The 72,089-nt window shown below is 37.4% G+C and overlaps 1 protein-coding gene across 3 annotated transcripts; it reads left to right on the plus strand.

The window, feature by feature from the left end:
* Positions 1-21,229: 21,229 nt before the first annotated feature.
* LOC142630425 (uncharacterized) lies at positions 21,230-41,293 on the plus strand. Of its 3 annotated transcripts, XR_012843309.1 has the most exons (6): positions 21,719-22,705; positions 22,780-22,867; positions 24,196-24,312; positions 33,008-33,135; positions 37,907-37,957; positions 40,809-41,293. XR_012843309.1 is itself a non-coding variant. In XM_075804418.1 (5 exons), exons 2-5 carry the CDS (start codon positions 22,092-22,094, stop codon positions 33,056-33,058), a joined length of 870 nt encoding a protein of 289 aa, XP_075660533.1. In that variant the 5' UTR covers positions 21,230-21,730; positions 22,048-22,091; the 3' UTR covers positions 33,059-33,288. The 3 variants fall into 3 exon arrangements, 2 of the variants coding, with proteins under 2 accessions (XP_075660533.1, XP_075660534.1); XM_075804418.1 differs by lacking the exons at positions 37,907-37,957; positions 40,809-41,293 and having other exon boundaries at positions 21,230-21,730; positions 22,048-22,705; positions 33,008-33,288; XM_075804419.1 differs by lacking the exons at positions 33,008-33,135; positions 37,907-37,957; positions 40,809-41,293 and adding an exon at positions 32,261-32,920.
* The last annotated feature ends 30,796 nt before the right edge of the window (positions 41,294-72,089 follow it).

Here is a 72,089-nt window from a genome sequence, read left to right on the forward strand (position 1 = left end):
TTATACTATAGAAGGCATTGTTAATGGAAACCTAACACAAATAACAAAATCTAGACCAATCCAACCAAGAAATTCAAACCTAAATCAAATCCAATCCCCAGATTTATAAAATGAAAGCAAAAAATAAAAAATAAAAAATACAAAAACAAAACAAAAACTTTATCGGTTATTGGTATACGGCCTGTCTCTCCGTGCCTGCGGCTCCGATAAACCTTAACCGAACAATAAACCTAAATAAATAAGATTGAAAAAGAGAAAACAAATATCAGTGCTACAGTCAATCCTACACTTATCTGATCCCAAGCATTTCGTTAAGATTAGTTATAGGAAACTGTTTTTAATTTCGTTTTTTTACGGTGAAAAGCCAAAACTAAAATCAAATTTTTTTTGTTGTAATTTCTATAAGTTATAAAAAAGAGAAAGGAAAAAAAAAACCCCTATCCTATCAAAGAATTAAAAAAAAAAAAAACAAATTTCATACCTAAATTTAAAAAGGGGGGAAAGAATGTGTCGGTGCCAATTTCGATAATCTGATGGTGTTGATGGTTCATAGATTTTTCTTCTATGGCGAGGCTACTAACGGTGGTTGGATGCCAGATTGATGCTAGTGGTAGCGACATTCATGAACACTATCTCAATATCCCTCTCAAATCTCAATCATTCTGTGTTTTAAAAACCCGAAACAAAAACAAATCAAATCTAAACCTATCCAACAGGAAAACTCAATTAAAAGTAACGTTTCATACCCAAATCTAAAAAAATATTACCGGTGTTGATGGACCATATAGTTTTCTTTCTATGTGCTCGTGGTTCCGATGGTCTGATTCCGCCTCTTTCTCTGTGCCGCAAGCCTTATTGCCTCTCTCTATTTCTATCTCCGTGTACATCATATCTCTCTTGGTGTCGTACAAACTCTGTCTCTCTCTATCTCCGTATCTCAATACCTTTTAGACCTTTCATTGTGACCGGTGGTAGTTCTCTTTGTCTCCTCTGTATCGCACTTGTTTTTTCTTCTTATTCCCTTTCTCTGGATCGCAAATTTTTTTTTCTCCTTCCCTTTCTCTGTGTCACAGTATCACTAGGGGTTTTCTTTTAGAGAGAGAAAATGTTAAGTCTGATGAAAATAGATGGCTAGGGTTTTTTTAATTGCAATGTTTTATTTATTTTATTTTAATCGGGGTTTTTTTTAATATACCAAAAAAGCTGTCAAACGGTGTTAAGCGTGTAAAACAATAAAATGTATCGCGTGTTTGAATTTTAAACACCCACTTTTCCTACATGGCAGCACCTCCTTAATTGTAGGAATCAACTTTCTCTCAATTTTTGCTTTTATATATAGTACTAGTCGTTAACCCATGCGATGCACGGGTTTATCTCTTTGAATTGCTTTTGATATGAAACATGTAAGAACATGCTCTTAGCAGCAATAAATGCCACCATAAAAAATTTCATACCCAAAGCATTTGTACGTATAATGTAGTTTTAGCTGTTATAAAGAGTTTTTTTTTTTTTTTTTTTTTTTTTTTAATTTTTAGAAACCATTACAAAGTTGGCTGATAACAATTGTGCAAAACTTTTATAAATTGAAAGTATGAAATGTCTATAGATTAAAAGACAGGAGTTGATAGTTCATTTTGGTTTTGTGTAGTAAATCATAAAACAAATAATTAAAAGCATAAAATCAAATTTCCAAAGTGAATCACACCTTTTGCTAAGGAGACAAATTGAAGCATTTTAACATCTTAATTCACGTGTAGTACATTGCAATATGTTGAGATATTTTTCTTGATGGATTCTCCTCAGATGTTTTGGTACGTCCATTTGGAACATTCACTTTCCACTTCAATTGCTCATCATCTTAATCAAAAACTTCAATTGATACTCTACCCAAAATGAAAATTCCTAAACCTTTTGTTTTCTCAAGCACTAAGATTCATACACATACCTACATAAATACATATATAGACAAACTAAATAATAGATTAACAACAAAAATATTTAAGCTCATTTGCTTTTTTTTTTTTTGGTTGTTGTAGGTAGATAATGAGGGAGGGAAGTGTGGGGTTTAGTCTGATATTAGGGTCCACAAAAATGCTATTATCACTTGAACGCCTGAAAATTTTTATTTTGGTTTTAAAGATTAATGAAACTCTATTTTAGTAAAGAATCAAATTTCTTTTCTGAATTTCCAAGAACACTATCAATCTTAGCTTACTGTTAGCCTTGCAGAAACGATAATTGCCAACCAACTTAAATGGATTTTCAAATATTAAGTAAACAACTTCTTCATATGGTCTGAGTTCTAAAAGAATGCTAGGCCTAGGAGTTGCACAATGCACTGAACAGTCTTTTTTGTTTCTTCAGATAATGCAGTAGCTGGGTATTCATATTGATATTTTCAATAGTTAGTTCTTTACTCTTTTTTTTTTTTTTTTTGAAAAAGTTTTGTTACTATCATTAGGTATATGTTGTGTAATGTAATTTATTCATCTAACAAAGAAAAATAATATAGATAAGAATGATTTTAGGAACAGTCAAGAGGCAACATCTCAGTTAATACGAAAGGAAAAAAGTTGGTTTTTTTTTAAGGGAAAAAATTGAACTTAGTACTGTTTATTAGGTGTTTTAAGTATTTTTTTGTGTAATGAAATCTATTCATCTAACAGAGAGAGAGACTCATTAAGCTCGAAGTTCACAATATGTCTCCATAAAACATATGTCAGATGCTCAAGAGAAGAGATACAGAATTGCCACTGTCAGTCAATAAGGACTATCATGGTTTGTGAGGGCTGGCCAGTTATGGTTAAAATATCAAATGTGCATGAATTTAGTGCTCTATTAGGATTTGAGCATAGGATGGTCATTTAGTAGAACCATCATTTACATATTTATGGTATCTAAACAATGCCAACCCAAACCAAGTATCATACACAATAGAAATGAGTTTTGCAAGGGACTGAGATTGACTCGTGTTTTACAACATGCCCTTGCCACACACAGGTGCACACACATGCAGACACACACGTGCATCTGATTATACTCTCGTGGCAATAGGGGTGATGCTCACCATAGAGACTCAGTTCTCTGATAACCACACCAGTAGTTCAATTCTGTTCGGTCCAATATATCACATAGCATTCCTAACTTGCAGCCAATGTAGCACTGCTCTCATGATTGGTTCTCTATATTTTGAACTCCCTCTAAACAATAGTTTTCCATTTGGAGAACTTTGGGACTCTTTAAGTTATGGACTAAATAGATTGATATCTAAAAGGGACAACAAATCCCCATTCACTCTTGCTTAGGTGGTAAATTGAATGATATCATTAGAAAGTCAGAATTGGTAGAGATTTATTGGAAATTTAGACTTTAATTTTAAAAAATCACCTGAGAAGGAACCTGAAAAAAAAAAATTAGAAAATACAAAACATCATAAAGAAGTAAACATTGATAACCTCAACTTTAAAATTTTCAAACTAAATCCATGCAAATTTGTACTAGCCAAAATTCGATTAACAACTTCAATAGGGTAATCAAAATTCTATGATGGAGTGAAGCAGAAGGATCAAATTCAATGAAAAACTTCAATTGTTAAGTCAAAATTCTAAGGAGAGTGAAGCAGAAAAACTCAACCGCAAATGAAAAGAACAAAAATCTCAACTTAAAAAATAAAATTCCTATATCAAAACCAATAAATATGCAATCAAATTCCAATTTCATATTTGTAAGTGCACAATTGCACCTGGACCCAAAAATATACGTGGGCTCAGGCCCAATGAGCCTTAAACAATTCAATTTGTAAAGTGTGGGTTCGCAATCTAATTCGATGGTGCTCGAAACTTGATGAACGGGCCAAAATATTACAATATTTATAAACAATGGACAAATAGAGAAAAATGAACCTCCTCGGACATAGGCTGAGGGCCCTTTGTATATTATTTCTCTTTTCTTTTTATAAAGGTTACAGCTTCCAGTCCTTCTTAAGTTCTTTCTCCAAAAAATCCCCCCCTCTCTGCTACCCCCTTCTCCCCTTAAATACTTCATTTCCTTCTCCCTTTATCCACGTGTCACCCAAAATTTTTCTTCTACCACCTTATTGAAATCTTTAAATACTAGCTAGAAGGCTGAACTCTACTGTTCAGGGGTCACTTCCCCATTAATGCGGCCAGGGTGGTAGGTGCAGGGTCTTTAATGTGGAGGCAGCAGCCTTTTCCTGATATATTTCTCTTACACCGAAATGTCTAGAGGGTATTTGGATTCCCTCTGTAACCTACAGTCTTTCCAGAACTCTGCCCTGATTTTTCTAGTGAATCTCCAAGTAGTCACTGGTCTGTCCGAGGAGTGACTCTTCCTCAGATGAATCCTCGGGCCCTCGGCTTGTGAGCCAACTCATGGCCCTAAAAACCTTCAGTCAAGAACGAACTAGCGCCCATTGATAAAACCCAAGACCCAAATACCCACTTAGGTTCTTTCACTCCTCACAATAGCCCCTCAAAACTTTATTTTTCCCTATCTGAGGAGAAAAATAGAGTTTTCATCCGACCTAAACTTCCCCCACATGTTTCATATCTCACCACATGCGTGGAAATCGTTTCATTTCCCAGAAAATGCCGTCTGGAGCTTCGAATTTCAAAAACGCGCGCATTTATGACCGCAAGTTACACCTTGTTTCCCACGTTCAACGGTGAGATAAACATCCAACAGTTCGTATTGCCCCCCCTGAAAATTTGGCGGGATGAATCCAATTTCGAGGCCGCTTTACCCACGTCATAACGCTTTGGAAATATGCGCCTTCATTTATCTCTTCAGAGCTTAATCATATCAAAACATCAGTCATTGCCTTTTCTCTCAAGAAATCCGTGGAAACTCGCATAACTACGAACTCGTAAGTTCCTACTTTTTCTTTTACTCCTTTCTCCTCGAATTCTATCCTCAGCTCCCTTCCTAACCATTTTCCTTCTTAAAACTTTCCCATTCCTTTCTCATAGATGGGTAGATTTAAGTGTTTAGTTGACACCGCCGCTGGGATGGAAGGTTTTAGGGCCAAATACCAGATTCCCAGCGATGTAGGCTTGAGATACTGTCCGGCGGAAGCCGTAGGTAGTTCTAGGAATACGGGAGAGGTCATTATCCCTATGATTGCCTTCATAGAAGGTGGGATGACCCTTCCTATGAGAAGCGTAACTAGGAAATATCTTCGCAATCACCGGTTGTGCCCTGACCAGTGTGCCCCCAATGTATTTAGGGTCTTAGGAAGCGTCGACGCCCTAAATGAGCAGATGGGCTTGAACCTCACTTGGCATGACGTTGTCTTCATGTACGAATGCCACAAACTTAGGAACGTAGGCTATTACATTAAATCCCGGTCTAGTGTAGTTAGGTTAATTTCCTATTTGCCCAAGTCTAATAAAGGCATGAAGGACGACTACCTCATCGCCTCAGGCAACTGGCACGACGGCCCACACTGCCCAGTCGTATGGGGAGATCTAGGTGTGACTCCTTAGGATCTAATTTCCCAACCCCGTAATTCCATCAAAAAATCCTTAAATGCTTACTTACTTTCACAAACTGTCTAACTCTGATTTGTTATATGCATTACTAATCTAACCACATTTTCCTTTTTGGGTGTCTTTTTCCTCAGACAAACAACTCGTGCGCCTACGCCTGAGCCATTGCAACGTCGCTGACCTGAACTGCGTGCTGCGCTCAGAAGTTTTCGTGAGTGAAGACTTACAGCTTAGAGCGGCTCACTTAATACTAGGGTATGACCTAATATCCTCGGACTTCCAGGAGATAGAGAACGCAATTATCGCGGGAGATAGGAGGCGTAAAAGAATAAATGTAGCAAGACCAAACTTTCTTGTTGACTACGACATCCCCGACGACCCCAACACCATTCTGTACACGTGTCCCATTGCGGCGATCCCTCTCTCGACACACTCTCAAGCAACTGCTGTCTCGGAGGAGCAAGTGTCCTCTTCGCACACATTGGACGACGAGATAGACAAGTTTTAGCTCGAGGACGTCGAAAGACCCCGAGGAAACCAGTTCGTCGTGCTTTCTGACGAGGAAGAAGAGCCCACTGAGGCCTTCGGAGTTGCAGGATTAGTAGTTGCCTATCCAGAAGACGATTCCGAGGAAGAAGAAATGGACAAGCTTCAAGGCCTTCTAACTAAGAGAGGTGAGAAAGTTGCCCAGAAGAGAGCGGGAGGGTCCCAAGTTCCTTCGTCTTTGCCACCTCCCCCTCCTCTAGCCGAACCTAAACTTCCGGTTGAGAAGCCCAAGAAGAAAAGAAAGGGGGAGGCCGAGGAGACTGGTGGCGAAAGACAAAAGAAGCCACGACAACAGCCACAGCAAGCTCAGCAGCAGAAGCTAGACAAAGGTAAAGGACGAGCTCGTTCAGTTGAGAGTGGGGAGATTAGAGACATGGCTGAAGTGTGCCGAGCACCGGCTAACTGGTCTCCTGACTTAAGACTGGACGGAGCACCAATTTCTTGCCAGTCCAGCATTAGGGCAGTCCAACAAGGCCACGCCCACCACCTGGCCGACGCATTGGAACGCCCTCTTCTGCTGCCCAAGGATATGGAAACCTTGGAAAAAATGAGCTAATCTCAGCTGTTCCTGTCTTTAAAAAGGGAATTGGCCCTTGTAAGTTTAACTTCTTATGAATATTTCATTTTTCATAATATCGGATCATTAGTGAGTGTTTTGCTATATCTAATTCTTTAACACTTTGTCGTAGGCTGTTCAAGAAGTTTTTGTCGCCGAGAAGTTCGTGGAGGACTCTCGAAAGAAGGCTAGAATGGAGGCTGATATTCGGATGGAGACTGAGAAGTCCCTAGGCCAAGCCCTCGCCGAAAATGAGAAACTCACCTCTCAGCTGGCTGATCTGAAAAGAGAAAGAGACGGTGCCGAGGCCAGCCTGAGAACTATGAGGACTCAAGTAGAGGGGTAGCGTAAGCTTCTCCACCAAAAGAATGATGAGCTCTCCCAGGCCCAGAAGGAACGTTCGGACTTAGAGAAGGAGCTCGCGCAAATGAAGGAGGAAGCTGGCACCTTCAAGCGTTCTCTAGAGGCCGCCAAGTAGGCAAGTTATGAGGAAGGGGTAGCTGCAACAGAAGACCAGCTGACAAAGGCTTTCGCGGCCTTGTGCCGAGAATACTGTCAGCAGGTCTGGGGGGAAGCCCTAAACGTAGCAGGGGTTCCTTCAGCCTCCGAGCTGAGGAAATCTGAGAACGTTTGGCTTCCTCTTGACATACAGGAGATAGAAGAGGCTCCTGCTGTTGGTCCTGCCCCTGAGGCAGCTCCTCCTGCTCTTCCTTCTATAGTCCCAGAGCTCATTCCAGATCCTACAAAACCTTCAGGTTCCAATAAAGAGAAGGAAGGGAGTGGGGATGCCAAGAAGGGCCTAAGCCAACGCATGGAGCCTATCGTCCCTCCAATCACTACAACAGACAAAGGGAAAAAGGTCCTGTCTACCTTTGAATTGGAACTAAAAAGCACCGAGGCTAGCAGTACTTCTCAGCAAGACCCCCTTCTAAAAGCTTAGGGCCGAGCTTAGGGCTTCTTATTCTCTGTATTTGAAATTTTCCATGTAATGATATATATCGACATAATTAATGGAAGACAATTTTATTTGATTTTCATCTGAGTTATGTTTATTTCATCTTTTCATCTTTATGTTTACCATAAAGTTCTCATTAACACACAGCGAACAGAAAGAATGAGGTAAATAGGTCCACTTTCCGCAGTTTGGAACAATTTAAAACTTTAAACAACAATACACATACTTGCCTTGTGAAGTAAAGCGTGGGGTAAAGCCTTATAAAATAAATAAGTCCACTTTTAGCAGTCCGAGGACCAGACCTTATCAAATTTCTGCCTTATACTTAAAGATATATAACTTAAGGGTCCGTTTGGATAGAACTTATTGCTGAAAACTGAAAACTGAAAACTGAAAACACTGTAGCAAAATAATTTTTAAATGTGTGAATAGTACCGTAGGACCCATTTTTAATGAAAAAGTTACTGAAAAGTGAAATTTGTGGGTCCATGAACAGTGCACGGATGCACTATTCATGGGGAATTAGTCAACAACTGTGGCTGGAAAAAAAAAAATTGAAAACGCCCAAACGCAAAACGCAGCCAAGATAAGTTGGATCCAAACAGTCACTAAGTCTCAATTTGACCACAGTTCTGTTCGACAAAAAATCAAACATCAATCTTAACAAGGCATGTGGTCAGAGGACCTTACAAAACCAAGTTTTTATTTGATACTTAGTAATAGTAACTTAAGATGTTAATTTCTCTAAAGTAGAAGGCCCGAGGACCCGGCATAACTAAGGTTCTGTTTAACAAATAATAAGATATCAATTTCCACAAGGTATGTAGTCCGAGGACCATGCATAACCAAGTTTCTGTTTGATACTTAGTAACAGTAACTTAAGATGTTAATTTCCCCAAAGTAGAAGGCCCGAGGACCCGGCATAACTAAGGTTCTGTTTAACAAATAATAAGATATCAATTTCCACAAGGTATGTAGTCCAAGGACCATGCATAACCAAGTTTCTGTTTGATACTTAGTAATAGTAACTTAAGATGTTAATTTTCCCAAAGTAGAAGGCCCGAGGACCCGGCATAACTAAGGTTCTGTTTAAGCAATAATAAGATATCAATTTCCACAAGGTATGTAGTCAGAGGACCATGCATAACCAAGTTTCTGTTTGATACTTAATAACAGTAACTTAAGATGTTAATTTCCCCAAAGTAGAAGGCCCGAGGACCCGGCATAACTAAGGTTCTGTTTAACAAATAATAAGATATCAATTTCCACAAGGTATGTAGTCCGAGGACCATGCATAACCAAGTTTCTGTTTGATACTTAGTAACAGTAACTTAAGATGTTAATTTCCCTAAAGTAGAAGGCCCGAGGACCCGGCATAACTAAGATTCTGTTTAACAAATAATAAGATATCAATTTCCACAAGGTATGTAGTCCGAGGACCATGCATAACTAAGTTTCTGTTTGATACTTAGTAAGAGTAACTTAAGATGTTAATTTCCCCAAAGTAGAAGGCCCGAGGACCCGGCATAACTAAGGTTCTGTTTAACAAATAATAAGATATCAATTTCCACAAGGTATGTAGTCCGAGGACCATGCATAACTAAGTTTCTGTTTGATACTTAACAACAGTAACTTAAGATGTTAATTTTCCCAAAGTAGAAGGCCCGAGGACCTGGCATAACTAAGGTTTTGTTTAACAAATAATAAGATATCAATTTCCACAAGGTATGTAGTCCGAGGACCATGCATAACCAAGTTTCTGTTTGATACTTAGTAACAGTAACTTAAGATGTTAATTTCCCCAAAGCAGAAGGCCCGAGGACCCGGCATAACTAAGGTTCTGTTTAACAAATAATAAGATATCAATTTCCACAAGGTATGTAGTCCGAGGACCATGCATAACCAAGTTTCTGTTTGATACTTAGTAACAGTAACTTAAGATGTTAATTTCCCCAAAGTAAAAGGCCCGAGGACCCGGCATAACTAAGGTTCTATTTAACAAATAATAAGATATCAATTTCCACAAGGTATGTAGTCCGAGGACCATGCATAACCAAGTTTCTGTTTTATACGTAGTAACAGTAACTTAAGATGTTAATTTCTCCAAAGTAGAAGGCCCGAGGACCCGGCATAACTAAGGTTCTGTTTAACAAATAATAAGATATCAATTTTCACAAGGTATGTAGTCTAAGGACCATGCATAACCAAGTTTCTGTTTGATACTTAGTAATAGTAACTTAAGATGTTAATTTCCCCAAAGTAGAAGGCTCGAGGACCCGGCATAACTAAGGTTCTGTTTAACAAATAATAAGATATCAATTTCCACAAGGTATGTAGTCCGAGGACCATGCATAACCAGGTTTCTGTTTGATACTACAAGAGTTGTAATTGATAAGTTCATATACATTTATAACTTAAACCACAGATGACAAAAGTGCCTTTTATTAATAATAATACCTTCGAAGGTTGTTTACATTCCATGGACGTTGTACAACTTTTTCATCTAAATCAGCTAGTCGATATGACCCTATGCCTGCTATAGAAATAATCTGATATGGTCCTTCCTAGTTCGGTCCTAATTTTCCCCAAGCTGGGTTTCTTGCAGTACCTACGACTTTCCTCAGAACCAGGTCCCCAGGCGCTAGGGGCCTGAGCTTCACACGGGCATCATACCCTCGTTTAAGCTTCTGCTGATAATAAGCCATTTGGACCATAGCTGTCTCCCGCTGTTCCTCCACTAGATCTAGGCTCTTCTCTAGGAGGCCGTTGTTGTTTTCTGGGCTAAAAGTACTCGTCCTTAGTGTGGGGAAACCAGACTCTAAAGGGATCACTGCCTCGGCCCCATAAGTCATAGAGAATGGTGTTTCTCCTGTGGATCTACGTGGCGTAGTTCGATACGTCTATAAGACATGCGGCAGTGCTTCCACCCATCTGCCCTTCGCATCGTCCAGTCTTTTCTTGAGTCCATTAACTATAACCTTGTTGACGGCCTCAGCCTGCCCATTTCCCTGAGGATAAGCTGGAGTGGAGTATCTATTTGTGATGCCCATGTCACTACAATATTTCCTAAAAGCTCTACTGTCAAATTGAACCCCATTGTCCGAAATGAGTGTATGTGGTACCCCAAATCTAGTGACGATGTTTTTCCAAATGAACCTCTTGGAATCGACGTCCCTAATATTTGCCAAGGGCTCAGCCTCTACCCATTTGGTGAAGTAGTCAGTCCCCACAAGCAACCACCTTTTGTTTCCTACAGCCTTCGGAAATGGTCCTACTATGTCCAATCCCCATTGAGCGAAAGGCCACGGACTGGAGAGAGGGTTAAGGGTTCCTCCAGGCTGATGAATGTTAGGATCGAACCTTTGGCACTGATCACACTTTCTTGCATAATCCTGAGCTTCCTTCTGCATATTGGGCCACCAATATCCTTGAGTCAGGGCCCTATGGGCTAGGGACCTTCCCCCAGTGTGGTTTCCATAAATCCCCTCGTGCAGTTCTTCTAAAAGTGCCTCCATTGACTCGGGGTGCACGCATAACAGAAATGGTCCGGAGAACGATCGTTTATACAGCTTCTGATCCTCGGACAACCAGAAACGCGTTGCCTTTCGACGGATCTTGTCTGCTTCAGACTTGTCGTTGGGCAGAATGTCATTTTTCAGAAAAGATACCATAGGGTCAATCCAACTAGGTTCAGGCCTTATTAAGTGGATCCGAACTGCAGAAACAGTAGTAAGAGCTAGCTCTAGCAAATCTTCAACAAGGATAGTCCTGGGCAAACTCTGAACCGAGGATGTCGCTAAGGTAGCCAAGGAGTCTGCATGTGTATTTCCATTTCTGAAAATGTGTGATAGGATAAAGGAATCGAAGCTAGATTGTAAACGTTTGACTTGGGCCAAGTATTCTTGCATTCTTAGGTCCCTAGCCTCCATGGTCCCTATTACCTGACCGACCACTAACTGAGAATCCGAGCGCATATGAACTCCCTTTCCACCCATCTTATACACCATGTTCATGCCGACCAGGACTGCTTCGTACTCGACCTCATTATTGGTAGCCGAGAACGCCAACCTCAAATATTTTTCAAAGATAATTCCCTCAGGGGATACCAGGACAAGTCCGATACCAGACCCTTTCTGGTTAACGGCCCCATCAACATACACCTCCCAAGTCGGGGTTCCTATACCCGTGATCACGCCCACTGATTTTTCATCCATGTGTAATTCTTTTACAACTTCTTCCAACAATGGTTCGGCGAACTCCGCCATCAAATCCACAAGAACCTGGCCTTTTATTGAGATGCGCGGCATGTATTTGATGTCAAAAACTCCTAAAATAGTTCCCCATTTAGCCACCCTTCTAGAGTAGTCAGCGCTACGCAAAACTGACTTGAGTGGCAGTTGGGTCAGAACTATAACGGTGTGGGATTGGAAGTAATGAGGAAGCCTCCGCGTGGCATGAACTATGGCTAAGAGTGCTTTCTCCAAAAGTAAGTAACGCACCTCGGCGTCATTCAGCATTTTACTGACGTAGTAGACCGGTCTTTGCACCCCATCGTCGTCCCTTATGAGGACCAGGTTGACCGCATGGACGGCTACTACTAGATACGCAAACAGGACCTCATCCACTTCAGGCTGAGATATAATAGGTGGTCGGGAAAGATATTCCTTAAGTTGTTGGAAGGCTACAACGCATTCCTCGGACCATTGGAACCCCCTCCACTTATTCAGAAGTTGAAAGAAAGGCTTGCATCGGTCCGCCGACCGAGAGATGAACTTGCTGAGAGCAGCGATCATTCCGGTTAATTTCTGAACTTCTTTAGGATTTCGAGGTGGCTGTAAGGTCTGAATAGCTCTGACTTGCGCTGGATTCACCTCTATACCTCTGTGAGTAACCATGTAACCCAAGAACTTCCCAGAACTCACACCAAAAGAACACTTCGAGGTGTTAAGACGCAACTTGTACTTTCTAAGTACCTGAAAGGTGTCGTCTAAATCCTTCACGTGTGCAGATATCGTCTTACTCTTCACTACCATGTCATCCACGTATATCTCAATGGTCTTTCCAAGCTGCAACTCAAACATTCTAGTCATCATTCTCTGGTAAGTAGCCAGAGCATTCTTCAATCCGAACGACATCACTTTATAGTGATAATTCCCTGTTGGAGTAATAAAGGCAGTTTTCTCCTGATCTTCTACTGCCAGTGGAATTTGGTGATAACCCTGGAAGGCATCCAAAAAGCTCATCCGAGGATGTCCGGCGGTGGCATCCACTAGCTAGTCGATGCACAGCATTGGGAATGAGTCCTTTGGGCAGGCTTTGTTTAGATCAATGAAGTCCACACATACTCGTCATTTCCCACTTTTCTTTTTGACCACAACCGTGTGCGCCAGCCACTCCGGATAGAAAACTTCCTTAATAGCCCCAGCCCTCTTGAGCTTGAGCACCTCTTCCTTAACGGCTTCCGAGTGCTCCCTGGAGGAACACCGAGGGGGCTACCTTCTAGGAGGAATAGCAGGATTGACGTTCAAATGATGACAAATGAAGCTTAGGTCAACCCCCAGAGCCTCATAGGGGTCCTAGGCAAAAACATCGACGTTGTTCTTTAGAAACTCCACCAATTCCATCTTCTCTTGGTGTGGTAAACATACCCCAACCTGAAAGAACCTTTCAGGATCATCCGATATCAAAAACTTCTCAAGATCTTCGCACATGGCCTCCTCTGCTGTCACCACGTCGGGCGCATCCAGAGTCGTTAATTGCTATAAGTCTTTCACAGCCGAGGTCGAGGACTGCGTTTCGGTCTAATGCAGCACTGCAGCCGATATGCATTGCCGGGCCATCAATTGGCTGCCGAGAATCTCTTCAATGCACTCCCCTGAAGGGAACTTAACCTTAACATGCAAGGTGGAGGAAACAGCTCCCAGAGTGTGCAGCCAGGGCTGGGTAAGGATGGCTGTGTATGGGAAATATGCATCGACCACGATAAAATCCACCTCGACCGTCTCGGAGCCAGATTGCACGGGCAACCGAATTTGTCCCTTTAGTATAACGGCTTTCCCTTCAAAACTTATTAACGGCGAGTCGTAAGGGGTGAGGTCCTCCAATTTCAACTTTAGCCCCTTAAATAAGTCAGGATACATGATATCCGCGCCGCTGCCTTGATCAATCATTACCCTTCTCACATCATAATTCCCTATCCTTAAAGTAACCACCAGGGCGTTGTCATGGGGTTGGATGGTCCCAACCTTATCCTCCTCTAAGAATCCCAAGACGGGCACACTTAACTTCAATCTCTTCGGCTTGGAGCCCCCCTCCTCGGCTTAGGAGTCCGAAACGGCCATCACCCTAGTAGGACATGAGCCAGTCCTACCCGGCACAGCGAAGATAACGTTGATCGGTCCCAAAGGAGGCCGAGATGAGTTATTCCTTTGATTATTCGAGCCAGACTGACTGCCCTGCCTGCTAGGTTGGTACAGATGCTGCTTTAACTTTCCTTCGCTAACAAGCTGCTCCAAGTGATTCCAGAGAGTCCGACAGTTCCCGGTAGTATGACCCACGTCTTGATGGTACTGACAAAAGAGATTTTGATTCCTCTTGGCAAGATCCCCCGCCATCTTACTGGGCCATCTGAAGTAGGGTTCCTTACGGACCTCCTCCAGTAGCTGGTGCACCGGCTCTCGGAATACAGTATTAACTGTCTGAGGTGCCGCCGAGCCAGACTGCCTAGAGTAATCTCTTCTCGGCTTGTTGTTGTGATACTTGTCCGACCTGAAATCCCTTTTCTCCTGTGGGATAACCTTTGCCTTACCCTTCCCCTGCTGTTGGTCTTCCTCGACCCTTTTATATTCGTCAATACGGTCCATGAGGCGATGTACACTCCGTACGGGTTTTTTGGTTAAGGACTTCCTCAAGTCATGATCAGTTGGAAGGCCCACCTTAAAAGTATTGATCGCCACCTCATCCAAATCACCATCTATCTCATTAAACATCTCCTAATACCTGTCGGAGTATGCTTTCAATGTCTCGCCCTCCTTCATAGCCATAGACAACAATGAGTCCAACGGTCGAGGAACTCTGCTGCATGTAATAAACCTTGATGCAAATGCTCTGGTCAGTTCTCCGAACGAACTTATAGACCCTGATTTGAGACCGTTGAACCATCTCATAGCAACAGGTCCCAAGCTAGAAATGAAGACTTTGCACATCAAGGTCTCATTGTGAGAATGCACAGCCATTCTCTGGTTAAAGTGGCTCACATGTTCCACCAGGTCGGTCCGGCCGTTATAAATGGTGAAGGTGGGCTGGGTGAACCTCTTGGGGAGCCTCCCATTCTCAATCCTGCGCGAGAATGGCGATTTGGAGAGTTGGTGCAACACCCGGCTCATGGCATCGTTCCCTAAGCCCCTAGAGGGGAGCTTCCTGCTCTTACGACCCGATAGGCTATCCTCTTCGAAAGAGGATGTTCTGCTGGGGGGCGACCATGACCTCAAATTGTAACTACTTCCCCGGGATTTCCCGGAAGAGGTACTGGATGAGGGTGAGGCACGCCTCCGCCTAACGCAACGCAGCTTCTTCTTAAGGTGATCAATCTCCTTCTGCATGGCTTTAGCACCATCTTCATGGGCGGTACTGGCCCCTCCACTGTGAGTATGACTTGCTCTAAGATATTTGATATGAACGCTACCCTCTCGATCCCTCCGGCGCTTAAGACGCTCGAAAAGATCCTCAAGTTGCGATCCCTAAGATTCTGCATGGTGTGAGCCTAAGCCTGCCATGGTGTTCGAGTTCTCCCACCCTAGATTCCCACAGACGGCGCCAATTGTAAGTGCACAATTGCACCTGGACCCAAAAATATACGTGGGCTCAGGCCCAATGAGCCTTAAACAATTCAATTTGTAGAGTGTGGGTTCACAATCTAATTCGATGGTGCTCGAAACTTGATGAACGGGCCAAAATATTACAATATTTATAAACAATGGACAAATAGAGAAAAATGAACCTCCTCGGACGGAGGCCGAGGGCCCTTTGTATATTATTTCTCTTTTCTTTTTATAAAGGTTACAGCTTCCAATCCTTCTTAAGTTCTTTCTCCAAAAAATCCCCCCCTCTCTGCTACCCCCTTCTCCCCTTAAATACTTCATTTCCTTCTCTCTTTATCCACGTGTCACCCCAAAATTTTCTTCTACCACCTTCTTGAAATGTTTAAATACTAGCTAGAAGGCTGAACTCCACTGTTCAGGGGTCACTTCCCCATTAATGCGGCCAGGGTGGTAGGTGCAGGGTCTTTAATGTGGAGGCAGCAGCCTTTTCCTGATATATTTCTCTTACACCGAAATGTCTAGAGGGTATTTGGATTCCCTCTGTAACCTATAGTCTTTCCAGAACTCAGCCCTGATTTTTCTAGTGAATCTCCAAGTAGTCACTGGTCTGTCGGAGGAGTGACTCTTCCTCGGATGAATCCTCGGGCCCTCGGCTTGTGAGCCAACTCATGGCCTTAAAAACCTTTAGTCAAGAACGAACTAGCGCCCATTGACAAAGCCCAAGGCCCAAATACCCACTTAGGTTCTTTCACTCCCCACAATATTCTTTATAGAAACATATTAACAATAAATATGCAAGAAACCATATAGAATAAAGGAGAAGATTGGTCAATACCTAGCTATTCTAGTCTCGTAGTTTCTGAAATTTTTAAGTAGTAGGATTTGTGTAACGTATTAAAAGTTTTATGCAGAGAATTCACAGTTCCAAACAACCCAGATAATAAAATGCCAAATCCTTGTAAGCAAAACAATAAGAATCCAATTTTCAACCCACATTCAGGAAACATTAATAGAAGAGAATAGATTCAATAAACCTCAATGTAACTGCAACTGGAAAAGAACTACAAGTGCATGTATAAACTTCTTTCTGAAGAACAAAAATGCAAGCCTTATGGGAGCATTAAAATATTTTTGCAACCCCATCAAACAAATTCTAATTATCCTTTCATAACTAACAAATCCCAGTAAAAATTAAAACCAAGAAAAGCACAAAGGCTTAAAAGAAAAAAACTAACCTCTTGACAAAAACCACAAAACTGAAAATTACAAACCCACTTTTGAGAAAGCTAAGAACTGTTTGATGAACTGGAACAATTAGGACATATGTCATGAAGAGACTTTCACTGCTCAAACTATTAAATTCATTAAGCAGAAATATAAAATGCAAAGAAGCTAACACTATCATATTGTTATGAGATGGTAAATTTAGTATTTGTGCACATAAACAAAAACATCATGGCTTTCAATAAATTAAGATGCAATCTTTTTAACATCAAATGCAGAAAGGGTCTTCAATGCCCAATCTAAAATATAGATCTGATTTTCTCATGTCATGAAATGAATTGAAAACTCAAAAACCTCTGTATGCAGTAAACATACCTTGTAAGTATCAAAACTAAAACCAATACTTGAAATCTACCTCAATTCTGGACCCCTAAAGTCACCAATAAAAAAATAAGAAAAAAAATGTTATGCAAGAATGAAAGAAAATGATATAAGAATTTAAATCATTTAGCATATTTTTAGTATACTTCCAAATACATGTAACCAAATCTAATTCACCTTATTCAACCCAATGAAAATAAAATTTGAGAAGTTTTGCAATTTCTTTTTTGTTGAATGTAAGTTCCAAGTTTTTCTAATTTAGAAAGGTATATGTTTTTAACAATTGTCTAGAATTCATGGTAAATGACCTACTATTAAAAACGACATCTTCCTCATTGCCTTAATCTATTCAAAACTGAAATTTTAATTTGAAACCAAAACTTGTTAATAAAAGAACTACAACTACAAAGAATTAATGTTTTCAAGCAAATCTGTCATTCATACTTTATATGTTCTACCTTTTAAAAAAATTTCCCTTCTAATAATACCATTACCAACTCTCACATGTTATAGAAAGCTAATCAGTTAATTGTTAACATGTATTAACTATTAGTATAACGATTAGTCCAATCATTACACAACCAAATATCTAAAAATGGTATCAAAAGCTTATCGTAAAAATAATTAGAAAGACACATTCATTATCAATTCGTCAAGTTTCACAGCCATTTATATATGGTCATGTGATTGATAATGGATCATCAGTATGAAGGAAATTGCATTTTAAATTATAATTAGTCATGAATGAATCAGTTTCAGGACAATGATAAAAATAGATTTTGTTTTTGTCAACTTATGAAGTGTAATTCATGAACTTAAGGTTCTGACCTTTACAATGAGTTAGATTGAGACTACCTCATGCATTGTCTTCAAGAAATGGACCAACACCAAAATTTCATTATGCAGCAAAAACAGTAGGCTAGACATATAGCTTACACGGACTAAATCAAGAATAAGAATAACCAGACACTTCTTTTTAGGGGTTGCTAAAAACTACTGTAACATGCACATGGTTTGTAATTCTATTTTCCAACTTACAAACCCCAAAGGTGTGCCAATATTCATGGTTTTCATATCAGTGCCACATATTGCCTTGTTTGTTTATGTTGGAATCTAAGAATTTCCCAAAAGCAAAAAAACTGTTGCAAACCAACTAAGCCAAGAAATCAATTACAACTAAAACCTTACACACAAAAATTTAACACTTGTGGTCAATTGGATTTTGTGAATCCAAAAAAAGGCCAAAATTTATATCAAGATAGGGAAAAGAAAAGATTGAATCAAAGAATTATGTACCACTTGTCAAAGAGAAATTTCCTCAAACACATGACATGCAACATTTTTCAGAGTCTTCTATTCATACTATTCTTTTTCTCATCTAACTCCCTCAAACCACTTCCAAATTTTAAACCTTAATCAAAACCAAATCTAGGCTAGATGCCTAAACCAAAACTAAGCAGTCCATATCAATTTTTTTTGTGCATAAGAAAATACATTTACCTATGTGGTGACTTCTCTCTCCAGCTCTCTATTTCTTCTCAAAATTCCTTGTGAATGTTTTGCTTTGAGGCTTTTCTTGCAAATAGGGAAAAATTGTGTTGCAAGAAATAAAGTACAGAGTGCGGGAGAGGGGGATAAACTACAGAGACTGGGAGAAGAAAGGAATATTGTCATGCCCCAAACCCAAGTAAGAGCTAGGCACGTGACAACAGCCACACATTTATAAAGTTTACACCCTACAAGTGTGTAAAGCCCTCTTAACAATTAAAGAGTTATCCTCAAAGAAAATTTCATCAATAAATTTGAAATTATCCTCAATAATGCAATTCTCAAAAGATCTCCAAATAATAATCTTCCAACATCAAAATAAAAATAACTAAACCCTTCAAATCTAAAGGTCCACACAAATGGTAATCTTAAACATAAAAGTTCAAATCTTATTCCATTGATTTCCTAAACTTCACTCATGCGCACATCCCAGCGGAAGCCCAAACATATGCTATTCTTCCTGATCAAAATCTGAAAGGAAAAAGAGTGGGGGGGGGGGGTGAGTTGACAACTCAATAAGTAACCAAAATCCTAATAAGTTTTATCCAGTAATAGATCTGTAAAATAATAAGATGTAACATAAATCTTCAAAAGTTATAATATGCTATGGGTTTTCAAAATAACTGAAGAAGTTTCATAATCTTAAAATATACGTTGCAAATAGATTACATACTTTAATCTTAGTATTATATCATAGATGGTTTAGTAGGTAGTTAGTTTTCCATATATCAAAATCTGTAACTTACAATAAGTTCTAAAAATACATAAGCAGTTTTAATGACTCAAAATAGTTAAATATTCGACGTAACTCATATACTTAACAATCTTATGACTATGGTCACGCTATATCCCCGTAACTGGGCATCAGAGTACCAATGAATAATCCCTATTGGCTGGGTATCAGAGTACTAATGAAAAACCCCCACTGGCTGGGTATCAGAGTACCAATGAATAACCCCATTAGTTTGGGTATCAGAATCAAATCATAGTCAGACTGTCCATAATCATATATATGAAATCATAATTTCTAACAAAAATGTATCTTATTCAAATGCATGTACATATAATCATATATTCAATATTTCAATACATTTGTGATATTTCTATATTCCTTACTTTAAATCAATATAGCTATAAAAAAAAAATTAATAAAATAAATCTTATATTCAATGCTCATATATATATTTGTGGAAATTCTTTATTCTTTACTTTGAATCAGTATAGCTAAAAACAATTAAACAAAACACATTATATATTCAGAAATCAGATATATTTGTGATAATTCTTTACTTGAAATTAGTGATACAATAGAAATAAAATTGTAACAATTATAAACAAATTTTCAGTGGTTAAAAATACATTAATATAAGCAAAATAAAACCCAATTAGAATAAGGTTACTTACTTCAGCTAGCTCACCACAAGAACTTCTCCCTAACACTTTTCTAAAATCCTTAGATCTCACCTAGCAATTTACAAGCATCATTTACTCAATAATCATATAACTCAAAAAAACTTATAACGGTACTTGACTAGAAGAAAAACTATTAAAAATACCTTATAATTGTCTGCTTTTCCTACACCGAAATTCCACCTAATCATAATATATATATATGTTGCCACCATCAATGCCTTAAAGACAAGGCTAGCACTACTATGTCATACTAGACAAGGACGTGTACTATACTAAGTGCAGCTTTCTTCTTCTTCATTTTTTTTTTTTTTTATAACTTGTCAGACGTCAAAACCCATGCTTATTAGACTTTTTGTTTTATTTTCCAATTCCATCAATTCAGGCATAGTCTCTTAACAACCCAACTGCGCAGCAAGTTGAGCCCATCATGCCTAAAATCTACCACTTCCAGCCATGCTTATCAGAACGGAGCGTGTGTGTATATATAAAAATACTGAGTATTGAAAAATCTGTAGACAGTAGCATCCAATTGACCGAAATATATATCTAAACTTTTCTTCGTTGCATCATTAAAACTCTTAAATAATTAAATAGCTTCACTACCAGTTAAAATATCCACATAAAAAAAAAAAAACTCTGATTCCAAATAAGCTTAGATTTAACAAGAGAGAGATTCTTAGGCTCTTATCTCAATTGTGTAGTCAAACCTTCTCTACTTCAGCATTTTGGCTAGTCTCCTCCCTCAAAACATCTGTCAGTGTATGCTGACTTAAATTAGACTATATAAAACTAGGGTTTCAGCCTTATTTTCTAAAAACCCCTTAGTAATTTTAATTATAACAATTGACCCCATAAACAAATTTACTTAAATACCCCTCCTTTTAATTCCTTTTTATTATATATATATATATTTTTTTTTTCCGGCTATTACAAATATGTAACGGGAAAAATTTGTAACTGCCTAGTGGACAAAACATTGTGTCTGTTGTTAGCATAGTCAATTGGCCTTGGGATTATCAATGATTTTTTTGAAAGACACAGGTGCGTGGTTTGCAAAATGAACCTGTTTGTGAAGACTTTTCTAGACTGGTTAAGGGATGGTATTTATAAGCAGTAAGGGAAAAGCAACGTTAATTACCCAAAAACCAAACGTTGTACACGATTACTTGAATGGCTTTAGGGAAAAGGCACAATTTTACCAGTTTTTTTTTCTAAAAAAAAAAAACGTAAATGTGGCATAAATTTATGTTTGATTTCTCAAATTTTTCTCTCCCCTAACTCTCTGCGCCTAATCGACTCCTTCTCTCTCTCTCTCTCTCTCTCTGTTTATCAGACTTTCGGTCTCTTTCAATTTAAAGGTATTTTTGTTTTAAACCATGAGGAGTTTCACTGATTTTAACAAATAGAGAGGAAAAAGGTTATGAATCCAAATTCCTAAACAATAAAAAAGAAAAAAACAAAAGAAAATATCTTCAAACATTTTGATAGAAAACCCCAAAACCCAAAACAAAAACGAATCAAATCTAAACCTACCCACAAAAAAAAAAAAATCAATTAGAAGTAACATTTCATTACCAAATCTGAAAAATGGAAAAAGAAAAAATTTACCGGTGTGGTTCCGTCGATTTGGGTGGTTGATACATGACCTAACAGCTTCTTTCTGTGCTTGCTTTGACCAGGGAATAGACAATGGCCTGCCTTGGATCTTTGTCTCTCTCTTGGGGTCCAACAAACAACTTTGTTCTCTCTCTTTCTCCGTATAAGGGCAAGCTTTTTTAATGTAATTTACCCATTTAAGCCGTTAGTGTTGTATTTACACTCAGAGACCATCAGACTGTTTTAATACTATGATAGGAAGCCTCTCAAAACGATGCACTGTACGATTTTTTAAAAATTAAACTATATATGTGCCTGAATTTTAGATACACTTTTCCTATATGGCAACACCCGTTAATTGTAGGAATTTACTTTCTATCCATTTCTGATATTATATACCGTGTATGATTAGATATGACATGATATATTTTATATATATATATATATATATATATTATAATATAAAATAAAAATTCTGAGTGATATCAAAAAGCTTAACAGATAGAGCAGAGAGTAGGCGAAGCGAGAAGGAAACAGCAAATATAATGGAGGGAAGTGTTAGGGTGAGGTCAATTTGTAATATCTGTGAAGCAGGAAGACGAAGTCCATTACTTATTATTAAAGAATCATCATCGTCATCGTTATTATGGTCACGGAGGTGGTGGATGAGGAATGGCAAGGCAAACGGAAATGGAGTATCAAAAAAGAGAGGAATGAGGAGTATGATTAAGGCAGAAAGGAAAGAGAGAGAGGGAGAAATCTCAGAAATAAGGGTTTGCACGAACCGGACATGTCGCAGGCAAGGCTCCCTGGAAACCTTAGAAACACTCTTGGCTCTTGCTCCTCCAAACCTGACCGTCAAGTCCTGTGGCTGCTTGGGCCGTTGTGGCTCAGGCCCTAACCTAGTGGCTCTACCCAATCCAGTTATAATCGGACACTGTGGTACACCTGCTCGAGCTGCCCACATCATGGTCCAATTATTATTATGCGGTGGAGATGATGATTCATCGGTGGTCAGGCTGAGCCTGGAAGCTTTAGCACTGAGCAAGAGTGCCCAGAATGAGTTCTCACAGGCTAATTTCTCCCAGGCAGACCTCCTGCTCTCACAGGCCATCAATTTAAAACCATTTGGAGCTATCCATATTTTGTATTTGGACAGGTACTTTTACCCTCCTCGTCTGATTGAATTTAAAACCATTTGGTGCTATCTAATATATTATTATTACTTTTCAGGTCTCGTGCAAGGTTAGCGTTGGGAAATTATTCAGGGGCTCTTGAAGATGCCAGAGAAGCTTTGAATTTTGCTCCTCACTATCCTCAGGTACCTTATTATTATTATTATTATTATTTCTAACAAATTGGCACTGCGGATTCCTTTTCATAATTCGTGAAATTACCAAATTAATTAATAACAAGTTGTGAGATTCTTGGAATCAGTTAACTTCCATTTTATGACAAGGTCAAGGTCAAGGTGTTTGATACAATGAAATGAATTCCATGCTTTCTGGTAGCTGGCATATTTAAAGCTCCCAATCTAAAATAAATAATACATACAAATTGTAGCCATTCTACCTTGAGAAGGAATGGGTTCACGCATGTTGATGATTGCCAACAGAATATTGTATCATTCTTTTTGAACTGAATCTCCTGGATAAAGATTTATTTATTTATCAATAGTTTTGTTAGAAAATTAATTTTCATTGAGTTCTGGTCCAATGGGGCAGATCCTGTTGTCTCTCTCTTGTTTACATAAATCCTATAAATTTTAATCAACTTCTGAATGGTTTAATAGGATGTGCCTATCCATTCATAAGTCAGGGGATAGTAAGTCTTTGTTGCTGTAATTACTGTGCTTCTTGTTTGAATTTTGTGCTTTACCATTTTAACTTACAATATTTAAGCAAATTTTGCTGAAGATGAAATGATGTGCACAAATACTTGTTGACATCTGAGTAAGATTTAATAGAGACATTTAGGGTTCAAATCCATTTACCCCCAATTATCGGTGTATCAAAAAGAGATTCAGTTGTCAGTTACAACAATATATATAATTTGTGAATGAGACAAATAAATTGTTCCAAATGGTGGTGATGTGAATCTTTTTGCCTATTTACTATGCATTATGTACATATGTCTCTCTCTCTCTCTCTCTCTCTCTCTCTCGTTTGATTGTGTGTCAAGCATGCATATTTTGGTTTTCGATCACTGTACTAGTGGTCTACAAACTATTAGACAAGTGCAAATATTTACAAATATGAGCTTCCTAAAATTTGTTCGATGGTCATCCATGTTATATGTCATATTTTGTGAATTCGGAATTTGAGGGAGCTGCCAATGAGGCTTCTTCTATGTGATTTTTTTAAATATACATTAATGAGAAGCATTATGCCCGCCATAAAACCTTAAAAACCAGACCAGTCTTTTCTAAATTTCTGCCATTTGACAAGCTGTCAAGTACAAATCAATCTATAGCTCTCTGCCATGCTGTTCCCTCATATTAAAATTGGGACCTATCCTGAAATAGTATTGCCTTTTTATATTTTGAACTTATTTATTTATGCATTGCACAGGTGAACAAGATGTTGATATATAATTATTTTTTTCTTCCTTTTTTTTTTTGTGGTTATATTACTAATTTATGTTTTGCAGGCTTATATCTGCCTGGGTGATGCTTTCTTAGCTATGGACCAGTTTGATTCAGCTGAGAGTTCATATTTAACATCTTTGCGTATAGATCCTTCGGTTCGTCGTTCCAAATCATTCAAGGTATCATTCTATCTGATACAGGATCTCATATTCATCACTCGGTAACTAAGAATCTTGGGGCTGGTTTAGGGTGTACAGATTAGGTTTGTTTGTGTTTGGGCTGGGATATTAGTGGTTAGGGAAGAATAATCGCAGTAAAGGATCTGGAATGGAGCAGAGAACCAGAGAGAAATAGATAGAAGAAGAAAAATCTACCTAGCATCAAACTAGTGTCCTTGAGCATCACACCCAAAAGAAAGATGCATTGCACATCAAACGAACTGCCATTTTCTTTTATTATCTCCTTTCCTTTAGACAAGACTAATATATGCCTTTGTAGGCCTCTACTTACTGAATTTCATTGACATCTGAAAACACCAAACCTAATACAGGCCTCTGCCCAAATTTAACTTCCAAAAACATTAAGACATGCCATTTTTAGTCTTCTATCTACCCAACACTAATACATGCCTTATATAGACTTCACTGTCTCAGGCATAATTAAGCTTACTACCAGCCAATGGATTTATCAACTTTGATATGCAAGAGGGGAAATCCTACTTACGACAATTGTTCAACTCACATGTTGATTACTGGCCCTGCTCCTAACAATTGTAGTCTAGTGTGTGCGACACAAGCTATGAATGGATTGCCAATGGAATTTTTCTTTTTCAATATTCGAGAAGTGACACCAAAGTGTTTCAAGTTCTAGCAAGCCCAATCTGATGTTTTTCTTGAAGTCCAGAAGTGCAGCCCATTATTTTGAACTCTCCTTTCTAAAAATATCATTAATAAGTTATTGTTTTCAAGGAAGTCAAATAGTCTTTAATTAGTAATTTCTAGGGAATTATCGGACTTTATGTTTTAATTCCTCTAGACAGACAAGTATTTTATTGTGTTTCTAGTTCCTAAGAGTCAAGTTTGACTTTGGTGTTGCAAATTTAATGTTTTAATTACTATTTTCGTTGTCCTATACTTAGGGGGTTGTTCTAAGCTCTCTATAAGCCTTTTGGTTGAATTAAATAAAGGCAGAGTGTATTTTCAGATTTTATAGCCTTTGTGCTTCAGAAGATGAATTTCTTCTTTTAAACTCTTATTCAATTGGTGGATTCCTTGGGTGGCGATTTAGAGTTTTGTATCTCTTTGGGTGGTGTTTATGTATCCCATAGAGTGGTGAGCCATTTATCCCCTTTAATTATTTAGTGTTTAGTTCAATCCATCATTCTCATATTAGATCAATTTGGTTTTTCCGTTACAAATCTAGTATCAATTGGTATCGGAGCTTTGGTTTAATGGTTGGACATCATTGACGTGTTAATAATGTCGAGGTACCTAAGAGAGTTCATCAAGATTTTGAAATAGATGATTTAAGGAGATAACTTCAACAACTCCAAGAGTGTTTAGAGATTTATGAGAATCAAGGACGTGGTCCTAGGCATCACAATTCAAAATTTGAAGTTGTAGTGATGATGAAGAGGAGAATCCATTTCACTGTGCTTATTGTCATTCTTCTAGTGGGAGCACTCCACCCCATCCTCGTTATGTCAGAAACTTACAACGAGGTTATGATATGAAGGTGGATATACCAGAATTTGAAGGGAAGATGCAACCTGATGATTTTATTGATTGGCTAACCACTGTTGAGTGAATCTTTGATTTCAAAGATGTTCCAGAAAATCACAAGGTGAAGATTGTTGCTATCAAGCTAAGGAAACATGCTTCAATCTGGTGAGAGCATCTCAAAAGGCATTGACAATGTGAAGGAAGAGATCGTATTGGGGCATGGGAAAAGATGAAAAGAGAGTTCAAGAGAAAATGCTTGTTTGACCACTACAAGGAAGATGCTTTTATGAAATTTCATAATTTCAAGTAGAAAGAGTTTCTGTGGAGTATGTAGCGGAGTTTGATCATCTTATGATTCTATGTGATGTTGTAGAACTAGAGTAGCAAATGATAGCCCGCTATCTTGATGGGTGACGTGCTAAAATCAGTGATATGGTTCAATTACAACCCTATTGGACTTGCAATTATGCTTGCAAGCTAGCTATGAAAGTGGAGAAGCAATTGAAGGAAGGGCGTGGCAATAGCTTCTGATTTTATAATCGAAAGGGAATTTCTAACTGAGGGAATGATTCCACTTCTAAGGCCTTTTGCACTACCCAAGACAGCCGTTGTGAAGCAATCGCCAAAGAATGAATTTGCATCAGGTTTAATCGTCCCAATGCCTATAGTATAGGCTGTAGATGTTTTAAATGTCAATGCCTTGGGCATATTGCTTCTGATTGTCCAAATCGCAAGATTGTTATTCTTGTGGACAAAGATGTGGAAATAATGGATGAAGATGAGTCAGCATTAGTAGTTCATGAACATGCTGATTTTGAGGAGGAGGTGATCTATACTGATCAAGGAGAGTTACTTATTGTTCAAAGGAGTCTCAAGGTAGCGTATGCCAAAGATGAATGGCTTTGGAACAATATATCCTGTACCAGATGCACTTCTCATGGAAAATTTTGTGACGTTATTATTGATGGGGGAAGTTTTGAGAGTGTTGTTGCAGCAACCATAGTGGAGAAGTTGAAGTTAAAAACTGAAAATTATCTTTAACCATACAAACTCAAGTGGCTTCACAAAGGCAGTGAAGTGAAGGTAAATAAAAGATGCTTAATTCAGTTTTCTATTGACAAGAATTATAATAATGCAGTAGCTTGTGATTTTGTACCTATGGATGCATGTCATTTATAACTTGGTAGACCATGGCCATATGATAGGAAGACTAGTTATGATGGTTTCAAAAATACTTACTCTTTTGAAAAGGATGGAGTTAAAATAATTTTAGCTCATCTAAGGATAATTCATGTTCCCAAACCTTCTCATGGGGAGGGAAACAATTTAATAACTAGATTTGAGGTGGAGAAAGCATTGACAGAATGTGGTGAGGGGTTTGCTATTGTGGTAAGTGAAGAGAAAGATCTAGTGGATATACCTTCTTTGTTGATACCATTTCTTGAGAAATTTGGTGATGTTTTTCCTATGAGAGATATGCAACATTGCATTGACCTTGTATTGGGTTCTAGTTTGCTTAATAAGCCATCTTATAGAATGAATCCGAAAGAGCATGTAGAGTTATAGAGGCAAGTTGAAGAGTTGATATCAAAGGGTCTTGTAAGAGAAAGTATGATAGTAGGGATGTAAACAAGATCACCATTTGATATCGCTTTCCTATTCTGCAGTTTGATGATCTTCTTAACTAGCATAAAGGAGCTATGATTTTCTCCAAGATTGATCTTTACAGTGGTTATTATCAAATTCAAGAGGCCAAGTGATGAATGGAAAACAACTTTCAAAACTAGAGAAGGGCTGTATGAATGGATGGTGATACCATTCAGACTCTTTAATGCTACCAGTACTTTTTATGCGATTAATGAGTCATATTTTTAAACCTTTCGTTGGTCATTTTGTTGTTGTATATTTTGATGACATCTTAGGGCACGTTTGGTAGACTATAACAGAAATTACATAGGAATAGAAATAGGTATTACAAGGAATACAAGATGATGTAATGTAATACCTATTCCTATTTGAATAGCCAACAGAAACTTAATAGCTGACATGCAAGGTGGGTTGAATTTCAATCCTATTCTTTCTCTAACAAACACAAGTCTGGTAAACTGAATCAAGTGGCCGATGCATTAAGTAGAAGGCATTCTACACCATGGAAGTGCAAGTATTAGGCTTTGAAGTTCTTAAGGAGTCGTATAATGATGATCCAAACTTTGATGAATGTGTGGAAATATTGTTCTAAGGGTACTGTTAATCATTTCTTGAAGCAAGAAGGTTTTATTTTCAAAGGCAACAAATTGTGCATCCCTCAATGTTCTTTGCGAAGGGCAGTTATTCAAGAAGCTTATGGAGGAGGTCTTGCTGGACACTTTGGGAGAGACAAAACCTCTCTTGTACAAGAAAACTTCTATTGGCCCAAATTGGCTCATGATGTTATGTGTCTTGTGAGAAGTTGCAAAACCCACCATATTGCTAAGAGCCATAGTCAAAACACCTAGTTGTACATTCCATTACTTGTTCCCAAGGCTCCATGGAAAGATATCAATATAGACTTTATTTTGGGTTTATCTCAAACTCAAAGAAACAAGGATTCTATTATGGTGGTGGTTGATCGATTTTCAAAGATAGCTCATTTTATTCCTTGTAACAAGACCACAGGTGCATCTTCTATTGTTGATTTGTATTTCAAAGAGAGTCAAGCTTCATGGTGATCCAAACACTATCACTTCAGATCGTGATTTGAAGTTTGTAAGTCATTTTGGCGTACTATTTGGAGGAAGCTTGGACTCTTCTTATCATCCACAAATGGGTGGCCAATCTGAAGTTGTGAATTGAAGTTTGGGAAATCTTTTGAGAAGCTTTGTGGTAAAGAACATTAGACAGTGAGATCTTCTTTTGGCCTAACCTGAGTTTGCTTATATTTGATCCACTAGCCAAGCTACAGGTCATAGCCTTTTTGAAGTTGTTATGGTCTTAATCCGACTGGACCACTTGAATTGACACCACCTTCTGTCACTAAGAATTTTAGTGGTGATTCTAAAGAAAGGGCTAAGAAAATCAAGAAATTGCACGAACAAGTCTAAAATAAGATTGGGAAGCAAAATGAGAAGTATTGCAAGCAAACAAATAAGCACCGGAAAACAACAGCTTTCAAGTAAGGTGACTTGGGTTTGGATTCATCTTAGGATGGAAATATTTCCCTCCAAAAGATCTTCTAAGTTGGAGCCTCGAGCTAATGGACCTTGTAAGGTGCAACAACGGATCGGTGAGAATGCTTACAAGAATGAGCAACTAGGAGATTATGGTGTTTCAACAACCTTCAATGTTTCCGATCTTTCTTCCTACTATGAAATCAAAAAGACCAAGTGGACTTGGGGGCAAGGCCTTTCCAACAAGGGGAGTCTGACACCAGAGTGTCCCAAGTTCTAGCAAACCTAATTTGATGCTAAGTTTGGCCTAGATGTTTTTCTTGAAGTCCGAAAGTGCAACCCATTATTTTGAACGTTTTTTCCCTCTAAAAATATCATTATTAAGTTATCGTTTCTAGGGAAGTCAAATAGTCTTTAATTAGTAATTTCTGGGGAAGTTTTTAGACTTTATGTTCTCAGTCTCCTAGGCAAACAAGTCTTTTATTGTGTTTCTAGTTCCCAAGAGTCAAGTCTAACTTTGATTTGGCAGATTTAATGTTTTAATTACTATTTTTGTTCTACTATGTTGAGAGGGTTGTTCTAAGGTCTATATAAGCATTTTGGCTGAATTAAATAAATGCATAGTGTATTTTCAAATTATATATCCTTTGTGCTTCAGAAGATGAATATTATTTTTATTTTTTGGATAAGTAACGAAAAAAATATATTAGAGAAGAACACAGCCCCGTACATAGGAAATGTACTAAAGAGGCAAAAACATCAAGAAACCAAATTACAATGATCAAGCAAAACAGGAAGAGAAAGACAAAAAAAAGATGGTAAAACTAAACACCATTCCAGAAGAGTAAAAAAGAAAAAAGACTTAAACTCAAGAATGGACCGATCGCGACCCTCAAAGGTTCTAGAATTCCGTTCCCACCAGATACACCACATCAAACAGTGCGGCACCATCCTCCAAATCACTATATTGTGATGATGCCTGAAATTGCAAGCCCAACAATCCAATAGATCCACTACCCTTAGCGGTATCACCCAACAAATACCAAACAAGCAAAATACCATACTCCACATCGCATAAGCTATAGGACAGTGAAGGAGGAGATGATCAACAGATTCCCCACACCTTTTACACATATAACACCACTCAAGAACAACAAAGTGCCTTTTCCGAAGATTATCAATAGTAAGAATCTTGCCTAGAGCAACAGTCCAAGAGAAAAAAGCAACCTGGGGGGGAACCTTCGATTGCCATATCATTTTCCAAGGGAAGGGAGTGGCAGTGGGGGGGGGGGGGGAAGGGAGTGATAATACCCACTCACCACAAAACCACGCCTGCTGGCTAGCTGCCAACAAAGCTTGGCAGAACCTACACCCCGCACCTTTGTAGGTTCCAAAAAATTCTCCCATTTGCATAGCACATAACCTCAGAGACCGAAGCAACCCTTGTCCTACTAATATTGTATAAATCTGGAAACGCCTCCTTAAGAGGACTATCCCCACACCACACATCAACCCAAAACTTCACACGAGTACCATCACCCACATCATACCGAAGGAACTTGGAAAAATTCAGCCAACCACTTCTAATGGACTTCCACAAACAAACACCATAAGCCCCAGACACAAATTTTGTAACCCAACCACCCCAATCATTCCCATACTTCGCCCCAATGACCCTTCTCCAAAGGGCATCATTCTCCTCACCATAACGCCACAACCATTTGGCTAGAAGGGCAGAATTAAACCTTCTCAAGCACCGAATGCCTAGCCCTCCATTCTTCACTGGCCTACAGACCTTCGACCAATTCACTAAATGAAGTTTACGATCGTCACCAATACCATTCCAAAGAAAATTTCTTTGTAATTCCTCCATCCGCTTGGCCACCTTAACTGGGATAGGAAGGAGAGAAAGAAAATAAGTAGGCAAGCTAGAGAGAGTACTCTTAATTAGGGTAACCTTGCCCCCCTTAGATAAATACAATCTCTTCCATCCAGCTAGCCTTCGCTCCATCTTCTCCAAAATAGGATTCCAAATTGTCTTATCTCTAAAGGTAGCACCCAACGGAAGACCTAAATATTTTAGCGGAAGAGCAGACTCTCTACAACCCAAAATCTCCACTAGCTCATGCAAATTAGGCACATCTCCAACTGGAACCAACTCAGACTTACCTAGATTAATTTTTAGCCCTGACACCTCCTCAAATCTAGAAAGAATCCCACGCAAAGCTGTTATATGACTGCTATCAGCATCACAGAAAATAAGAGTATCGTCCGCAAACAACAAATGAGACACCGTCATCAAGGAACCATTTGCATTCCCCACTGAGAAGCCCGAAAACTGTCCTGCCGCCGTAGCAGCACCCAACATACGGCCCAACGCCTCCATGACAAGATTAAAGAGAAAAGGGGAAAGCGGATCACCTTGCCTCAGACCTCTAGAACTCCCAAAAAAGTCAAAAGGGCTACCATTGATCAAAATGGAGAATTTAACAGTTGATATACAACACCTGATCCACCTTCTCCACTTGTTGGAAAAACCACACTGCTGCAACAAAAACAAGAGAAACTCCCAATTCACATGGTCGTAAGCTTTCTCGATATCCAGCTTGCACAATACCCCCGGAACCCTTGCCTTCAATCTACTGTCTAAACACTCAGAAGCAATAAGGACAGAATCCAAAATCTGGCGACCTTTCAAGAAGGCGTTCTGAGATTCTGAAATAATACTGTGAACCACCCTTCGCATACGATTGGCTAACACCTTAGCAATGATCTTGTACAACCCTCCCACCAAACTAATAGGCCTAAAGTCTTTAACATCCACAGCTAGATCTTGTAAACTCTTATCCCATTGCTAGATCCTTGGGTGGTGAGTTAAGGTTCTGTATCTCTTTGGGTGGTTGTAGAAGTAGAAATTTTGCAACCAATTACAAGATGCCATGTGCTACTTAATGGGTTCTACTGTCATTATGTAGAGGCCAATGACAATATTCCAAGTGTCAAAGAATAAAAATTACAAAATACCTAGGAACCAATTAAATATTAGCACGTATTAATTTAAATGACATATGCGGTCAAATCAAATATTGCCATGTGTTCTTTTAAATTAAAATACTTTGACTAATCATATCATGCCATGTGTCCCTTGGAGAACAAGACATAAAGTCCCTCCATTCAAATCATGACACGTGTCACTAATATGAACCAATCACGTGCCTTCAAATCTATTTAAGACTCTTATAAATAGAGACCCTTCTCAGTCTTGCAGGGGGGGAGTCAGAAACATTCAGAAGTCTTGAAGTTCTGTTGGAATTAAGCTCCAAAGCCTCAAAGAACATGAAGAACTTCAACCTTCGAATACGAAGAACATTTGAAGCAAAAGCATTCAAGTCATCCTTCTAGTTCTTAAAGCTCATTGGAATCAAGCTCAAAAGCCTCCATAAACATCAAGAAACTACAAATTAGTGAAGCTCTACGGATCCATGCCTCTAAAGCCCCAGAGAACTTCCATTACAAATCTTCGAAAACAAAGAACATTCATTTAAATCATTCTTACAAGTCTCAAAGTTTTACTTGAATCAAGCTTTAAAGCCTTCAGAAACTTCAAAGACTTTGATCCATCGAAACTTCATCGGATTCAAGCTCTGAAGCTTCAAAGAACTTTCACCACAAATCTTTGAAGATCAAGAACATTCAAAGAACCCACGAACTTTTGTACTTATGTGTGTGTGTGTTTTCTTAATGTTCTTTTGATGAACTAATATTAGTGCAGAATTTTGCTCTTGTTGTTACATTGTGATGGTAGAGTTTATTTGTAATTTTCGTGTAATGCTTTTTTTCGTTTGCTTTGTCTTTTCTTGATATAGCATCACCTCTGAGGTCAAAGATTTAATTGGTTATGGGCATGGGTTGTTTTTGTATTCATTTGTTTCAAGGAGTTACCATGTGACAACCTTTGTTTTCTTTTTGTCACACTTATATTTTCGGATCATTCTATGCTAATGCAGGCTCGGATTGCAAAGCTTCAGGAGAAACTTGCTGCTGCTAATATGTCTTGAGATTTGCAATGTGATTGAATTTACATTTGAATCAATTACAATATACAAAAATAAGCGAGGCAATGTGCTATTTCCAGGTGAAAGCTTATAGCTTTAATACTCTTTAACGTTTTTGCCAAAATATGATTTCACGCATACCTATTTTCTATTTGAAGCACTATGAAATTCTGTAGTGCTCTATTTCACAATCGGTTAAAGGAATAAGATACATGTAATTCTTTCCTGTTTTATTTTGCTGCATTTGTTTCCCAACATGTTTTGTGGTGAAGATGACCTATAGATGTATGAGTGCAGAAGAGTGATTTAATTGAGATTGAAGAAGCAAAAATGAATATAGGGAGGCAATATATAATTTAAGCAGTAGTGAGGAAGGATATCGTTATCAAAGATGCAAGCAAAATTATGAGTGTACATATTCCCAAGAGTTGAAGTATTCTTTTATTTTTTATTTTTTGATAGGTTAAGTGGTGAATTATTCTTGTAGTGGGCTCCAATTAGTTGGGAAAAGTACTCATGTAACTGACCTCAACCATTCCGGATAATAATTGCAATTGAGTTGTGTTGAGACTGCTTCTTCATTCTCTTGTTGAGTTACTATAGTAGCAATTCCCCCCCAAAACCCTTCAAAAAACAAAATGTGGTGGATGGTGGCTTAGCTTAGTGGTATGTTGTCTAGAGGTCCTAGGGACTTCATGATTTGTTTGGACTTAAAATTCAAAGTAGGATGCAACTAGTTTGTATATTTTTTGAGGGATCATGGCCTACCGTAAGCAACATCTAGCTCTACCCATCATTCTTGCCAGTCGAAGATGTTGAAATCCATAAAGCAAAATTAAAATAGTTGTTTGCAAAGCCAATTTATATATTTTTTTAATACTTTTCCATAAATCACAGGACACATACCAATAAATTTTGTTCACAATTTTAGTAATTTTCACTTGTTTCTGCATAATAACATACATGCTCTTATTTTTGGCCTCCCATGGTGCAACTTTGATACCTGTATCTATTTTCCTATTTGGTTTGCATTTTCTCTCTGTATTCCCCTCACCCCTGTATTTGCGTTGAGTAGCCTAACTATTTACTCATGTGATTTGGGATGGAAAAATTTGTAGTAGTGAAGCTATTAAGGGCAACAAGCGATGGAAACCTCCAATAAAAGTTCAACTATATTGTTCTTTCCAATATAAGTAACAATGACAGCAAATGGCTTCTATTAAACTAATCAAATCTCAAAAACTCTTGAGACGTCCAAAATGCAAGTATACTATTAATGGAAATTGTAATGAGCCTTAAGTTAAGTGACTTGTCCTTCCCTTGTAAGATAGCGTGGAAGGAGAGATCGTGGGTTCAAGACCGATTAGGTTTAGTTTAAATGAAACCTCATTACCTTGTAAGAATGGTGGAGAAGATGTGACATAGGACAAGGGGGAAGAAACAAAATTAGATTTAGAATTCTTGCTATGGATCTAGTATAGCTTCAATTTTGAGGAAATAGGGTTAGGTTTTGATAGGGAGTAGTCTAGAAAATAATAGGGGATTATAGGGTTTTCAAAGGAGAAAATGAATTGTAGGGTTAGGGTCTGAAACAAAGGAGTAAATATGTTTGGGTGGTTATTCTTGTGCTGTGAATAGTAGAAATGAAATAAAAGATAAATTTCTAGGCATCGCACCAAAGGTTCCTTGACATCTTACCTTGGAGAAGGTTGCATCACACAAACCAATAACAAATTTCTTTTTTGTTGTCTGGGTAAAAGTGTATAGTTTATTAATACATGCATATATATATATATATATATATATATATATATATATATATATATATATGTATATGGGTACAGTACAAAATACCAATTTTGACCTTGACATTGTAGTAATCCATAAGTAACACTCACCCTCAAGCTGGAGAGTATATATCATACAATCCTAGCTTGTTACGTATTAAATCTAAATGAATTTTATATAAAGTTTTGGTAAACATATCACCAATTTGAACTCTTGTTGACACATATGGAATAGCAATTACGCCATCTTCTACTTTTTGTAGAATAATGTGACAATTTACTTCTATATGCTTACTTCGCTCATGGAACACTGTATTGGGAGCAATGGGAATTGTTGCTTGATTATCACAATGCATAGCCATAGGCACCTTCACAATGAATTTTAATTCCTCAAATAAATGCTTAATCGATATAAACTTGCATGATGTATGTGGCATGACTCTATTCTCTACCTCTGAACTAGATTTGGTTACAATAGTTTGTTTCTTACTTTTCTAAGTAATCAAGTTTCCTTTAGAAAGGTGCAATACGTAGAGGATTTTCTATTTGAAGGTGATCATGCCCTATCTGCATCTGTAAAGGCTTCCACTTGTAGGTGACCTTAGCTTTATACAAAAGAACATGGCCTGGATGTGCTTTGAGATACCTCTCCATCCAAATAACTGCCTCCTAATGCGAAAGGCAAGGAGCTTTCATGAACTAGCTCGCAACACTAATTGCGAATGATATTACCTGGGAGAGTAATTGTAAGATAGTTTGACTTACCAACCAAACAATGATATCTCTCAAGATTAGATAACAACTCCCCCTAATCTTCATACAACTTAACATTAGGATCCATAGGGGTCACAATTGGTTTCAATCTTAACAAGTCTATTTCTTTAAAAATATACAGGACATATTTTCTTTGTGTTAAGCTAATGTCTTCTTTAGATCGTGCTACCTCAATACCCAAAAAATAATGATGTGTTCCTAGATCCTTAGTTCATAAGAAGTTTTGAAGGTATCTCTTCAAATCATCAATACCCTTCTTGTCATCACCAGGATTATACTATCATTAACATACACTATCAACAAAATATTTCCTCTTGCAAAAGTATGAAAAAACACAGAGTGATCAGATTGGCTATGTCGCAACCCAAACTTTAGCATTGCTTCACTAAATTTGCTGAACCAAACTTTGAGAGATTTCTTAAAACCATAGATGGCCTTATACAACCTACACATCTTCCTAGACCCTCCCTAAGCAACAACTTGGGCGATTGCTCCATGTAGACTGACAGTGATGTTATTTTTGACCGGCCCCTGACAGTGATGTTATTTTTGACCGGCCCCTCCGCGGAAAATCAACTACTGCTAGTGTGTGTGTGGGAGGATGGGTCGAACGATTTGATTAGGGTTGGCTGAATGACCCTAAAGAGGTGTGCTTGCTTGAACCAACTAGAAGTTTGAAAACGAGTAAGCAAGAGATTATTTTCTAACAAAGGATGGCTGAAAATCAAACTAGTCCTCACCCTCTTTCTACCCTTCTGGCCTAAAACTCTTGGTTTAGATATTCTAAGGGGATTTTGATAGAGTTTTTGTAGGGTAAAATTTTTTAACCCCTTTATGTGGATACTCTATTTTGTTCGTCATTGATTTGCGTACTGAACCCTAAAAATTCCAAATATATTATTTTCTCACTGGGGGACCATGGAAACATTTAGGTCATCATGGTTCAACCTGTTCGTGCATCAGAGCACCGAAAGTGCAATTTTAGGTCAAAATGATCAAAATGCTGCTGGTCAACCTAGTTGTGACTGAAGGTCAAAATTGGTCAAAACCACACTAAAACAACATTTTTCATGAGTCTATGTCAAATCCAAGCTTATTGGAGCTTTTTATCAACTTTACCCAAGTTTGACCTGAAGTTAACTCCCAATAGCGACCGAAACTCTAATTTTGATCTGACCATTAGAACGGGTTGAAACCGATGCCATGGCAAAGAATATTGAATTTGCTTTTCAATGACTACTTTGGGTCTAAATTAAACTTAAAATGGTTGAGATATCTTGTAAATCGTGCTGAGTCAGCTCGCTTACTGAGGTTATACCTTTTGATCTGATTGTTGATTTTTGAAAAATTCAAGTGATTTGGAAACTAGACTTCCATACCTTTCTAGTGGTACCAAGTTTAGATCAATCAAAGCAGGGGAAGACCTTTAGATTATTGATCAAAGTAAAAACCAAAAAGATGGAGGAAAATGACAAGATTGCTGACGTTAGATTAAAAATATAAACACGCCCAGCTTTGAGAGTTGAAAAAAAAAGAAGATTTTTGGGCACTCAAAGCAATTTTCTAGAGTATTTCTCTCTCTCTCTCTCTCCTCCTAAATACTCTCCCAAACACACAAATAAACGCTTGATTCTCTTATCTTTTATACATGAAGAGGTAGTGTTGTTGCTTCCATCTCCTCCTCCTCCTTGGTCCATCTACCTTGGTTTTGAGGTTTGGGAGGTGTAGATGTAGCTTTTTAGCTACAATGATGTTGGAATTCTAAAGCCTAGGGTTGGTTTAGGGTCCGATTAGATTGAAATTGACTTGAGGAAAGTGTTTTCGGACAAATTTAACTCTTTTTTGAAGTAAATAAGCTATTTTTAGAAAAGAAAGTCATAGAAACCCTAAGGCATGCGTACGCATACACGTGTATTTGCACGCATGCTCAAGCTTTGTATGCGTGTGCTTTATGTATGCATATACATACACGGGCATGCATACACATGGTAGTGTTTCATAAACTATGAAAGACAAGTTTTTGTGCATTAAAGATTGGTTTTGGAACGAATCCCACATCATCTGGGAGCCGTTCCAAACCCCTATTTTCTGACTATAAAAAGCCATACATGGTACATTTTCAGCACATAGAAAATCCTAAAGGAAAACACAAGATTTTAGAGACAGTAAATCAAAGAGAGAGTTTTTCACAAAACATCCTCAAGTCAATATTTTTCTGATTGAGATCTTTTCAGGTCTTGATTTTCAAGTTTCAAGTTTGCTAATAACTTTTTTATTTGATTGTGAATAGATTGACTAAGGGGAACGGTCAAAATCAAGCTAAGGAGCTTTATGTTTTGAGGTATAATGTTCTAGTTCTTTCTCTTTTTCTTTTCCTTGTTTTGATCTTCATTTCCTAGTTTTTTCTTGTTTCTTTTTATTTATTTATGTTTTAACTTTATGTTTAATATGTTTGTTTAGCTTAGGTTTACGTAACTTTTCTATTTATTTTGAAGCATGTTAGGTTGTTAGTTTTAAGATTCTGTTTTGTTGTGTTCTTATTTCTGAGTCAGGGTTTAGGGCGTGTATGTGTATGCCTGCTTTCTGCATGTGCACGCATACTCAAAATATGCGTACGCATACAATTAGGTTGTGCACGTAGGCCTTATGTATGCGCACTCATACTCATGCACAAAAAACCCTAATTTGAACCCTTTTTCCTTCTGTTTCTTTATTTTATTTATATAATATGCCTCTGCCCTGTCTTGTTTTGTGTTTATGAGTCTTTGCCTCCATGTTTGTTGCTTTTATTGTTCTTTGTATGCTAGTTTTGGGTTTAATCTTTTTGTTTTGTCATGGACATGCATATAACATATCCATGCATTGATGCATAGGGGTTGTGATGTAGTGAGGTAAGACATGCATTTGTTTGTGGATGTGATCTTGTCTTGTCTTGATGAATATGATGTGAGTTTTGATGAATTGAAAATGCAAGTTTATATGCCATGCCTTAGATATGATAATGTGCTTATTTGATTGTTGTCATGTCTATGTTTCTACCTTGGATATGTATAACGTAATGCATGATAGATGTATGCTAGGGTTTGGAGTTGATATGATGCTATGTTGTTTTCTAGATGTATGCTAGTGTGTGTGTGAGAGAGTCTAGAATGCAAGTATTGAGTATGCCTTTAATAAGATTAAGACGTACGACACAATGAGTGGAAGCCAACCCACGGGTCAGGTGGAGTTGGGTACCTAACACCTTTCCATCCTCATATCTAAATTCCGGACACGTACTTTGGTAGCAGATCAGTCATTCCACAAAGGACACTATATTTATGGTTCCTAGACCTAATCTAGGTGACGACTCCATTTTCCTTCTCTGCCCCGGTCCACTCGGTCGAGGCGTACTCCCCTTGTTGCGCCCACAGTGGCGACTCCATGGGGCATAGAGAGTTTGATTTCAATGTGTCTTATTTCTTAATCTTAATAAAGGCTTATTCAATATTTGTTTGCACACACTTCACTTGTTTCTTTTTATCCCTTTCATCCCGATTGGTGATGAGTGGGAAGGTAGAGGCTCCATTTGGGCCAAGATCTTCTGGAGTTCATCCCACCTGCAAATATCGTATTTTGTCTAACCTCAATTTGCGTGCTTGACCCCAAAAATCTCAAAAATATTAATTTTTTCCATGGGACCGTAGAAACATTTGGATTGATGTGGCGTAACCCATTCAGGCATTGGAGCACTCAAAGTGCCATTTCAGGTCAAATTGACCAAAATGCCCCTAATTAACCCTAGGTTGACCAAAAGTCAAAACTGGTCAAAATCATCCCAAAACAACATTTTTTATACTCCTACATCAAACCCGAGCTACTTGGTGATTTTCATCAACTTTAGCCATGTTTGACCAAGTTTGACCTAAGGTTGACTCTCTAGGGCCCTAAAAATCTTAATTTTGATTCGACTATCGAAACGGGTTGAGACCAGCGTCATTGTGAAGATTATTAAATTCTTTTTCCATTGACTTTTCATGGGTCGAAATCGGAGTTAAAACGGTTGAGATATCTTGAAAATCGTACAAAGCACATCAGCTCACTTCTTAAGGTCATAACTTTTGATCCAACCATAGAATTTTCAATTTATTTAGTGTTCTAGAAACTAGACATCCAGAGATTTACAAGGACATCAAGATCAGCTCAATCGGAGTCCAGGAAGACCTTCAAACATGCATTTTTAGCATGTCTCCTTGCCTTTTGCCTTGTTTTACCACTTTGATGTTGTTGGCCTAGCCTTCTTAGGCTAGAATATGCCTAAATATTGTGTTTGTGCTTAGATCCATATGCCTAGGTGTTATTTTACATGCTTATGCTTAGATCTACTTGTTCACGTGCTTTTTACCTTGCTTATGCTTAGATCTACTTGTTTATGTACTCTTTGTCGTGCTAATGTTTAAACCTATATTGTTGTGTGCTCCGTGCCTTGTTCATGTGTCTAGATCTATATTGTTGTTGTGTCATGTGCTTTTATAGCCTTTTTGTCTCGATGTACCTTTTTTTTTTTTTTTTTTTTTTGTGTTTTGGCCCTTTAGGTAGGGTATAGATCTAGATCTTGTGGTTTAGGCCAACATCCATACACCTAGGCCTATATCAAAAGGGTTTGGATCTTTTCCTTTATACATGCCTATGTTTGCTTGCTTCTATGCTTTATTTCCTTATTTTTCTGTCTAGATCTAGGCTTTGTCATGCTTTTTGCCCTTCGTGGGCCTGTGCTTGTCAATCTTTGGGGCCACTTGCTTATGTGGTTGCATTTGTCCCTTTCGTGGTTTGTTTGGAAGTAACTGCTTATGAGATACACCTCCATGGTGTTGGTTTGCTTGATGGATACCCTTTCTCTGCTCCATGCAATGTTATGCTTGCCTTGCTTGCTTTGTGCTACCTGTTTGGCTTTTTTTGCTTCTTTGCATTTTTGCACACTTATCTACATGTTCATACGTGAGTCTGTGTGTCATCCATACTCTTTCATGAAACTATGAACACCCGATCCAAACGTACATTTTTCCTCCTAGGACACCCTCTTTTTTCTGATGACATGTTTGTTTGCCCCTGTTTGGTTCTCTTTGATAATTTTTCCTTTAGCGTGCTTTCCTTCTAGTTTTTTCTTGCTTGTCTACTAGCTTGTTTCCTTTGTCTTTGCATGTACACAATAGGAGTATGGACATTTGGAGCAAGGGTGCGACCTCCTAGGCACAAGCAAAAAGGGCAAGGATGCAAGCAAGAAGACGCAAGCCCATAAAGGGAAATGTTCAGTAGATTAGAAGGACTAGTCTCCCTATGTATGCAACACGTATCAATATGCTTAATGCTTTGTGGGGCTCCAGCTCATCCTAGCATAAGCATGTTGGCACACGTTGTATACACAGGCATGAAACCCTGCGCGAAACTCTGCTGGATGTCATAGTGAAAATGGGGCATCCACATTGACATATTGTCATGGCGAAAGCTTGGTGAAAATAGTGTTTTGTGTGCTATGATGCACCTTAGGCGAAGTTGCCGAATTTTCGCCTAAAAAATAAGGCAAAATGTTGCCAGATTTTCGCCGTGAAAATTTGGCAATGATTCCAAATGCACTAGGAAAGTATCAATTGGGGCCACACCCTTTCCGAAACCAAACCTCAAAACCCAATTCACTTAAAGCCCCAAAAGCTAATGCCAATAGCTCGTTTTCAACTGCCAATGTCCTTAAATTATAATTTTACCAAAACAAAGGACTGTCTATGGACAAATGTTGTGGGGTGCCTAACACCTTCTCCACACGTAACTAGACTTTCGAACTCAAGAATCAAGATTTTATACCTATCCGTGTTAGATTAGGAAAAATGAAATTTTTCTTAGCTTAGGATCGGTAACAAAATCAAATAGAGTTTGGTGATCAATCACATCTAAGAAAAACTCAATGATTGGTGGCGACTTTATTTACCCTTGGTAATTTCTTTAAAATTGACTCATATTTCACATAACCAAGGTACAACCTTCCTTCATAGCACTCGAGCTCCGAGCTTCATATACACGTGCATATTCTCCAAAGAGAAGCATGCAAGCATCACCGTGATGGGTAGTTGATTCGCCACGAGGCATCAACACCACCAACTCACAATCTATGCCATTGCCTATAATGAGCTTTAAGTACGTTAACGGTTTGCCACCAATCTATTGCGATCATTTAAGCCTAAGGTTGGAATCACGACCCACCTAGTTGTGAGTGACTTATTGATCTATCCTTTTAGCTTTAGAGAGCCTACCCACACTTAGAGAAATCTTAGATCCTATCAATAAGGGGGTACACTTTTATATCTCTTGTTTGTTCAACTATATATATTGTGTCCACCTAATTCTAAAGGACAAATAAAATATGTAAAAATTTTAAGGATGACCCAAAAGTTATGTCATACCCTAAGATAGTGGGATGAAAAGAAAAGAAGTCTCATATGTAAGAGACTTATCCTAAAGTCCAAAGGTATATCTTAACTTGAAAGGTTCATAAGACTTAGGCCTAAGGTAACAAATATGCTATGGACTTAACATCCAACATCCTATAAAGTTAATATGAAATTCTCTAATATTGGGCCTCCTTGTATGCCAAGGCTCAAAATAATGAGAAATTCGTGGACTTTGAAAGGAAGGGTACAATATGTTCTAGCTAGAGAGCTACTTAAAAAAAATGATCATAATAAATGAAAACTAAAGGTGATGGATACATTGTAAGCCCATATTTGAGACAAAGGGTTGAAAATCATTAAGCATGTTCAAGTGAAAACCCACGAGAGTAAGATGAAAGCTTTATTGTAAATGGACTAAAGTCCAATGAAATAAGGGGCAAGGTTCATGAGAGGAGAGGGAGTGATTTTGTTACTGAGCCTTCATTAAAATGGATTTAAAGACTTTCTAAGAACATCTAAGTTAATAAAAAGAACCTTTTAATTGGGACATGGGTTTAACAAAATTGGACTTCTTTTTAAGCACTATTACACCATTAAGATCAAGTAAGCACGTCCCCCTTCTAATTTGGGTCTGAGAAAAGAACGAAAGATGTTTGATTAAGGTTGAGGTCACACATTAAGAGGAAACATTTCAGGAAGTATCTCAAGAAGGCATGGGCGCCCCAATTGATGACACGACTGCACAAAAGATATTCAAGGCAATAAAAGAACAAGGCGATGCTCTAAAAAAAATGGGAGGTCATCTCTCCAAGCTAGAGGGGAGCAAGCACAAGAAGCCTATACACGTAGAGATACATGATGAAAATAAGGAAGAAGACTGGGATGAAAGGGATAAGGCTGAATATGAAAGGAACAAGCACTTTGAGAAGCTTATCGAGGACATCGTGGCCACGAAGGAAAAGATGCAACTAGGATTCCGCAAGGCTTAAGCAATGGAGGATTGTATCTACAACATGGGTGGATTGAGTTCTAAGACTCCTATTGCATTGCCTTCCAAGTTCGAGATCTCTAATGCGGAAAAATTTGATGGGATTGGAGATCCAAAGCAACATGTTAGGAGGTATCTAAGCATAGCTAAAATGAAAGGGTTGGATGAGAAGCAAACTTTGCATGCCCTTTCTCTCTCACTTATGGGAGGTGCATTAAGGTGGTACTATAGTTTAGATTTGAATAAGATTAAGGTGTGAAATAAGCTAGTAGAGTTATTCGTGGATCAATTCATCTTCAATACCATGATTGATGCAAGTCTAAGAGACTTGTAGGCTACTAAGCAGGGAGTGGGGGAGGCATTTTTCCGAATAAATGACAAGGTGGAAAGGAAAGGCATCTAGGATGGTTAATAGGACAAATGAGAAAGACCAAATCAACATGATTATCAAAAATTTTCTTTTGGCATATTATAGTAGGCTCCGGTCATCGCTTATTAGTTCTTTAGGGGAGTTGTGTGATTGTGGAACTAAGATCGAAGATGCTATTAATAATGGGCAATTGGAGAAGGTTGAGAGCAAAACTCCAATCAAGAAGACATAGGGAGGAGGAGCGACCACTTCTAAAGCACCCAGTCCTATGAATGAAAGTGCCATCATACCTTAACAACCTCTAGCTTACCCAAGCTTCACAAAGAAAGCCAGCTGAGAATTCTCTAACCTAGTAATGACCCTTGCCCAAGCATATGAGAACTTAACCTCCAAAGGATTCATCAAGCCCTTAGACCCCACACCCATGCCTAATCCTGTGCCTCGTACTTTGAACCTTAATGAATATAGTCACTTACATAAAAAATCTAGCCATAAAATCGACAATTATTTCCACCTCAAGCACAAGATATAAGACCTGATAGATGATGGTACTCTCCTAAATCCAAACTTTATCATCGAGCGCCATATCGGAATTAGGTGCAAGTAGAAGAGATTGATTGGGATTGTTTGAAATTGATAGAGACCATAGAGGTTACCACGATGGAAGTCTAAGGAATATGAGATGAAGATGATGAGATTTTGAAAAGTGCGGTGGCTGTATGGGGAATACTTCCCAAAGGAATGTTTGAATTAATGAAGAGAGTCCTAGAAGACGATATGGCAAACATCACTAGGAGGGGGAAACACTATAAGCCATCCTTTATGGAGAATGATCATCTTGGTAGGAGGATGGAAGAAGGGTCCAAGTTCATTGAACTTAAAGGAAAGGAAGAGAAAGATAGGGTTTTGACTCAATTAAAGAAGATTCAAGTTCATGTGTTTGTATAGGGCTTACTAATGGCTTCTCACAAGCATCGTAGTGCTCTTTTGGATGCTTTGAAGGGGAAGGAAGTACCCATAGAAACTACTCCACAAGAGGTGCTATCTCTCATGGGAGTTGATGCCCCATCTCATCCTTTTCTCACCTTTTCTGATGAAGAACTTTGTCCCTAAGGAGCTACTCATACTAGACCCTTGCAAATCACCATCGAGTGCATGGGTGCCAAGGTTTTAATAGTGCTTATTGATAATGGATCTACATTAAATATGTGCCCGTTTTAGGACCGCTCTCAAAATCGGCCTAGATGTGGAGACAATTATTCCCTCCCTTTTGATTGTTAGGGCATATGATAACATTTCAAGGAAAGCTATAGGAACATTCAAGGCTCCTTGCAACATTGGTCCGTTGGAAACAATTGTAGAATATCATGTGATGGATATCACTCCTAATTATAACCTTCTCTTAGGGAGGGCATGGCTTCATCCTATTGTAGCTATTCCTACTACTTTGCATGAAAAGATGAAGATCCCATGGAAATGAGGAATTGCTATAGTACTTGGAGATGGTGAGATCCTAGCTCCCGTTCGGTGACTCGAAGAGGGAGGTAATGAGCTTCAAATGCGTGGCTTTGAGTTTGTGAACATGGCTGATTATGGATTGGAGGATGATAAATATACTACAAATTTACTCCAATATTATAGTCATGAGGTGATTGCAATGATGAAGAAAATGGGATATACGCCTGGTATGGGTCTTGGAAAGGAAGGAAGAGGGGTGGTTGAATTCCTCGACTTCAAGACTCAACTGACCAAGGAAGGTTTATGATTCTTTGAAGGCTACCTCACATTTTGCCTCTTTAAGTTGCACAAGAGTAAACTTATGCTCTTCTTCAATCTTTTTCATCTTTCTCACAGCATGGTTTGCAACCTAGGCATATTTTTCACAATCTTCTAACAAAGAATCATATGCTTCTTGAAGGTTGCTCTTTCCTTCATTTTGGCATACATCTTCATCTTCCGATTCTTCAACTTCCTCACCATCAGAATGCTCACCAAGTTCATTTACCAAATTGCTCAAATCTCCTTAGATTTAATGTAGGTAATTGTTATGAAATCCTTATAGTTCCCGTCATTGTCACACTCTTCTCCCGTGTCTAAATTTGAGCTTTTGGAGTCGCTAAGAGTAGTGACAAACACCTTACCCTTCTCTCTTAAGTAGTTGGGACATTCTTTCTTGATGTGTCCATGGCCATTGCATTCAAAGCACATAACTCCTTGGGGGATTGAGAGTCCGTCCCATCTTTCTTCTTGAACTCCTTTCTACCACTTTTGGATGATGAAAACTTTCCTTTGCTAAAGGACTTCCCACTGTTTTTCATCTTCAGAAATTTCTGGAAGTTCTTTGCAAGGAATGCTACTTCTTTATCCACATCATCTTCTTCGGAAGAGTCATCCATCCTTTCATTGATGGTTTTGAGTGCAAGTGATTTGCTTGGCTTGTGAGAAGGCAGTCCAAGTTTATATGTTTGGAGAGATCCAATTAACTCTTGAATCTTAATCTTATCCAAATCTTTGCTTTCTTCTATAGCAGTAACCTACGAACGGTAGCTCTCTGGTAAGGACCTCAAGATCTTTTTCACCACCTTAGCATCCTCAATCTTTTCACCGAGATTGAGCTTGGCAATCACGATTTCGTTGAGCTTCCCATAGAATGAATCAAATGACTCATCTTCACTCATCTTAAGCTATTCAAATCGAATGGTAAGCATTTGGAGTTTTATGTCCTTGACTTTCTTGGTACTTTTGTAGGTAGTCTCAAGAATCATCCATGCTTCCTTGGTAGTCTTCATATGTAATATCTTGTGAAATTTATTAGTAGACACACCACAAAATATAGCGTTAATTGCTTTGCTATTGGCATTTGCCAAAGCAAGTGCTGCCTTATCCCATTTGGACTTGGCTGTTGTGGGTCTAACATACCCATTCTCAACGCAATCCCATACAAACTCATCTATAGAACAAATGAATGCCCTCATATGAACTTTTTAAAAGGCATAGTTGCTTCCATCAAAGAATGGTGGAGCATTGAGAGATTGTGACCGATCCATCACAAAAAGGGTCATGGATCGTACTTAGGTAATGAAACCACAACAAGTGCACCCGCTCTGATACCAATTGAAAGCTTAAATTTGTGTTAAAAACACAAGAGCTGTTTAGACCCCAAATAAAAGAGTTACGGTTCGGTTGATTTTACTCTAACTTAAATTAAGTGCGGAATAGAGTAAATGCGAGCGAACAAACAAAACAACTACTATAAGCCATATTCATTAAAGCACAGCAGTGAAATGAAAGCTAAAAGAGTAGGAAAGAGAGATGCAAACAGAAGATAACACTCTGATGTGTTATCGAAGAGGAAACCGAAGAACTCGGTGAAAAACCTCTTCGCCGCCTTCCAAGCGGTAAATCAATCCACTAGACAATAAGTTGGAATACACGAATAGCAAAAGACCCTCCAAGCCTAGTCTACTTAATGCACCTAAGCCCTCCAAGCTCCTACTCCAACAAGGCTTCTCGGAACTGTGTCTTGCCTAGCTTTCCGAATCCCGCAATGCGCCCGATTGCATCCACCAAAGCTTGGCTTATTCCAATACTTCCCAGCAGCACCAAAAACTCACTGGACACTCAGTATGAGTGTGATAAGTGTTTGGGCTATCAACCTCTCAAAGATTTTGAAATAAAGATGTAGGAGTAGAGGAAAACCACAATGGATGGTGTAGAGAATTGTGGGTATGACAATCTCACACTCTCAAGGGTTTAAGGCTAGGGTTTTCTCTTCTGAAAAGCCTTCTACTCAATATGTGGGTAATGATGATATATATCGTGTGTATGCGGATGTAATGGAGTAGATAGAAAAAAATAGCAAAACAGACTGTTTCGCGGGTATCTTGCAGGAATGTCTTACCTGCGAGACACTCGTGAAAACCAGCTATCACCATCTATCATGACTTTTCGCACATGCATCACTTCACGGGATGCTTAGTCACGAGCTACCCACGAAAACTCCTGTCTTCAAATGCTTGAGTCTTCACACACTCTCTATCACACAACCCTTATAATAAAATCTCACAATAAATACAGGGTACAAAGATTGAGCAAAATTACAATCAAATTTGGCACGGAATTAAAACCAACACAAAATAGTTGTAAATCACAACTTTACAATCTCCCCTTTTGGCTATTCCGTGACAAAACACCCTATAACAGACTCTAAACTTAAACGTGAGTTTGGGAACAGTGGCAAAACTCACTCACACCTAATCTAGAAGCTGTGAAGCACTTACACAAATACACCTGTATCCTGAAACACTCACACACAAACAATACTTTCACTAAGCTCATGACAAGTTGAATACAAGGTATGTATAGGAGCAAGTATAATGCGAACAAGATAAACATCAAGATATAAACAATAAAGCATATGCAGCGAAAGGCTTGTGTACGCAGGATTTAACCCGCATACGCATGCTCATGACATGCGTGCGTGGGACTTGTTCAAGATCCCTAACCTAGAAACCCAAAATCACTTCCAATTTTTTTTTACATCTTTTACTTGTTCTTTAGAATTAGGTGAACACATGATATATGGTTGAACAAACAAGAGATGTAAATGGTATCCTTTATGATAGGGTCTAGGATCTCTCTAGTGTTGATACGCTCCCTCAGGCTAAAGGGATAAATAAGTAGGTCACTCACAACTTTATGGGCTCTGATTCTAACTAATGGCCTAAGTGGACCCCATAGTGGATCGGTAGCAAATTTTTAACATACTCAAAACCCATGATAGGCAATGACATCGATTGTGAGTTGGTGGGATGAACTCCGGAAGAAATGGGCTCGAATGAAGCCTTCCATCTTCACACTCATCACCAACCGAGGTTAAGGGAAAAAAAGAGAACAAGTGATGTGTGTGCAGACAAGTATTGAAATAGTTTTTATTAAGGTGAAGAAATGGGACACATGAATTAAACTCACTATCCCCAGCGGAGTCGTCTCTATGGATATAAGAGAGAGTCGCCACCTAGTTTTTACAATGGTCTAGGAACCATATTGTAATACCCGAAAAGAAAAGAAAAGAAAAGAATATATATATAAAAGGAGGGGTATTTAAGTAAATTTGTTTATGAGGTAAATTGTTATAATTAAAATTACTAAGGGGTTTTTAGAAAATAAGGTTGAAACCCTAGTTTATATAGTCTAATTTAAGTCAGCGTCTACTAACAGATGTTTTGAGGGAGGAGACTAGCCAAATACTCAAGTAGAGAAAATTTGATTGCACACTTGAGGTAATACCTAAGAATTTTAGAAGAAGTGTTAGGGAGAAGTTCCTTTTGATACGGCTTTTGGAGGTAAGTAACCTTATCCTAATTGAGTTTTATTTTACTTATATTAATGTCTTTTTAACTACTGAAAATTTGTTTATAATTGTTAAAAATTTTATTTCTATTGTATCACTAATTTCAAATAAAGAATTTCCACAAATATATATGAGCATTGAATATAAGATTTATTTTATTTAATCGTTTCTTTAGCTATATTGATTTAAAATAAGAAATATAGAAATATCACAAATGTATTGAAAATATTGAATATATGATTATATGTATATGAAATTGAATAAGATATATTTTGTTAGAAATTATGTTTTCATATATATGATTATAGACAGTCTGACTATGAATTGATTCTGATACTCAAACTAATGGGGGTTATTCATTGGTATTCTGATACCCAACCAATGGGGGTTATTCATTGGTACTCTGTTACCCAAATTAATGGGGATTATTCATTGGTACTCTGATACCCAACCAATGGGGGTTATTCATTGGTACTCTGATATCCAGTCACGGGGATATAGCGTGACCATAGTCATAAGATTATTAAGAAATATGAATTTCATTGAATATTTGAATTATTTTGAGTCCTTAAACTACATATATGATTATGGAAATGTTTGAGTATTGGAACTATTTTGAGACACAAACACTGCTTATGAGTTTTGGAACGTATTGTAAGTTATGGCTTCTGGATATATGAGAAACTTACTATTTTCTAAACCATCTATGATATACTTGTAAGAGTAAAGTATGTGATCTCTGTGCAACCTATTATTTTATAACTATGAAACTTCTTCAGATAATTTGAAAACACATAGTATACTATAACTTTTGAAAACACATATTACATCTATTACTTTATGGATTTATTACTTGATAGAACTTCATAGGATTTTGGTTACTTATTGAGTTGTCACTCACCCCCCTCTTTCTCCTTTCAGATTTTGATCAGGAAGAGTAGCATATGTTTGGGCTTCTGCTGGGATGTGTGCATGAGTGAAGTTTAGGAAATCAATGGAATAAGATTTGAACCTTTATGTTTAAGATTACCATTTTGTGTGGACCCTTAGATTTAAAGGGTTTAGTTATTTTTTTTTATTTTGATGTTGGAAGATTATTATTTGAAGATCTTTTGAGAATTGCATTATTGAGGATATTTTCAAATTTATGGACTTGATGAAATTTTCTTTGAGGATAACTCTTTAATTGTTATGAGGGCCTTACATACTTGTAGGGTGTAAACTTTATAAGTTTGTTGCCGTTGTCACGTGCTTAGCTCTCACTTGGGTTTGGGGTGTGACACATATATATAGCGTCCTCTCAGGGATGGACCTTTTGATCTTACAACTAGAGATATGGGTTCGGAGTTCAGGTACATTCTTGGGAAGGTGTTAGGCATCCAAGACCGCCCAACCCTAGGGTTGGCCCCTCCCATCATTGTGTCTTACGTTTTAACCTCATTAAAATCATGTTTAACACTTGTATTCATACTCACGCACACACTAGCATACATCTAAGCATACAACATGGCATCATTCATCCCGAAACACATACATATCTACCCTAAAACAAAAGAGAGTCAAACTTATACATACATGAAAAACCCTAGCACATGAAACCCTATCATATCATGCATCTCAAACAAAGGCAGCAACTCAATCATGGCAATCGCAAGATCATATAAACATTCATTTTTATGATCAAACATCATACAAACATTTTCATCATAAAAGATGCATGTTCATACCAATGCATGACTTACCTTTACTTACCTTGCACAACTCAGCATCTATGGCATTAATGCATGAACTTGTGAATGAATGACATGACATTAAAACACAAGACAAACCCTAATTCTAACATGTGATAACAAACAACATGCGAAATAGAAACTTTGGAAGCATAAAAACAAGGAAAACAAAACAAAACAAACATATGATAGCAGAAGCAAAACCAACAAAAACGAGAATTAGGGTTTTTGGGTAGTGGCTTGAGCACGCAAGAACATGCCTGGGTGCACATAATCTAGCCTACATGTGTAGGCAAGATTATGCGTACGCAGCTTCTTGTCTAGAAAACCTAAAAACACAAAAATAGGCCAGGACCTTAAAACGGAAATTCTAACAACCTAACATGCATTAAACATGAAAAGAAGTGTAAGACTAACCTAAATAGACATGCTAGGATTAATGCCCTTAAATTCTATTGTATGATGCTATGTATGATATTAAGTATGACACTATATAAGACAATCTATGACTTAATATTGTGATTTATAAAGTTGTTTTATTATTATCTAAGATAATGGTAATATGAATATTCAGACATTATCATGATGCATAGTATGTGATTTATGTGAAAAGTCACAGAAGATATAAATCACAAGTTCTTTGTAAACTGAGAATTATAGTTCGTAGTCGGTGATGAAATCGGGCATTTCATCTGCGAAGACTATAACATATCAACTAAAATGATTTGTCTTGATCATGGAAGTGGAGACTTCTAGTTAGTATGTTGATATGTTTTAAGAGTTAAGACATATTGAACTCGACCGCTGTGACATCTATTATTCTTCTAACGACTGTCAATTGAATAATAAATCTCATGACTTATATTTACATGAACTCTTAATCCAGAGAAAATAATAGACTTGATCATGAAGTGTAGGTTGCTTTGATGTAACAAAAGTGAGATCTAAACTTACAGTCGTATGATGGGCAACCACATTTAGTGTTGATGGAATATATATTCTCAAGATAGAATTCATAGTCTCTTAACGGAGATACAACATATTCCCTTGAGATAAGTTTAATGAGTTTGTTATTTAGAATGTTAGGCCTAACTACTTTAGTAAATAGTTACTAAAGTATATGTTTATGAAATTGAATTTGTATGTGAGTGTTGGACACTCTCCTATTTTCTCCTTGAAAAATGATTGAGAGACCACACTTCTTGGGCATTAAGTGGAATTGGAGTGAAGATTAAAAGTGTTTCTAAGCACTTTTATTCAGATTGTTTTGAATTTCACCGCACCAAGGTACGCTTCTTTGTTCTTAAATTCTAAAACTTACATAGTATATGTTATCAATTGCGAATGAAGTAGATCCGTTAATTTTCCGCTGTGTATGTTTTGTATGTGATACAAACATGTATTTTTCTAACAAATGGTATCAGAGTGGTCTTCAATTCGAATCTGTATAACATGTTTTGTGAATTTTTGAATTAGAGATAATAGTTTCATAATGTTAGAAGATTATATATGTATTTAATTTTCTGCATGGTTGTTGAAACTATGATTTGATAAAAACTGATATTGATGTTATGATATTGTTTAGATTTGAATTAAAGTATGTTAAATTGATCTTTAAAACTATAACATCAATCGAATTCAATTTTGATATCAAATTCCATCGATTATGATCATATGGTGGTTGTCTGTTCATGGAAAACCATTGAAAACTGTTTAGATGTTCATTTTAAAAACTGAAAACACGGGTTTTTCGCGGGTTACCTTCCCGCGAAGTTACTCGCAAAAAAACGTCTCTGAAGCATAAAATTTTTCGCGGGTAAGCTTTACTCGCAAAACGGTCGCGAGATAGTTGTGAAAGTTTCTGTCTGACTTTTGTGTTTTCACTTTTTTGCCTTAACACATTTTCGCGGGAAGAGCTTAGTCACGAGATATTGGCGAAAATGTCACTGAAAAGAATTTTGAACTTTTTTCTAAGTGTTTTTAAATGTATAAAATGCAAGGCTATGTGTGATTAGATTACACATGTTTCTAAGTAAAAAACCTAATGAGATCAAAGATATTAATTAAATAGAACTCTTAGTCTTAAATAGTTTGAGACTTGTCTTTTTGTAAACATTCTAATGAGATTAGAATACTTTATCTAGTAAATTAAGGATAGAGTTCTATATAACTAATTTTTGATTCATTAGTGTTTAAGGAATCCTAAGTAGTTTAGGACTTCTATTTTAGTTAGTGATTCTAATGAGATTAGAGTCTTCAATAAGTGCAAGGTTATTAGTTGTGATGGGATCACAATTATTTAAGAAAAAACTCAAATAACGAGTAGGAGTGTTGAAATAATCCTTTTGTTAAGTTTATTGTAATGTGAATAGATACCTTGTCTTGACTTTGAGTCTTGCATTCCATGCGGAGGGTATTTATTTCACAGATTACAAGGTTAAACTTTTTTGTGATTGCGCAAATGCTTGTTACACTATTGTGACGTGACTTAGATCACAAGGATTTCAAGACAATCTACTTGTTTTAAAATTTCTAGTGGGAGAGAGATTCAAGGGTTGATTCTTACGGCCTCCATTGCCGGTTTATAGTAGTGTGATTAGGCACCTCGCATTGGCGTATATGCCTTGCTCCCTTCGGAGGGTGTTTAATTCATGGTACTACAGATTAAACTTCTTAATGATAGATGAAGTGTATTTTTACATTGAGAACGACCATACTTCCGTGGAGTTACTTGGTGACTCACATGGATTCTAGGTAATGGTGTACACTAAACTAAGTGTAATGTTAACCTTTCTTCGGAGCTATGTTATTACTACTTAGAGGCTAAAGAAAAAGCAGCAAATTATTTTTGTTTGGTAAGAGTTACCATAATAGCATTAATAATAAGAATAATTATCGCCTGATCATAGTGATTGGTATGACCTTGTTTCCGAGGAATATTAATTGCGGGATTAGGTTGTTGTTGCACCTAATATAGTATGTTTTTTGGGCTCCATATTATATGGTTATGGATGCAAAATATAATGTCCATGTAATTATGTTCACAGTCTCAAAATAAAGTTGTCATAATTTTGTTCTCTAATTACTATTTTAATTGAATCACATTAACTAAAAAATAATTTTGGACATGGTGCTTAAAAGAGCTGAAGTACATAAATATATTTTGATTCAGCATTGTCATAATTTCCTATGCATGATGCATTGTTGGAAGATGGCTTATGATATGATCACAATCTCCATTGAAATGCTAATATGTCACATTGGCTTTTATCTCAATTGTGCTATAGCATGAGATGCAAGAGTTAGTACTAGACTTAGACTTTGTATTAAGTCTAAATGAGATGTTTGGTATGAAATATCATACTACTAGACAATATTTAATATAAGTCACATTGAGTGCCAAGAAAACCTTAAGGAGTTCCAATTTTATATCATTTTATGAAAATATTTTCATTCTAAAATGAATTGGAATTCTTGGATGTAGAGATTAAATGCTAATCTCATTTGGATATGATCCATAAGTTCTTGTTAGAATCATTTGATCAATTCAGATTGTTTTGAAAATAAATAAGTAAAATTTTATTTTATCTGAATTGATGAGTGAGTTCTACGCAACGAAAGATATCCTAAAAGCTAAGGTTAGGATCAATAAAATTGAATTCAAATTCTTAGCCTAAACTGAAAGGTAAGAGTGGCAAGAAGAGGAATTATAATACCAAACAGTTGGACAAGTGAGTTGTCCTAGTAGTTGCCAAAAAGAAATTAGACTCAAAAGTATGACTAAAAGGAAATGGTTTCTGTTTTGGTAATGCTAAGTTTTGTCCATGATTGTTTTATAGATGAAAATTTACATGTTTTGCTTTTTAAAGAGAAAGTTTTCATTGTTTTGTATTGTATGTTTTGACACTTATGTCTAGACCTTATTAATCTAAATGGTATTCAAGATTGATGAAAGATGGGCCTTTAGAACTATTGTTTTGTTATATTTTCAATCTATGAATTTTATTTAGAGGATAATATGATCTAGGGTTCCTTTATTGTAAAGGAATATAGTTTCAATGGCTTCTTTAAGTCAGTGCATACATGAAGGAGAAATAAGACTCTTTTAGAAATAGTAAAGTACATGATTAGTATTTCTGTTTGCTTGTTCCTAGGGCCTTTGTCAAATTGTGGATTTGGTGAAAACCTAGTATATGATACTTTCACTTTTGGAGATGTCCAGCACTCGTGCTAGAAAGGAAGTCTAACAAATTGAAATCAAAAGGTAGAAAAATGTGTGTTTATGATGGGAATCCAAAAGGAATTGCAGAAAATTGTTTTGGTAGTCATAAAAAGGACAAGATGTTTGTAAATTACAAATACAAAGTTCTTGATGATGACTATGTGAATAATCTTAAAGCTAAATGTAAAATTGTTCTAGAAGAAAGATGTCAAAATTTGTTGTAAGACAACTATAAAATACATTTTGAAATGAAATGGTTGTATTAGATACACCATAATGCATTATTCTATATATATAGCAAGTACACCTGTACAATGTTGTAGTGGGAGGATGATCAATTACCAAAGAAATTCATACTTTTGGAATAATCTTTTGAAGTCATTCCACAATGATATGAATTTGATCCTCGGTCCTACGTAGAGGCAATAGAAGATATGAATATGGATTACTAGATCAAGGCTATGTGAATAGAATTAGATTCTATTTAAAGTCTAGAATTTGTAGAGGCGCCTAGTGACATTTAGCCTATTGTTCTTAAATAGGTCTACAAGAAGAATGAGATTGATAGATTTGAAGGTGCAAACCTTCTAAGTCAAGACTAGTGGCGAAAAGAGTTATTCAGAAAGAAATTATTTGATTATGAAAAGATTTTTCACCAATAGTCAAGTTTGACTCTATCAAGATTCTCTTATCCATTATATTTCATTTGGATGAAATATGACAATGGATATCAAGAAAGCTTCTTTTAGTAACAATCTTGAGGAAGACATCTATATGATGTAATTAGACTTGTACATAGCAAAGAAACATCAATATTTAGAATGCAAGTTGCTTAAATTTCATTTATGGACAAAAGCAAGCATCTAAATCATAAAATATCATTTTTGATCAAGAAATCAAATTATTTGATTTTGATCAAGTATTAAAAGGTCTTATGTGTGTAAAAGCTATATAGAATAATAAATTTCTTAATATATGTTGATGACATTGTAATCATTTAGAATGATGTAGAGTTATTGTCATCAATAGAGTTTTTGTTATCTAATCCAAATTGATATAAAGTATTTGAGAAAGACTAGATATCCTAAGAATTTAACTTTGTTAAAATTCAAAAATTAGGATGTTAGGTCTATTTCAAACTGCTTAAATAGATTAGATTCTAGCCAAGTATAGCATGTAATACTTCAAGAAATGATTCTTTCTTTTTAAATTTGAAGTTTCTTTGTATAAGACTATAGTCCTAAGACATATAAAAGAAAGAGCATATTAAGACGGTTCCTAATATTATACTAATAGGAAGTCTTTATGCTATGCTAAATACTAGGCTAAATATCTATTTTGCGGTGGACATGATAAGCAAATATCATTTGAGTCAAGATCACTTAATTTACTGGGAGTAAATCATATACTCAAACATCTTAGGAGAATGAGGGCTTATATGCTTGTCCACAAGAGTGAGGTTTTGATAAATACTGGATGTACAAATACTGACTTGTAGTTTAATTGTGATTCATGAAATTAGACTTCAAGATATGTGTTCATCCTAAGTGGTAAAGATACGCATTAAGTATAAGTATTATCTCATTAGAAAGATATGAGTACTTGAGTAGTAGCAGAAAAGATAATTTTTGTAATAAATCTGGCTGAAACTTATTTCCAAACATTGCCTTAGAGTGACTATGAATTACTCTAAAGGGAGATAAGTGTTGGATATATGGTAAATTGTCTTTGAGGACAAGTGGGAGATTGTTGGGGTTTATGCCCTAAAATCCAATTTATTGGCATGTCATAAATAATTAAATTGTTTAATTATATGAGACTATCTATAAATGAACTAATGGAACATTATCTTAGTCCATGAGATGCATTGTATGTGATTTATGTGATTTAGTCACAGAAGATGTAAATCACAAATTCTTTGTAAACTTAAAATGTAGTTCGTAGTTAGTAATGAAATTGGACATTTTATCTGCGAAGACTATAACATATCAACTAAGATGATTTGTCTTGAACATGGAAGTCGAAACTTCTAGTTGGTATGTTGATATGTTTTAAGACTTAAAACATATTGAACTGGACTGCTGTGAGATTTATTATTCTCTTAACGACTGTCAAATGAATAATAAATCTCACGACTTCTATTTACATCAACTCTAAATCCTGAGAGGATAATGGACTTAATCATGAAGTGTAGGTTGCTTTGATATATCAGGAGTGAGATCTATTACTCACGGTTAAAATCTCAGTATGTTGGGCAGCCGCATTTAGTGTTGATGAAACATATATTCTCAAGATGGAATTCATAATCTCTTAACGGAGAAATAAAATATTCCTTTGAGATAAGTTTAATAGGTTTGGTTATTTAAAGTGTTAAGCCTAACCACTTTAGTAAGGAGTTACTAAAATATATATTTATGGAATTGGATTTCATAAATATATGATGAATAACTTAAATGATTAAACTGGGTACTCAAGAAATTAAGATGTAATCTTCAATGTGGTAGTCTATATTCATGACTTTGTATTACTATGAATATTTTATGAAGGGGTTGCATGTAAAATAAAGTCTTAGGATATAATTTATAAATAAGGTTTAGAGTGCAACTATATTTATATAGTGGTATTAAATATAGTTAATGACAACTTTGAACTTGTCAAGAGTTGACAGAAAAGCCCAAGGTCCATTAGAGCTAGTGTCTTATTGGTCCCTTTTGGTCCCACTCCAAATCACACACTTAAATCCAATTGGATTGGCCCAAAAGGCCAGCTTAATTAGATAATCAGTTAGATGCAAATGGAGAAACATATTGAATTTTTAATAAAGGAACAACACTCTTGTGAAATGGTGTATGTGTGAGTGTAAGACACTCTCTCTAATTCTTCCTTACAAAACTGATTGAGAGACCACATTTTTTGGGCATTAGTGGAATTGGAGTAAGATTAAAAGTGTTCCCAAGTGCTTCTAATATTTTTTTTTTTAAATTCACCGCACCAAGGTATACTCTTTTATTCTTAAATTCTGAAATTTACATAGTACATGTTATCAATTACGAATGAAGTAGATCCGTTATTTTTCTGCTGCATATGTTTTGTATGCGATACAAACATGTATTTTTTTAACAATTGGTATCAGAGCCAGGTTTTCAATTTCGAATCTGTATAACATGTTTTATGAGTTTTGGAATTAGTGAAAATAGTTTCATGATGTTAGAAATTACTTTTCTGCATGGTTGTTGAAATTATTGTTTGATACAAAATGATATTGATGTTATGATGTTGTTTAAATTTGAGTTTAAGTGTGTTAAATTGAACTTTAAGGCTATAGTATCAATGAAATTCAGTTTTGATATCAATTTCTGTCCATTATGTTCATATGATGGTTATTTGTTCATAAAAAACGTTAAAAAACCCGTCTTAGAAAAATTATAGAAAATTCAAAATTCGCGAAACTTGATCGATCGAGCATCTATTGAGCATCGATCGAGCAGGCAGAATGTATCTCGATCGATTGAGCACTAAAGATTCAGAATTTTCTCTAAGTGTTTTTTACATGTATAAAGAGCAGAGCTATGTGTAATTAGCTTACGCATGTTTTAAAATTAAAAACTTTATTTTAAAATATCTAGTGGGAGGAAGATACAAGGGTTGGATCTCACGGCCTCCATTATTAGTTTATAGTAGTGTGGGATAAGCACCTCGTCTTGGCGTATATGTCTTGCAATCCTAAAGGAGGATGTTTATTTCATAGTACTACATAATTGAACTTACACGTTTAAAGTAGTGTGGGCAAGCACCTTGTCTTGGCGTATATGCCTCACGATCCCAAAGGAGAGTGTTTTGTTTCATGGTATTACAAGTTTAAACACTATAAAGGAATATAAAATATGGCTACACACGATTCTAGATAATGGTGTACACTAGACTAAGTGTAATGTTAACCTCCTAAATGAGCTATGTCATTATTACTTAGAGACTAAAGGTATTACGGCATATTTTGAGTGTTTGGTAAGAGTTATTATGATAGCACTAATAATGAGAATAGTTCTCAATCAATCATAGTGTTTATAATAAACTTGCTACCAAGAAATTATAAACATGGGATTGGGTTGTCGTTGCATATATTATATTATGGTTTTATTAAGGTTCCATATTATATGTTGCTTATATGCTAAATTGATAATGTCCAGTTTACTTATTATATTCATGTTTATTTTTTTCAAGATTTTATCATGGCATCATTTAGCCCATTTGTTGCTATTCTTAATCAAAACAAACTGACTGGATCGAATTATGTTGACTGGAAAAAAAATTTGGACATTATTTTTACAGCGGAAGAGAAGAAATATGTGTTTAGTCAACCTTGTCCTAACTTTCCTTCATTAGATGCTTCTCTTGAGGAAAAATAGTGATATGATCGTTGACAGAAATCGAATGAGATGGCCAAGTGCTATACTCTAGCATTTATTTCAAATATTCTACAACATTAAATGCAGGAAGTAGAACTAACTTCAGACATTATGCTAAGTCTGAAGGAGATGTTTGGTGAGCAAGGCCGTTCTGCAAGGCAAAAAACTATGAGGCAAATTTATAATACCAAAATGGCTGAAGGTAGTTCAGTGAGGGAGCATTTTCTTAAGATGATCTCTAATCTGAATACATTGGAAGTTTTAGGTGCCGACATTGATGGAGAATCCCAAGTGGATATGATACTCCAGTCACTACCAAAATCATTCAGGGAATTCAGACTTAATTATAACATGAACAAAAAGATTTATTCATAGTCTGAATTAATAAATGAGTTAGTGACGGCGGAAAGCATTCTTGGTATATTCAGTGTTGAAGCCAATTTGGGTGAAGCTTCTTCTCAATCTAAGTCGAAAGGCTTATGTAAGAAGAAGAAGAAGAAGAAGAAGGACTTCATCAAGCAAGATGGTAAACAAATTGCCTTAGGAGTTGCCAACAAGGGAAAGAAGAAGGAGTACACCAAAGGAAAGTGTTTCCATTGTGGTGAGAAAGGGTATTGGAAGAGAAATTGTCCAAAATTCATAGCTGCCAAGAATAAAGGTATGAAATGCTCATTCCTTCTTGAAATATGTTTAGTACAAAATCCCATAGATTCCTAATGTGTGGATTCAGGTTGTACTAATCATATCTACAATACTTTGTAAGGGTTCCAAGAGACCAGAAGACTGAATGAGGGATAACTGTTTCTTACTTTGACTAATGGGAGTAGGATTACAGTTGTAGCTGTTGGAGTGTTTAATTTATGTTTTAGTTCTAGAGTTTTAATATTGTAAGACTGTCTATATGTACCTAATGTTTGTTGGAATTTAATTTCTGCAACTTATTTAGGTAAACATGGGTATTGTGTTCTCTTGAAAGACAATGTTGTAATAAAGAAGGATAAAGTGTTTATCTGTTCTAGCAATATTGTGGATGGTCTTTATATTTTCACTCTTGATAAGCATGAATTATACAATTCTAAATTAGATAATAACTCTCATGTAAAATCATTAAAGAGAAAGTTTCCTTCTAATGATGCATATCTTTGGTACTTGCGTTTGGATCATATTAATTCAAATAGAATTCAAAGATTGATCAAAAATGGATTCTTAAAGCCATTGGACTTTGATGAATTCCCAGTTTGTGAATCTTGTTTGGATTGTAAAATGACCAAATGACCTTTTAATACATAAGGTAGAAGAGCCCAAGAGTTGCTTGAATTAGTTCATGCAGATGTATATGGTCCTATGCCAACCCAAGCAAAAGGAGGTTATGAGTAATTCATCACTTTTACGGATAATTACTCAAGATATGGTTATGTGTACCTAATGAGACGGAAGTTCGAAACCTTTGATAAGTTCAAAGAGTTTAGGGTTGAAGTTGAGAATCAATTGGATAGACGCATAAAGGCCATTCAATCTAATCGAGGTAGCGAATACCTTATTAGGGATTTCAAGGATTATCTAATTCAAAATGGGATTGTATCCCAATTAACTGTACCTGGAACTTCTCAACAAAATGGTGTAGCAGAAAGAAGGAATAAGACTCTTTTGGAAATGGTTAGGTTCATGATGAGTTACTCAACCTTACCAGTTTCTTTTTAGGGATATGCACTAAAAACTGCGATGCATATTTTAAATTTGGTTCCATCAAAATCTGTTCCCAAGACACCCAAGGAATTGTGGAGTGGACGCAAGCCTAGTATGAAATATCTCCACATTTAGGGATGTCCGGCACATGTATTGAAAGGGAAGTCTGATAAGTTGGAAGCAAAAACAGAAGTATGCATATTTTTGGGATATTCAAAGGAAAGTAAGGGTTATTTATTATATAATCATAAGGATAACAAAGTGTATATTAGTTTCCATGCCAAATTTTTGGAAGATGATTATGTGAATAATTTTAATCCTAGAAGCAAAGTTGTTTTGACTAAAATAGATGAACCTGTAGTTGAACAACCAATGGACGAAGCTAGGGATGATGTGGTTTTATTAGATACACCACAAGATACTATTCACGAGATATTTAGTACACAGATGCCTCATCGTAGTGGGAGGATTGTTCGGCCACCTATCAGATTTATAGGTTTGGGAAAAGCTTTTGAAGCTATCTCAAGAGAGGCTGAATCTGATCCTTACACGTATGAAGTAGCAATGAATGATATAGATGCACATCATTGGATCTAAGCTATGAAATCTGAATTGAATTCTATGTATTCCAATCATGTATGCGATCTTGTAAAGGCACCTAACGGCATTAAACCTGTTGGTTGAAAATGGGTTTACAAGAGGAAGAGAGGGATAGATGGAAAGCTTGAAACCTTTAAAGCAAGATTAGTGGTGAAAGGGTATACACAATAAGAAGGTATTGACTATGATGAAATTTTTTCACCAGTAGCCATGCTTAAGTCTATCAAAATTCTCTTATCCATTGCTGCTCATTATAATTATGAGATTTGGTAGATGGATGTCAAGACTGCATTTCTTAATGGCAATCTTGAAGAAGAAATATATATGTTGCAACCGGAATATTTCATAGCAAAGAACTAAGAGCATATAGTATGCAGGTTGAAAAGGTCTATTTATGGACTTAAACAAGCATTTAGGTCATGAAACATCAGATTTGATCAAGCAATCAAGTCATTTGATTTTGAACAAAACCTTGATGAACCATGTGTGTACAAAAGACATCAAGACAAAATAGTAATGTTCCTAGTGCTTTATGTTGATGATATTCTAAAATTGGAAATGATGTAGGAGTAATGTCATCGGTTAAAGTTTGGTTGTCAAGCCAATTTGATATGAAGAACTTTGACAATGCTAACTATATTCTAGGGATTAAGCTTTAACGAGATCTAAAGAATAGGATGTTAGGTTTGTCACAAGCTGGATATATAGATAAGGTTCTAAAACGGTTTAGCATGCAAAACTCCAAATCCCAAGACCCATTGGAGCTAGTATTTTATTAGTCCCTTTTGGTCCCACTCCAAGCCACACACTTAATCCCAATTAGATAATCAGTTAGATACAAATGGAGAAACATACAGAATTTTAAATAAAGGAACAACACTCTTGTGAAATGGTGTATGTGTGAGTGTAAACCACTCTCTCTAATTCTCCCTTGGAAAACTGATTAAGAAACTACACTTCTTGGGCGTTAGTAGAATTGGAGTGAAGATTATAAGTGTTCCCAAATGCTTCTAATTTTTGTTTTTGAAATTCATCGCACCAAGGTACACTCTCTTGTTTTTAAATTCTGAAACTTACATAGTACATGTTATCAATTGCGAATGAAGTAGATCCGTTATTTTTCCGCTGCGTATGTTTTGTATGCGATTCAAACATGTATTTTTTCAATAATGTCATCAGTAAAGATTTGGTTGTCAAGCCAATTTGATATGAAGGACTTGGGAAAAGCTAATTTTATTCTAGGGACCAAGCTTTGGCGAGATTGAAAGAATAAAATGTTAGGCTTATCTCAAGTAGGGTATATAGATAAGATTCTAGAACAGTTTAGCATGCGAAATTCCAAGAAAGGATTACTTCCTTTCAGACGTGGAGTTCCTCTGTCTGATGACCAAAGGCCTAAGACTCTTGAAAAGGAAAAGACAATGAGACAAGTTCGTTATACTTTTGCAGTGAGAAGTCTCATGTATGTCATGCTATGTACTAGGCCAAATATCTGCTATTCAGTTGGCATGGTCAGTTGATATCAATCAAATACAACACTTAAACATTGGCAAACTATAAAACATATTCTCAAATATCGAAGGAGAAAGAGAGATTATATGCTTGTTTACCATAGTAGGGATTTAATTCCCATTGGTTATACGGATTTGATTTTCAATCAGATCTTGATTTCAGAAAGTTCACTTTAGGTTGTGTGTTCACCTTGGGAGGTGGAGCCATAAGTTAGAGGAGTATTAAGCAATCTATTATTGCCGACTCCACTATGGAAGTTGGTGATGAGAAAAAATATGCGAACTCCAGCTCGTCCAGGGCTAGAATGGCTTCCCTTGTCAGGATGGTCGTCCGTAGGAATGTGGCTCATTTATAAGGAAAACCCCTAGACGAGCCCTAACATTAAGAATAAATCATTTGGACCACGTGTCACTATTTGGATTCACCATTATAACTTCCTTCGCAAGAATTAACTTCCATGACAGTTATAGGAGATGAAATGTTTTAACTCTTATAACAGTCATGGAAGTTAACCTTGAATTCTCAGACCTCCTCATTTGTAGGAGAAGTTATGAGATAAGTAACCGCTCCAAGACCACACTATATAAACGTTCGTTCACATTAAGTAAAGGTAAGTTTTTACAATTCCTAAAAAGTTGGAACTCCAGACTTTGAAAGAGAAACTAACTTTGCCATTGGAGGATTCTTGGCCAGTCCTCTCGGTCACCTTTGATCGTTTGTTATTTCTTTTTCAGGCCTTCAAAGCAGTAATTAGCTCTTTGAAGCCCGGAGCATCCAGCCTACTGATTTTCTTTGCATCATTAGTTGGTGCCATTTGTAGGGAATCTCGATTACTTGTGCTTTGACAATTCACATTTTCTCGACAAAAGGCTGTATGGTTCGAACAATATCAAGGGTTACCAACCCAGGCCACCAGGAGAGTAGAGATGCTTCTAGTAATCCCCACCGCGATCTTCAGTCAGCACCTGTCATGCAACTGCCTTCCATTCAACATATATTGTCACGCCCCAAACCCCAAAGGGTTTAAAGCGTGAGAAAGACATCTCAAGTACCTGTAAATTTTTACTTTTTGACAATTCAATCCACATAAATCCTATCAAGTATCAACATCAAGAATTATCTTAATACTTCCATTGAATATGCTCTCAAAGTAGGTCAGAGCTCTAAGCATTAATTACAAAGACCATTGGCCACAAAAGAATAGAGGTCTGAATAATAATTACATATCAATAGCTTGTCCCATCAAAGGGAATATAGTCACAACCACTATAATATACAAAAGAATGAATCAAGCCTATTCTAAATGTACATCATCAAATAACTCCATTACAAAAGTTCAGCCTCCATCAGTAGTTAGTCTAACTACTATTAGCCACCAAAAGATGTCTCAAAATATTGTTGCTTACTCTGAAAAGTTTATAAAAATAATGGGATGAGGCAGGGCCCCAGTAAGTAGCACAATTAATGGGGGTGGGAGAAATGCAAGTCCAACTTCAATAATAATAATATGATAAGAATAGTTAAATAATGAAATATCAAATTTCTCTAAGTAACTACCTTGAAACAATATACTATAGTCTGTGAGCACTAACAATATAAATTCCAAAGCCATAATATCTAATATAAGACAAATTATCACAATAATATACAACACTACCACATAGACCGGTCAGGGGATCCACCCATTCACAACTGGCATGACATTGTCCTCTCTGGTATGCAGACTCTTGGTCCCATGGACAGCAGCCTCACCCATACCTTCAAGGTTTTTCTCTCTCCCCATGGGCAGCAGAAAGAGCGCGTCAAATAGGACATCTCTTGCATGTGGTCTTTTGGCCCCATGGACAGCAGCCCACACACAATCAAGGAATCTCTTCCCCCATGGACAGCAGGGAAGAACGCGTCATCCAAAATGAAAGGGCACTGATCTAGATTTGATTCTGTTGTCACAAAGACTACGAAAACCAAATCGGGTGATCACCGAGAAATCACACATGGCATGGTGTTAAAACTACATGATGCTCACAAGTTTCATTGCTTTGAAACACATAGTTTATATCCAAGTAGTTTCAGAAAAACCTTAAATAATCTACTTCCACAAAGTTTGTAAGGTTTTCCGCTTCATTCTTGCCAAAAAGATTTTCTATCAATTACAAGTATTAAGGCAAGATAAGCATCTTTAAATTTTTTATTATACCACATAATCCATAATTTCCTTATCAAAGATTAAATAAAAAGTGCTCATTTTTCCATATCAACAATTCATACATTTTCCCAAATGCAATACCAAATATGATGCATTTTTATATATAATAATATGTAATAGGGTCACAACACGACAATTTTAAGAAAACATATATTCATATATAATTTTTCAAAATGCGTTTGACCCAAAAACATCGTTTGTGAAATATGAAAATTTTCCAAAAATATCCCATTAAGAAGCTACTTACCTCGCAACCACAAAAACCTAACTCTCCAAGCTCCAAGGAGATTAGCTAGAACCTAAACAATATCAAGTAAACCTATCACAATAAGTCTAAAACTTGAAATTGTATCTAACCAAAATTTAGGATTTACCAAATAAACACTTAATTAGGCAAGCCTACTATTTAACCTCATCAATAATAATATATACCATTCTCAAAGTTTCTCAACAAATTTATTCATAAGGTATCAACTCCAAATAAACCCAATGACAATGGCAAAATTAAATTTACCAACCATCATACATTATATCTTAAAACCCCTAAATTTTTCCACCATACATAAACCTTGAATAGCCATTTTAGCACAAAATATATATACCCACTCATCAAAAATTCCACCAATACAAAACTCATACATAAAAACACATAAATATCACTTCCAATGCTCATAAATCACAAGGGTATCATTATCAAAACTTAGATAAAAATTATCCTCAAGCAAAAGTGTAAAACCCACCAAAAGGTTAGAAATTTTTACCTCAAATAAAATGATGAAGATACTTATAGGTTCCTAAGAATTTTTCCGGTGATCTTGCCGGAAAAATGATGATGAGATGGTGTGTTTTGGAGAGGAGGCCGGCGGGTGAGTTGAAATGAGTGTGTTTAAGTGAGAAGAGAAAAGAAAGAAAAATGAAAGAGAGAAATAAAGGTGAGAGCCGGCGAAAAAGAGAGAAGAAATGAGAGAAAAATGAGTGGTGGAGAATGATGGGTAGTGGGGTTAGGTGGGGGACACGTGGGAACCCAAAAAATTTGACCTTTCTCCCTTTTTTTTTTTTTTTAGCTGATAGGGACGTGACATATACAGTCCATGGCTGCCGCCATGGTAGAACTAACCCGTCAAAACCAAGAATTGACTAGGGAGATTAGTCTAAGGAGGCAACACCATGAAAGAAATGTTGAAGGGCAAGCCCAGAGTCAAGAAGGTAGAGGAGAAAATGCTGAGTCCGAGAACCAGTCAAGGGGTACCGCTTCAAGAAGGGTGCCACACTTGGAGAGGGAGATGGATTAAATTAGGAAAGTTATGGATGAAATGAGGGAGAAAATAAGATGGGCGAACCCCGTAGATGACTTAGTTCACCGAACAGACTCTCTTTTCACGGCTTCCATCAATAGTCATCCCTTACCCCCAAAGTTCAAGACGCCTTCCTTGGATTCATATGATGGAACGTGTGACTCGTGTGATCATATCACCACATTCAAGACTTCCATGCACCTTTAGAGGGTTGCAGACGAGATTATGTGTAGGGCGTTCCCTACCACCCTTAAGGGGCCAACGCGAGTGTGGTTCAGCAAGATACCCCTAAACACTATGGGCTCATTTGAAGAGTTAAGTAAGTTATTCGTCAACAATTTTATCAAAGGACAACGCCACAAGCGTTCCTCTTCCAGTTTGTTGACTATAGAATAAGGGGAAAATGAGAGTTTGCGGTCCTTCATTACCCGGTTCAACAGAGAAGTCTTGACGGTGGACGAGATGGACGACAAGTTGCTATTGGCCGCCTTCCACAATGGAGTCAATTCTGATTTATTCATTCATAAGATTTACGAGTAAGAGCCATAAACCATGGCTGAACTCGTCCATTCAGCCCAAAATTTCATGAATGCGGAGGATGCGATCATAACCAAGAAGAGTAAGAGAGAGCCGAGCGTATGAAAGCAGATTCCCTACGAGGAATCAATTATACACTCCCTTGAACATGCCACTTGAGCAAGTGCTTATGCAAATTAAGGATGACCCATCCTTGAAGTGGCCAAAAAAAATGGAAGGAGATCCCAACAAGCACAATAGGAATAAGTATTTCCGTTTCCACAGAGATCATGGGCATGACACGGGCGAGTTTTTTGATTTGAAGCAGCAAATAGAGAATCTCATCAAGTAAGGAAAGTTGAAGAATTTTCTTGGACGAGACCATAAGGACAAGAAGCTGAAGGTAAAGGTGGAGGAGTCGTCACGACCCCTACTTGGAAAGATAAGAGTTATTATAGGGGGAACCTCGACAGGTTAGTCATCCAAGTTAAAGAAGACAGACCTAAAGGTGGTGCAAAATGTCCAACTGTCTGGATGATCTCCAAGGACGAGGGGAGCTGACGAGCAAGCCATTATGTTCACGAACGAGGATGCTGAAAGAGTTCACCACCCACATAACGACGCGATCGTCATTACCCTGCTCATTGTTGATTATACGACTAAAAGGGTGTTGGTATACATTGGTAGCTCAGCGGACATCTTGTATTACCTCGCCTTCCAACAAATGAGGCTAGGACGAGATCAGCTCTGCCCAATAAATTCACCCTTGGTAGGATTTGGAGGAATGAAGGTGCAACCTGTAGGCATCGTTACATTACCGGTGGTAGTCAAAGTGTATCTGTAACAAATAACCAAAGAGGTAAACTTCCTTGTTATTGATTGCTTATCATCATACAATGCCATCATTGGAAGGCCGAATTTAAATAGTTGGAAGGCGGTAACGTCTACCTACCATTTATCTGTCAAGTTCTCGATTGAGTATGGAGTAGGTCAAGTACAACAAGATCAATTAGCCGCTAGAGAGTGCTATTTAGCCATGTTGGCTATGGACGAGCACGTACAGACGATGAGCATAGACGAGAAAAGGAATATTGTGGAGCCCACTGAAGTACTAGAAGCTATTCCTTTGGACGAGAACAACCCCAAGAAGTTTACTAAAATTGGGGCGAGTATGGAAAAGAAGACAAAGCAGACTTTGGTCCAGTTTTTGAAGAAAAGCCTTGATGTGTTAGCATGGAACCACAAGGACATGCCAGGTATCGACCCAAATGTCATTACCCATCATCTAAACGTGTATCCTTCCTCCAAGCTTGTACATCATAAGAAAATGGTTTTTGCTCTTGAACGAGACAATGTCGTCGAAGAAGAAGTCCAGAAGTTGATCACGACAAAGTTTATTCGAGAAGTCTATTATCCAGACTGGTTGGCTAATGTGGTTATGGTCAAGAAGGCTAATGGCAAGTGGAGGATGCGTGTGAACTTCACAGATTTGAAAAGGCTTGCCCTAAGGATAGTTATTCGTTACCACGCATTGACCAACTGGTGGATTCGACAGCGGGTCATAAATTGCTAAGTTTCATGGATGCCTTTTTAGGCTACAATGAAATAAGAATGGACGAGATGGATCAAAAGAAGACTTCCTTCATTACTAGCCAATAGTTATTTTGCTACAAGATGATGCCTTTTGGTTTAAATAACGCGGGGGTGACTTACCAAAGACTAGTTAACCATATGTTTCGTCCACAAATCGGATGGAATGTGGAGGTTTACGTAGATGACATGCCGGTAAAGAGTTTGGATGAGGAGAAGCATTTGGACGACTTTCAAGAAACTTTTGATACCCTTAGGCGGTATAACATGAAGTTGAATCCAAGCAAGTGTGCTTTTGGAGTTTCGTCATGGAAGTTTCTAGGGTTCATGGTTTCACATAAGGGAATTGAGGCAAACTCTGAAAAAATCCAGGCAATACTGAATATGGAGCCACCGAAGAATATCAAATATGTCTAATCTCTCACCGGACGAGCTGCCGCCCTTAACAGGTCCATCTCGAAAGCTACTAACAAGTGTTTACCATTTTTTAAGGTTCTCAAAAAGGCATTTGAGTGGACGGACGAGTGTCAGAAGGCCTTCCAAGACCTCAAGACGTACATCACCACAGCACCTTTGCTGAGCCCATCCGTGCCTGGCGAAGAATTATATTTGTACTTGGCGGTGTCCCCACATGCAGTGAGCTCGGCATTGATTAGAAAAGAGCAGATTCAGAAGTCGATTTCTTATACAAGCCGGGCGCTAAGAGGAGCGAAAAGACGATATCAAATGATGGAAAAGCTAGCCTTTGCTTTGGTCACAGCTTCTAGAAAACTGAGGCATTATTTTCAATCCTAGTTATCAACGTCCTGACTGATCATCCCCTAAAGAAGGCAATGAACAAGTTGGAAGCCGTAGGACGACTAATCCAATAAGCAGTGGAACTTAGTGAGTTTGATGTTAGGTACCAACCAGGGAGCGCAGTAAAAGCACAAGCATTGGCAGATTTCATTGCGGAGTTCACTCCTACTCAGGACGAGCTAGACAAAGAGGTAAGGACTCAAAGGTGGGTTATCAATGTAGATGGCTTGTCCACACTATACGCAGGAGGGATTAGAGTCATACAAAAATCCCCGAAGGGAGATAAGTTGGATTACGCAGCCCGTCTACAATACCAAACCACCAACAACGAAGCTAAATATAAAGCTCTCCTTAAAAGACTAGAATTGGCTAAGTCCTTAAGGGCGGAGTCAGTGGTAGTTAAAGGAGACTTTCAATTGGTTATTAACCAAGTGAATGAAATGTGTAAAGCTAAGGAGAATCGAATGAAGAAATATCTCAACAAAGTAAAGCGGCTCGTCCAAAAGTTTAAAGAAGCCAATTTTGTTCAACTCCCTAGGGAGGAAAACATGGAATCAGATGCTTTGGCAAAAGCAGCTTCGGCGGAAGGAATTATGGATGAGTATGACAAAATCCAATACATGCTGAGCATAGACCTTCCTGAGATACAGCAGATAGGAGGAGGAGAAAATTGGATAAGTCCAATAATAGTCTATCTTAAGGATGGGAAGCTTCCAAAAGACAAGGACGAGGCTAGTAAATTGAGGGCCAGGGCTGCTAAGTACGTCCTCATAGATGAAGTACTATACAAACGAGGCTTCTCTCAACCCTACCTAAGGTGCCTAGCTCTGAACGAGTCAAACTATGTATTAAGGGAAGTCCATAAGTAGCATGCGGGAATCACTTAGGAGCGAGATCACTAGTCCATAAGGTCGTCCGTGCAGGCTACTACTGGCTAACTATTCAAGCAGATGCTAAGGCTTATGTCAAGGTATGTGACCAGTGTCAACGCTTCAGCAACGTGCCTAGACAACCCTCAGAGTACCTAACCCCAATGATGGCCCCATGGCCATTTGTGCAATAGGGACTAGATATCTTAAATCCTTTCCCACTAGGAACCAGACAGATGAAAATTTCGGTAGTAGGGTCAGATTACTTTACCAAGTGGGTGGAAGCCGAACCTTTAGCAAAAATTACTAGCAAAGTGTTAAAAATTTTGTTTGGAAGAACATTGTATGCAAGTTCGGGGTACCTAGGGTACTAGTATCTGATAATGGATGACAATTTTTTCAAAGATTTTTGTGAACAATTTGGAATCAAGAATCACTATTCCTCACCCTCCCACCCACAAGCGAACAGACAAGCAGAAGTAGCAAACTGATCCTTGCTAAAAAATAATCAAGACTCGGCTTGAGGGGACAAACGGGGTATGGCCAGATAAGCTGCCAGGTGTTCTTTGGGCTTACAGGACGATTGTGAGGACCCCAACAGGAGAAACCCCTTTCAAGCTAGCCTACGGAAGCGAAACAATCATACCTACAGAAGTTCATATGGCTAACTATCGAGTGATGAAGTACCAGGAGAAGGAAAATGAAGAACAACTTCGTCTTGACCTTGATCTTATTGACGAGGTAAGGATGGATGCAGAGCAAAGGACAACAAGATACAAAAATCTTATGACTAGGCAGTATGATGCCATGGTAAAACCCAGACGTTTCAACATTGGGGACCTCGTCCTTAGAAGGGTATCCTTGGCAACCAGAAATCCGGCTCATGGAAAACTAGGGCCCAATTGGGAAGGACCCTACAGAGTTGTCAATTGCATGAGGCAGCGGTTATACTACTTGGAAGCTCTGGACGGACGGAAGCTGAAACATCCTTGGAACGTGGAGCATCTAAGAAGGTACTATCAATGAAGGGTGAGCTAGGACGAGAATTACCATGGACGAGCATCATGGACGAGGTTACAGCTGTGTGGTTTACAGGTTTACTCATGTTTACTATTATTATGTATTTTTAAATAATGAAAAGCGCATTAGTTCCTAACTTTTGTGTTGTCTACGGACTAGTTTGTGAAGGATGAAGTTATGTACTTGGTTTGTATAAGTATTTTAATTTCCTAAGGCACTAGCTCCTAGGCATGTGCCATACTTATGCACGATGTTTATATTATAAATATGGTTTGAATTTTCAATGTATTTGATGCATGAATCTAATTTCCATAATATCACCCACAAGAAGGTTAAAGCCTAAGACAAATGAAAATCTCTGGATGCATGGATGTAACGTTCATAAGCTTTCCTCGAAATGAGGATAAAGCAAAGAAAAATAAGCCAAGGCATACTCGTCTAATAAACGGACGAGAAAACCCGTACTCGTCCAGAGGATGGGATGAAACTATAAGCGTGACGCCCAAGAAATGGACGAGAAAATGCATGCAGTGAAAGTATTTAAAATCCATGGATGAACGCCTAGCCAAGATGCTCCAGTATTTTGGACGAGTAGAACACTAGATACGTCTCGTCCAAAGACGAAGGCCAATCGTCCAGCCCATGGACGAGAGAAAGAAAAATAAGCCAAGGCATACTCGTCTAATAAACGGACGAGAAAACCCGTACTCGTCTAGAGGATGGGATGAAACTATAAGCGTGACGCCCAAGAAATGGACGAGAAAATGCATGCAGTGAAAGTATTTAAAATCCATGGATGAACGCCTAGCCAAGATGCTCCAGTATTTTGGACGAGTAGAACACTAGATACGTCTCGTCCAAAGACGAAGGCCAATCATCCAACCTATGGA

The sequence above is a fragment of the Castanea sativa genome, chromosome 4, assembly GCF_040712315.1.
Source record: "Castanea sativa cultivar Marrone di Chiusa Pesio chromosome 4, ASM4071231v1".
NCBI classification, from domain to species: Eukaryota; Viridiplantae; Streptophyta; class Magnoliopsida; order Fagales; family Fagaceae; genus Castanea; species Castanea sativa.

Excerpts from the sequence above, each read along its gene's own strand:
- LOC142630425 (XM_075804418.1), top strand. The coding sequence starts at position 22,092 with ATGGAGGGAAGTGTTAGGGTGAGGTCAATTTGTAATATCTGTGAAGCA. Across the intron at positions 22,868-24,195 it reads TTGCTCCTCACTATCCTCAG|GCTTATATCTGCCTGGGTGA; the intron begins GTACCTTATTAT and ends TATGTTTTGCAG. Across the intron at positions 24,313-33,007 it reads GTCGTTCCAAATCATTCAAG|GCTCGGATTGCAAAGCTTCA; the intron begins GTATCATTCTAT and ends ATGCTAATGCAG.